Genomic DNA, 72,089 nt, shown 5'->3' with positions numbered 1-72,089 from the left:
TAAAGTCGATCCAGTGACACATATCTTCAAATTCTTAAATAACTTGAAGTTGTTTTTTATTAACACTCATACTCATATTGGGTTATTCAAATCTGAAAAGTTAATATGATATATATATATATATATATATATATATATATATATATATATATATATATATATATATATATATATATATGGGACACATCATCAAAAAACTGGTTGAAAACCGGACCTGGAAACCGCCTCAACTATAAGTAGCATTCTGTCTCCCTGAAATATTACAGAATTACAAAGTTTTTCGATTTTAACAGAATATTACCAGACATTCATTTTCAATATGCACCACCTCCGGACCCCACTGAATGAACTACTAAAAAGAAAAGTGTGGAATGGCAGATGGTATTCGATAAAAAAAAAATGGTGTCAGACTTAATCCTCACTCATTATTATCCCAAACTAGATATCAAAGTCGCTAGCAATGCAAACTCGCGTGTATCTTACATAAAATATTATATAGAAGTAGAAAAACCGATTGCCCACGCTTCAATATTTTTGCTCCCAACAGAAAAGCACTACTCATAAATTGAGAAAAGAAAGTGTTACCCGTTTACACAGCAAAGAGATTGTTGAGGTGGGGCACTCCTCTGCTAAATTACAATTTCAAGTTAAAGTACCTCTCCTCCAAGCAGACCTGACATGCGGGCAAGCTTTCAAGGTTGGTTCCGAGACAGAGTAAACCTCTCAAAACTCAGTACTTACTTACTTACTTACATACCAATAGTAAGATTAAAATCATGATGTACATTGCAATCAGAGACCTTCCGGTCACATTGCATGAAATTAAACAAGAAGCACAAAAAAGACGAGTTAGAGGATTGTCATATCAAAAGAATTAAAAAAAGGGTAATGAAAGACTTTCACCAAAGAATAAAACGAGTGAAGCGCCTCGTGTGTGGTTATGTATACTGGCCGATGATAAATAAAGACATCAAAAAACATGGTCGACTCATGTAAAGACGTCCTCAATCACTTTTTAATCCTGGCCCAAAAGAGATCAAACCTGGTTTTGAACTCATATAGATTTCGCAAGGCCACTGGAGGAGTTGTATTACTTAATTGTAGTGGATGCTCCACAAAATGGCTAGTAGTGTTTAGATGTAAGAGATTCATTATATGAGTAGTTAATTTCCTCTGTGAATTATTTGCCTGGTTTTGAGTTGTCGACTGTTTATTAAGTGACAACAAGATTAAATTTACATGTTATGACTCCTCAGTACCACCCGTGATCAAACGGACAAGCAGAATGCTTTTTTTTTTAATTCAATTTTCACCCCAAACAAGGCACAGTGGCACTTTGAAGCAGGGGGCTACTATCAGGTACTTGATTTGCAGGGGCATTATGAAGGGAGGTGAGTAGAAAGATGTTTGTTCACATTACACTTGAACTTCTGCACATCAGTACAGTTGGGAAAGCAGAATTCCGGAAGGGAGTTCCAAAGACCTGCTGTTCTGGGGAAGAAACTATTGGAGTAAAAGGCTTTATTGCACCTAGGGATCTCTACTGTAAAGGGATGAGACTTAGTAGCTTGTCGGGTTTGTCGAGGGTAGTTACGTCGATGAGGTACAAGTGTTTGCAGTTCGTCAGAGCATTCACCATTAAAGTATTTGTAGAACAGGCAGAGGGATGCAACATCTCGTCGATGGGACAGAGGCTGAAGCCTGTTGACACTTTGAAAAGAAGCACTCCAAAAATCACACCTAAGGCACTATCAGCAGTATCCCCAGCGGAGACTATGCTCCAGCAAAAAATAAAACCCGTATTTGTAAAAAGGTTTCCAATCAAGTATGTCTCCAATCAAGAAGGAGAGTTTACAGCTCCTTTAACTATCAATTTAAAAAGGAAAATGTACTAGTACCCCTTGCAAAGTAAAGGTTTGAGAAGGGGATGTTATGAGGACTTAGCCATTCACTCATAATGAACTATTCTAATCATTACAAAAGCCCCAATGCTTTCGTTTTTGAATTTTTGAGATGAGGATTGGTTATTCATATTATTTGGATTCATCGGACTACTGTTCTCATCTTGGGTGTCATTTTCACAACGTTTTGGTCGATGTAACCTCCAATCTTCTTTAGGTGTATCTTATCGAACTCGAGAATGTTTCTGTCAAACTCAGTGATTTGGACAGAATTTTGAATGGTACCCTTTATTTACTTCACGTTGTTCCATCATCGATGGATAAAGGCCTCAAGTAATTCGTAATTGAACCTTCAACCTTCAGGAGAATATAACTTTCACAATTAATTTTTCCAATCACTGCACCACAGCATCTTACTTGGATTACTTATGACACTCAAGATCTAAACAATACAATATAAATGCGGGAGTGCCCCAGGGATCTATCCTTGGACCTCTACTGTTCCTAATATTCATAAATGACCTCCCCGACAAAATTGCCTCTGAGATGGGTATATATGCTGATGACACCACGCTCTATAGCAGGCACAACAGGAATACAAATGAACATATATCTAAAGTAATGGCAGAAACACTAGAGGATGACCTCCAATCAGTAGTGGAATGGGGACATAAATGGAGGGTCACGTTCAATGCCACCAAGACAAAACTGGTTTCATTCAATAATTACAAGAAACCTTCTCTACAACCTATAGCAATGGCCAACGACTCTTTATCTGAGAGTACGTCTTTCAAGCTCCTTGGCCTAACGTTTACGGGAAACATGAGTTGGAACAATTACATCAAGGGCATTGCCAGGGCCGCTGCAAGGAAGGTGGGCTCTCTCTACCGTGCTAGAAAACTACTAACACCTGAAAGTATCCTGTACCTCTATAAGGCAACCATTCGCCCATTTATGGAGTATTGCTGTCATATTTGGGCTGGTGCATCGGCTACTAGTCTCTCGCTCCTTGACTGGGTTCAAAAGAGAGTCGCAAATCTGATAGGCCCTAAACTGGCATCTAAGCTTCAGCCTCTGTCCCATCGACGAAACGTTGCATCCCTCTGCCTGTTCTACAAGTATTTTAATGGTGAATGCTCTGATGAACTGCAAGCACTTCTGCCCCCACAACGTGAACACCCTCGACAGACACGACAAGCTGCAAAATCCCACCCTCACACTATACAGATCCCTAGATGTAAAAGATCTTTCTACTCCGGTAGTTTCTTCCCCAGAACCGCTAGACTTTGGAATTCCATTCCAGGTCACTGCTTCCCCAACTGTACTGACATGCGGAAGTTCAAGTGCAACGTGAACCAACATCTTGCTGCCCAAATCCCTACATAGTGCCCCAGTAGCTGTCTCCCCTGATAGTAGCCCCCTACACCAAAGTGGCAATGTGCCTTGTTTGGGGTGAAAATGTAATAATAAAAAAAAAATGATTAAAACAGTAGTTCGATGAATCCTAATACTTTCGTGGGGAATTATTCCGACTTTACATGTAAAGCTACAGACTGTCAAACTAACAGTCGGAAATGCCAAAAACCTTTTCTTTGTAACCACTTTCTTGTACAATATATTCTTTACTATCTAAACTCGTTGTTCGAGTTTGTTTTTATGACCCTTTTCTCTGACCACAACAAGCAAAATAAAATATTTTAAATAGAATATCATTATTTTTCTTGTTTTCTTTGTACATCAAGAAAATTTATTTACATATTTCATAACAAAACTATGACGTTATATTGGTGTTTGTGTTGTAGAGTCGGTTCTCTCTATAACGATTTATCTGTCACATAAATATAATCATGTCTGTTGCACTTCTAAAAGATGCGAGCTGCTAATAAATATATACACATTGCTTGTTCCAATGGTTTTGACAATCAAACATAGAGACCGTTTCATGAATAAAACTGTATTTATTTATTTATTATTTTGCTTGTCAGTGGTGGTAGAACGCGTCGAGCAAGAGTGGTAAAAGGTGGTCGCGAGCTTACAACGTGATAATCGCACACCTTTCTCCGTTTCTTTCTTCTCTCTCTCTCTCTCTCTCCCTCTCTCTCTCTCTCTCTCTCTCTCTCTCTCTCTCTTCTGTCTTGTGTTCGTCGGACCTCCTGCTATTATTAATACGCTCTTTCTTCCATCAGAAGTCAATATGTGTGTACAAAGTTCGTCCTGGAATCTCTTTGTTCCTGTTGTTTTTTGTTGTTCTCTGCTAACCTGGAATTTATGTTTGTGCACGATCTCCAAATCTCTTTATTCAACATTTGACACTATGACCCTACACTCTCATCGAAAACTATGCATCAATATGCTGATTATTCTTCCTGGCTCTACTGGACAAATGACAGTTTTATGATCTCGATATCCAATTTTCTTTTGTCAGTTGAGTAATTCTTAAATAAAATACATTGTTATTGTTATAAGAATGCATTGCTTATTAGCAAAAATACATATTTTAAAAAGGCATAACCACCTTGACACATCGGATCAGTATCACATGGGTAACTATTTGAGAATACCCAGACGCTGTATGTAGGAGGACGTCAACACCTTTATGTAAGAACTGCAAACACTTAACGCCGTCATCTCCTCTGACAGAGATATGCATACGACTAGGGGTCGCTTGTGTATTTGACATCCCCATGAAACTTCCTCCTTTAAAAGAAGCCTATTTTGTGTGCAATTTTGGTTAGTAAAACTACAATTTTGTGCAAATATTTGTACGATTTCGTCTTTATTAAAACGTTTTGTTACACTAATCTTATTCAATCATGTTTATTTGTCATTAGATAAAATTTGTAAGTTTTTTTAAATTACTTTAAGTTTTCCCTTTAAAACTGTTCACACTCAATTCGACCACGATCATGATAAATCTTTGATAATTCTGTTTGCTTATCTTATAACAAACTATTATTAATAATATGTGAATGAGGTTGGGATATGTTGCATGGAGAGAAATGATATGAGAATGATATGATGGATGTATAATGTGAACCTTAAAAAAAGTCTTAGATGTGATGACTGCAGAGGAAGATTAAATCTGGACAGTATACAGAGATGCGTACAGAACAGAAACTTTATTGGTGCGACCACATTGAAATGACTGAATTAGATAGATAGATAGATAGATAGATAGACATAATATCTCAGTAAAACATAATTCGGTCCATCCTTACTTCAGTTTAGTAGATGTAATACAGTTAAGGTAGAAGGGTCAATTGACACAGGAAAACTACGGAAAATATGTGAGGAAGATAATAAGGATAGCTTTGCGAGGAAGGGGATGAATAAAAATATGGTAAGAGAAAGGTTAGTTTGTAAGTCAGTTCCTAGGAGCTGTCCAACACATGTTAATATGTAAAATAAACATATGATGAGTTGTAGAAAAAATTTAGCTTTTTTTATAATTTCTGAATTAATAAAATCAGATACGTCGTGAATAATTACATAATCATGATTAATTTTAAATAATGTAACGAATGGCAAGCATGATGACCTTTCAATAAAATACAGATTTGTCTGCCATAGATTATGCTAATTTAATATTTAATATTGTGCTAAAGACTGCAGTAAAAATATAAGGAAAAGAAAAAAGACGTTAAAAACAAGAAATAAAAATGTTTACCTGGATAAAGAGGGGGGGGGGATAAAGACGCAAGTGGTTTATGGTGTTTTGGTTTTAGACCAGTCTGTTGGTTGGATCATCTGCTTCATCAACACTATTTTCAGCTAATATGCAGCTGATCAACAACTGCAAGTAGAAAGAATGTAAAAATAAAATGTAATAATTCTAAATAAACACAAACAAAAATAATAACCGCAGTAATTATAAAAATGGGACATTAATATTGCAAGCATATAAAAACCTATTAATTCTATTGCAGCAAGTGAAATATGAAGAAAAAAATGATTATAGGAGTCAGCAGGTCCTAAGGCAATGTCAACATTAAAAAAACAACAATAATAAACACTAAAGAGTAACCACAAAAACATGGTGGACTAAATAATATTCAAAGAACATAAGCGGCCAGCACTTGAAATAACAACAAAAATTGAAACAAAAACAACAACAACAACAACAACAACAACAAAAAGAGCAGTAACAATAACAGTAATGAGTATAAAAGAAATGAAAATAGTTATATGTAAACATTTCCACCTGCTACTCTGGAATATTTTGTTCATAGAAGTATTAAAGGCTTTATCAGATTCCCCCAGGATATGAGAGTGTGATCAGAGAGTTATTGGAAAGCTTTTACGAGTATTGCCTGTATCGTTTTTTGCTGTTAATTTAGTTTATTTATAATTAGAAGCATTTGCTGTGTTTAAAAAATTACATAAATTAGTGTATGATATCTCTGGTCGGTATTTCTTAGCATTGGAAATGATTTTTCACTACCGTACTTTAGGGTAACGGCGCCAAATCCAGGGGTAATTGCGCCAAACCCGGGGGTAATTGCGCCAACTAAAAAAAGTACTCTTTATATGCATGGTTGCCAAAATAGAACTTTTAGCTTATTGGCGCAATTACCCCGGACTTGGCAAAATTACGTCAAAGTTTGGTACTTATGTTGTCATCAACTGATCAATGTGAAAGATATTTATTCGGTTTTCTTTACCACGTTTAGTTCTCATTAGATGAGCAAAATTAAGCAACATCTAGCCTGGCCAGTATTTAGATGGGTGACTATTGTGGAATACCAACTTAGAAGTCTTGCTAATTAATATTCTGGGGAGATATATCATTCTATTCTTGCAACTCAAAGTTATTCCTATTTTCTCTTTTCTTGATTTACTAACTTTGAAAAGTGCTACTGGTTTACTTGTTGAAGTTTTCATAATAAACTTGTCTCATCTCTTACTTTTGAGACTGAAACATTAATGAAACACTTTCGAAGGTGGAGCAAATTAGGTCATTTCAGATTTTTATTGGTGGGGAGCACTGATACAGCTCCGTGTTGGACATAATAGTCAGTATTCAAAGGATATGGAATGATAGGAAGGATTGTGTATGTGAAAGTGCATCTTGAGGGAGTTTGTCTTTCTGAAGTGTGTGATATTCTATATTTAACCTAATTATTAATTTAGTTGATATGTTCTGTGTTTTTTATGTTAAACTCTCCTTATAGTAGTAGTAGTAGTAGTAGTAGTAGTAGTAGTAGTTATGAATACGAAACTCTAAATTTGTATTGTTGTTTTGTTGAATATTGGAACCACTTATTACATTTTGTTTTGACAAAATGTTTTTTTATTGAATATACAAAATGATGACAAATTCTTCCCCACCATCTAAAGAATATCCACATGTTTTAAATTAAAGTCAAAGCTAAATTCAATGAGTAAAAAAACAATTATTTTTCCCCAAATAGTTTCTACAGTAATGTTATTATTGTTCTGCATAATACTAACAGTCGTCGAAATTTAGTCATAAGTTTTGTTTTATAGAAGAAAAAAATCGCTAAAAGTTAGTAAAACATTTTCTGCTTGTTAAGGTGCTTCTGCAGTTTACGCACTGCGCCAAAATAATAGTAATATTATTATCATTTAGAAACCAATTTTTAACACTAGAATAGGGAGCTCTGTTAACTATTCTGTACTTGCACTTAATTTAATAAAGAAAAAATTAAACCATATTAAAAACATCAATTTGGTATAAAGCATGTATTTTAACTATAATTTTTGCCCGTTTGTCACGGGTAAAAGTCTTTCTCTCTCTCTCTCTCTCTCTCTCTCTCTCTCTCTCTATTAATATATATATATATATAATATATATATATATATATAATATATATATATATAATATATATATATATATATTTATCTATTTATTTATCGATCTATCTATCTATCTATCTATCTATCTATATATATATATGTGTGTGTGTGTGTGTGTGTGTGTGTGTGTGTGTGTGTGTGTGTGTGTGCATATATATTACAATGCAGTTATAAACATACTCTTACTTTCAGGCATGCATGTTGACTAATAAGCTTTCCTAGCAGAAAAATAGATCCTTTGAATTAAGTTGTTTAGCATTCAGAGGATTTTTCCTAAACAATTTTATTGGTTTTTAATGGGGGCTGAGGTAGTTTTGTTTACAATATAAATAATACATCTACTAATCTCCTTAAACATTTTTATGGAGGTTAAGAGCAAGACAATCAGACTTGTCATTAATTTAGTCTAAAGACAAAAGTCTACCATAAACATTTTTAGTAGACACATGACTGGAGTTTAGAAAATAATTAGAAATGATCCTAGATTTGAGGTATGTAGGGTGGTAAGAAACCGTCGACTCTCTTTTCTTTCCATTCCTTTTTTTAGACTTTGGAAAGAGTTTCTCAATAGTCAGGCAGGTTTTCTATTAGCAGAAGTATTTTAAGCCACACAAAATTAAAGTTGGTATGTTTTTACTGACGTCTTAATATTTTTACTCAACTTGCAGTAATTTTTAAATCGTCTGATTCCATGACTCTAAAAATATAGATTATTACAACCACTGTCAACACTTCCCCCTTCACTCTTTCTATACCTAAAACTAAGCGCAAATTCAATGAACAAAGTTTTTTTCCTATGTGGAACTATATATATATATATATATATATATATATATATATATATATATATATATATATATATATATATATACACACACATATATATATATATATATATATATATATATACACACACATATATATATATATTATTTTTAAAATATCATTTATAAAATATAATATAATATATATATATATATATATATATATATATATATATATATATATATATATATATATATATATATATATATATATATATCCTTCCTAGACAAGAGAAAAATACAGATTGTCCTCGAAGAAGGTAAATCTAAACAATATGCGGGTGTGCCTTTGAACCTAATAAAATTATATCTCATATGGGTATATTTGCTAGTAAAACCACACTCTATAATATATGAGAAAAAACGAATGCATATATATATCTAAAGCGATGGTAGCAACCCTAAAAACCGACCTTGTGTTAGTAGTGGAATGGGGCTATATGAGGATAGTAACAATTAATGCTAATAAGACTTTTTTCCTTTAACAACTACAAAAACCTTCTCAACTACCGATTGCCATGACAAATAACACCCTATTGTACGAAAGCCCATCTTAAAGACTCCTCGGTCTAACATTCACAGCAACATAAATTGGAGCAAATACATTGAGAACATTACCAAGGTTGCTGCAAATACGGTGGGCTCCCTCTACCGTGCTAGAAAATCGCTCACATTGGAGAGCCTCCTGTATTTTTATAAAACCATAATTCGCCCTTGCATGAAGTATTGTTGCTACATTTGGGCTGATGCATCTCTTAGGCAGGGTCTAAAAAATCTACCTAAATCTGCTCACATATCGTGCACTCTTGAAGTAAATGCTGAAATTGATACATGAATAGTATATCTCCTTATAACATTTCATATGGTCACATAAAATATTATACATACAAGTATATATATATACTTATACATTAAGCGAGACCACAGCCTCTCGTGGTGAGACCAAAAATTCCTTTAAGTGATGTCACGTGACGGCAAGCGGTGATAAATAAATATGTCCCCAAATAAAAAAAAATGGTCCATCGGTACAAAGAAAACCACCTATTTATTAAATAAAAATTAAGTATAATGTTATAATTAAAAAGAGATATATAGAAACACGCATGGGTACAGTAAACATCTTATACCAAAATGTCGAAGCAAGCGTTGCAGCGGTTATTTAGACTACTAATAACGAACGAACCAAGAATTACATTTATATATATATAGATTTGTAACAGAAAAAAAGATATTTATTTATGTATTTGCGAATTGTTATCCTCATTTTCATAGTTCTTGTTTCACAACGTTTCAGCCAACTATTCCTCTGGCCTTAATCAGGTAGTTAATAGTTCGCCAAAACATTGTGTAATAACAACTATAAAGGTGAGAATAACAGTCCGCAAATAAATAAATAAATAAATAAATAAATATACAAATTACTCATTTCAAAGGATTCCAATAATAATAATAATAATAATAATAATAATAATAATAATAATAATAATAGTAATAATAATAGTAATAATAATAATAATAGTAATAGTAATAATAATAATAATAACGAATAAGTAATAATAATAATAATAATAATAACAACAACAACAACAACAATAATAATAATAATAATAATAATAATAATAGTAATAATAATAATAATAGTAGTAGTAATAATAATAATAATAATAATAATAATAATAGTAGCAATAATAATAATAATAATAGTAATAATAATAATAATAATAATAGTAATAATAATAATAGTAATAGTAATAATAATAATAATAACGAATAAGTAATAATAATAATAATAATAATAATAATAATAACAACAACAACAACAACAACAACAATAATAATAATAATAATAATAATAATAATATAAAAAATAATTAGATAAAATATAAACACCGACAAATTTTAATGAAATTAAAATTACTCATGTCTGAAAACACGTACCAATAATTGGCTTAAATTGCACACAGTGTAGATTTTTATATTGTGTTTATAAAACTGTACCAAATAAAAAGAGGAAATAAATTATAGCAGATATTCCTGTTTGAATCTTTTAAATCCTTATGAATTATTTTGAAACATAATTTTCACATAAACATAATGTATTATACAAAGAACTTGACAGACTATTCAGTTTTTTCAGTTTTCAAAAATCAGCAAATTATGAAATTTTAATTGTAAAATATTATGATGTATTTTTTGGATTGCGGTTAAACCATATTTCATTTAATTAGTGTTGTGGTAAATGACTCATTGAAGAATGCACAGTGAAACACTAGCCTGGCCTACAATGAATTAAGAAAATCACGATAACAATGTTTTAGAAAACTTATAAGAAATAGTTATTTATGCAAATGTACTCAACCTCCAAAATGATGCATTTTTTTTCGGTTAGGCATACTTCAGTCTTAAATGTTTAAATCTTGTTTATATGAAAAATATGAGTTTTATACAAGGTATATGATTTTGAGAGAAAAGGAAATCTTGAAAAGAAAATTTTTTTTGTAAAGACAGACACCACATTTTTCTGCTAATAGTTTTAAAAAAAGAAACGTTCCAAAAGAAAATGCGTCGTTCAAGACTGCCTATAGCTATCAATCTTGGTTTCTCTCGAAAGCTGCCAAGAAAAAAAAAAGATTAAAAAGCGAATGAACAGATTGCGAGAGTGAACTGAATGTCATGACCCAGCAGAAAGATAAAATTATTAAATAAATTGCTTCAAGGATGGAAAATCTTGCGTGTGCTTACAGAATGGAATTAACTTGAACTATTTTAATTAATTCTTTTTAGACTTTGAAAAGAAGATAAATTCATTTCGGCATTTATTTTCTCATATTTGAATTTTACATTCAAATGAAATAAAAGATTATGTCATTTTAATTTCTAACACACACATACACACACATATATGAAAATGATAATTCTTTTTCATATCTGTGTATGTATGTATGTAGATATGTTCATGTTATCATAATTTAGGAATTTAAATTCTTTATGATTTGAAACGGTTAAATTTCAAATATAGAATTTTTATTGGGTGCAAAACAAAGAATACAGTTTTTCCTCTTTAATCCACTGCATTCTTTGTTTTGCATACAATGAAATTTCTTTATTTGAAATTGAACCGTTTCAAATAATAAAATTAAATTCCTAAATTATGATGTATTTGCTCTATCTAGTATATTGAGCAATTTTATTTAGCTGGGATTGTCTTATATAGAATATTACATCCAATATTTTGTAAGACCGATAATTACTGGATTTGCATACTAGTAGATTTATTGCAGTTCATTATTCTGAAGTGTATATATATATATATATATATATATATATATATATATATATATATATATATATATATATATATATATATAATTCCGAGTTAAATATATCTAAAGATGAAAATCAATGAATTTAACGCAGCACTCAATAAAAAGAGCAAGATATTTGTATATATATGTGGTTATATTTATGTATATACATCCGCTTTATGACTATTCACTGTTCCTATGTTATCTAATTATTCTGTTATTATTAAACTAATATATTTTATTAAATATCTGTCAACTTAACTCAGTAAACTATTTTCCATCATCTTATTACCTTAAATGCTAAAATAATTAATAGTTTTAACCAATTTTAAAATATCCTTAGTCAATGATTAGATTAATTTTATCTTTACTCTACACTTTTAAATGTTCTAATTTAAAATTTTAAATTAACTTACAAATTCTATATTTTTTGATTGAGAAAATAAGATTCTGATGGTGGATTGTTTGTATTACTTGTTTTGATCAGACTATTAATCTTATCTTGAATGTTATTTGTGCAACGTTTTCCGATGTAGCCTTCGACCTTCATTGAGCAGCTTGGAAAGGAAAAGAGAAAAGTTACTGGCTCTGTAGATGTTTTCGTATTCTTGAAGTTTTTTTTTTTACTGTAGTTTCGTATGTGTGAAAAAAGCATTTGGTTAACTAAGGAAGATATAGTGGATTATCTTCCTTTTACCATTGTAATTTTAAGTAGGAGTTGTACAATTTTTGTTTTTCTTTATAATTAGTGGTTCCCATATACTTCGGATCTCTTTGCTTGGTCTAGTTAGTAATTTTTCTTGTTTTTTAGCACATGTGCCACTTTTTAAAGTCGTCTAACTCTCCATCTTGCATCCCTGTCAGTTATTTTGACCTCGTTACATAAAGGTAAGTGTGTTTGCTTTTATTTTCAATATGTGATCAGCTAGTCCTGATTTTTCGACACCTCTCACCCATATCACGGCTTTATAATGTTCTTCTAATCTTACCTTTAGAAGGCAACCAGTCTCACCTTTGTTTAGTTCTCTACATTTGCATGAAATCTCATATACACAGTTTTTTGTCATGAGACTCACTGTCAAGGGTTTGACTTGTACTAGGTGTTTTTTGCGAGTCGATTTACTCTTAAATACTATTCTGATGTCATATGAACAGCAATTTTTTTTCGGACAGGACTTTATGTATGGTGTGCAAACTGTGATGAGTTTTTGGGTATTGTCCTTTGATGTTTGCTCCAGGTTTTTTGGAGCCGATACAACGCTCTCTGGGTAGTTATTTTGGTGAAGGGTTATTTTTAGGTTGTCCATCTCCTCCAGGTATGCGTTGTCGCTGCTGCATATTGTTCTGGCATGGTGTTGTAAGCACTGGACGATTCCTTTTTTACCTTATATGGAGGGTGAGAGTTGAAATTCAGATATTCTCTCGTGAAGGTTAATTTTCGATATATGGAAGATACAAAATTCTAATCAGTGCCGGTTATTATTATAATACATCCAGGAATGCTAGTTTGTTGTTGTGGTCCTTTTCCATAGTGAACTGGATAGGTGGACGAATGGAGTTCACATGGTCTAGTAAGTTTTGGACATCCTGGTTGGGCCAGAATATGAATGTATCATCCATATATGGTAGGCACATAGTTAATTTCAGTGGTGTTGAGCTTATTGCCAACTCCTCAAAATGTTCCATATATATATAGGCTAGTACTAGAGACATTGCTAGATATTTTTCTTGTTGATATATGTCGGTTACAATGTTAAATTTGTAGTCTACACAAAAGTACAACATCTCCATTATGTTGTCAATGGGAATTGTGGGGTCGTCCTCTCAGTGATGTATCTAAGGACAGCTTCTTCCTTAGTACTGTTAGGTTTTCATCAATAGATAAAAAATATTTATTTATTTTATTTTCTTTGGCTAATTGAGTTTAATAAGAATGTTACTCAATTATATAATGCTAGAATACCCGTCCTAGGGCAGGTAAAATTAATTCATTGAGCGTAACATTTCCGTATCACTTTTACATTTCATATTAATCCTTTCACCAAAAAGGCTTGAAAAAAGTATCCTTTCCTGCAATAGTTCCGGCTAGTTTGCATTGACTGTTAGCATACACTTTCTCGAAATTAAGGAATAACGGAATAAGCAATTTCCAACGTTTTCTTCATTCATTGGACACACCGTTAAAGCACGATTTTTTACGGCTTCTCGCCCTTACATTGCCAAACTATTTTTACTAATATTACTATTACTTTTATTGTTTTTAGTATTATTACAGCCTACAACTTTTTTTTCCGCAGACACAGTCCTAACGTTGTATAACTACGATTAAAGAAAGTTTTTTTGAATTGAATCAAATATTCAATCAATATATTTTCGCAAAAAAATGTGTACTCAAATCTCTGACTCATCATCTCACCTGTGAAGAGAATTGAATTGATGAAATTATTTTCATAATGAATTTTGAAGAGTCAATTTCTAACTGAAACAGCAACGCAGGCATTTATTGGTTACGATTTGCAAGCAGTTTTTCTTTTTATCTTTTCCCTTATTGATTACATTCTATGTTATTTTGAAAACAGACTTTTTAGAAACTTCAGCCACTTCTTATTCCACTCACTGCATTCCATTCATCTTTGATTTTCTTTTCAGCACAATTCTTTCTTCCCATTGCTTTGATGTAGCCATAATTAATTGATTATAAATATCAACTTCAGAAATATTTATTTTTTTATTTTTTTGTGCGTAATTGAGTTTAATAAGAATGTTATTCAATTATATCATGCCACAATACCCGTCCCAGCACAGGTAAAATTAATTCATCGAATTGCATCACTTTTATGTGCCTTTACATATGTGAACATCAAGATATGATTATGTTAAACCTTTATTAGATTCATCATTCAATTTGGATCAAAGTTTATTACATGGTTTTGATTCTAGAAAATGTCTAAAATTTACTGTTTATGTTTAAGGATATTTCAGAATAAATTCATAGAATATTGCTGAATTCGTGCCTAATGACTGCGGTTCAAATTTAATGCAAATCTGAAATATTTGAACTTTAATATGTCAGTTTTTCGCGATATTTTCCGCCTTAACAATTTTTTAAGATAGGGCAAAGAAACTGAAAATTGGGGACTATTCATTAATTAATGTAAAAATTTTACAAAATCGGGGGTATCTGAATTTCGTGAGGGTTTTCACCCCATTTTCGTCTTATTTACATAAAACTAAATTAAACTATATATATCTCATATTAGAATCTCTTACGCCTATTAGTTGTGTTTTAAAATTGATAATAATCGCTGAATTTGTTTATGAATTGATTATGTACATATAAATATATAAGTATACATAAATATGTAATTTTCTATTTATATATATATATATATATATATATATATATATATTTATATTAAACATTTTTGTGTGTATTTTTGCTAATTTTATACCATAAGACCTAAGAATATGAAACTTAGCTACCATGACACTTATCCCCTATTTTGATTGCCCAAAAGAGTCATAAAACACTGAATCTATGTAGAGTTGTAATAATGGGGCTTATTAAAATGGGGGGACCTAGGAATATGAACACGGAAGGATAAGTCACTTATCTGTGAGAAATGTTTCTGGAATTTCACAATCTTTGGACAGCAATTCTGTAACTCTATAAAACATTTCTAATGTTAAGTTCCATGCAGATTACCACAATTTGTCAAGGGATTCCTGTCATGATGTCATAAAATTAATTCCATCAATGTATCTATGTTTTTTGATGAGGTTCGTTCACATTTCAACTCGCTATCATGTCATCTTATCCTCACCTGAGCTTCGGCATTGAAAAGTGGTGATCATTCAGTAAAAAAAAAAAAAGTAAAATTTTAAAATTTATTAACTTATTGAAAAACTTTATTCATAAAAATTGTTTGGTTACTTATCACAAGGACAATTTAATACAGGGGGTGCTTCATCCTTGATTCCTTTAACACTAATTAGTTGAAGGATTGAAATCTAATGTCTATTTTGTGTTTAAAACGTGGGAAGCCTAGGAACATGAACATAACATAAGCGACGTATATATATATATATATATATATATATATATATATATATATATATATATATATATATGCCGACTTTTAGACAATTTGATCTAGACATGATATTTTTCAGGAATGATTCTCACTTAATCAACATTAACAAGAAGTAGATGAGTACATTTATTTTGATTCTCTCATAGAAAAATATTAGCAACATTTCATACCAAATCAATGTTTATAAGATGTATGTCCAGTCAAGTAGAACTGAAATCATTAAAAAGCTTTAATATTTATTTCGAATATTTGGATTATTCGAAGCATTATTGTCATCTTTGTTTATTTTTTCTAACTAGAAAATCTTTATTTCGAATCTACATGGAATATCGAACGAAATAAATTACATGAATTGTCATTAAAAAATGTAGGCAATTCATTCTTTCTTTTGGCGTTTGAATTAAATGAGAAATAGCAAACTGTTTACCAATATTAGAAAAACAAATCTTATTCACATAACTACACATATAACACTGCATTCTTCAGCTACCTAACAAACGAGTTGAACATTGTTGGAATAATTTTGTTTATTGTTTGTTGTTCCATAGATAGAATTAGAGATTTGCAAATTTAATTTGGTCGTGGGAAAAACTAATAACAAAATTATGATAAGAAATTTCGTTGATAACAACAACAACAAAAATCAATAACAAGAAATAAATAGATAAACAATATCAAAATAAAAAAAAAACATCTTACATAGGAATGTTTATGATAAGCTTACATTTAAGCATAACACTAAAATGTATAAGATAATAACCTCATAATGCAATACACGAATTGAATACGTGTTTGTTTAACTTATTAGAAAATTGTAGAGCCTGTATGTAATGTCAAGTTTCAAAGATAACAATCTCAAAAGGTTATTTCTGTTAGTTATTGCACTAGTAGCGAGTAAATGTTTATTCTTGTATGTTATTAAGTGAACATAAAATATGAAAATGGATTGACAATGGAAATTGTATTATTAGTGTCAAAAGTAACTTTACTTTCAGAAGAAAATCACAAGAAAAAAGTATTTTTGTACTAAAACAACGTTGATTATATAATTTCAAATAAAAGAGCATGCATACATTACATAGTATATAAAATAAGTTTTTTTTACAAGGGAGTCACCACTTATCAAGGCCTGAATCCCACTCGAGTATGAGGGTTAATGAATGTAAGATAGTAGTGAAATAATCGTGAATAGTGTAAGTTGGACAGAGTTGATTATTTAAAGGGGTTCGGTTCAATAAGAACTGGTTTACATCAGACTTGAAGGCTTCCATGTTGTTGTCGGTCAGAAGCTGACGAATGGAGCAGTGTTCCACAAGTGGGCAGTTCTAGGAAAGAAGCTGTGTTCGTGGAATCTGCATTTAGATGTATGCACAGATAGTGGGGGAATTGTTGATAGTGGTTGTATATATATATATATATATATATATATATATATATATATATATATATATATATATATATATATTTATGTGTGTGTGTGTGCCTGTGTATACGTGTATATACATATATGTATATATATGTACATGTATGCATGCGTGTATATGCATATATGTATGTATATGTGTATGTATATGTGTATGTCTATAAATGTGTGTACACACACACATACACACACACATATATATATATATATATATATATGTGTGTGTGTGTGTGTGTGTGTGCATAAATATATATAGCTGTCCTTTTACATAATGTTTTTTACACAATTTCTAGACACCTCAATTGATTTACATATTTTTAAATCTATATTTCTTTTTCTCATGATTTTCTCTTAATTTTCTATTTTTACAAGCATTGTAGTTATGGCTGTTCAAATTATTACTCATGTTTAGTTCGTCTATTTATCTATATTTATTTATACACTTTTTGGATAATATTTCTATTCTCAATTTACTTTATTCTATGTATGTGCATATGGTTCTATTTGTATTTTTATATATTTATATATATGCGTATATATGTATGCTTGGCAATAGAATTGTGATCCAAATGCTCATTGTTATAATAATTACCAATACATAAACATTAATTTTAATTATTATTGGCTCACATGGAGCTTTCACACAAGTCAACAAAAGATCTGATTGGAGACCTGTGGTGTTCTCTGGAAGCTGAGTGACAACGTCTCCCAAGACGCCCAGCTCTCTCCACCTCCTTCAATAGCATTTGCAAATAAATTTGCGTCATCGCAACAGCCTCCTACCATTGATTTCTCACTGGCATTGGTCTATACTGGAATTTGAGTGGCATCAAGCCTCCCCAAGGCCCCAGTTCTTTTTGCGCTTGTCCAGCGGAGGTCTGGTCAGCACTTTCTCCTCGGTTTTTCCATTCTCATGGTATCATTTTTCTTTGAGGGGGGGGGACGGTGATGAGACAATGGGGGTGTAGAACTTGCAGATATGCAGCTTCGGTGTTCTTCATTTCCCTGTAACGCTTCTTCATTAATATTGTATTCTTGTATTATTCTCTACATTCAAGGGTTTTTCTTAATATTTCAGCAGTTTTCATTATCGTTAGTCGTTGTATTTTTGCAGCTATTCCTCTGATTCCAATTTCTGATATTCTTTTTACGAAGTTTTTCGGAATTGTTCCTAGTGCTCCTACTATTATCGGTACTACTTTGATTTTCTTCATCATCCAAATCCCTTTTAACTCTCTGGCTAGCTCTGTGTATTTGCTTCGTTTCTCCTTTTCTTTCATACTCACCCTTTGGTCAGCTGGGACAGCAAAGTCTACGATTTGACAGGATTTTTCTTTCTTGTTAATTATTACGATGTCTGGTCTTTTTGCTTGGATGGGTTTGTCCGTTTGTATGTCCATGTCCCATAGGATTTTGTGGTTCACGTTTTCGAGTGCTGTATACTTGTACCATTTGTCTGTACATTCAAAATGCAGTCATTTATTATAATTATTATTATTATTATTATTATTATTATTATTATTATTATTATTATTATTATTATTATTATTATTCACATTTTTTGTCTGGCTGTTGGTATTGCCGATTTTATACTGATAGGCGGATTATAACAAATCAACATAGATTATCAACATCTTTTCTCAGTCTTCCAGCACTTTTTTACAAGTTTCTGGCGGTTCCAAACAAGGTAGTCTTCTGAAGTACTCCAACATTTAAATGAATCCCAATTTTCTCAATCCACTTGTCAAATCTTTTTATTCCACTCCCCAGAGCTCCCATGACAATAGGTACAACTTCTACCCTCGTCAATTTCCACAATCTTTTTATCTCCCTTTTCAAATCTTTGTATTTGTTTTACCTTTTCTTTTACTTTTTCCTCCACATTCATATCAACTGGCAATGCTATATCAATGATTATTGCCTTGTGTTCCTTTTTTTTCCAACAAAACTAAATCTGGTCTCCTTGCTTGAATCACATTATCACATTCGTTTTCTTTGTCTTCCTCTTCATATCTTTCAGCTGATTTTCTTTCCCTTGAATAAAACCTGCCCCATATTGAATTATGTTTACTGTGGATATTTTGTTTCTCTCATTCAATCTTGACCTAAGAACCAAGCCTAGTCTTCTCTTTTGTTTTTTTTTTCCTATTATTTCCTTCATTTCAGCTTCTTTTATTTTATCTAATTCGACAATTCCTAAGTAAGTGTATCCTTCTTCTCCAACTATTTTTTTAAATTCCCCATTCAAAAGTTTTATTTCTTTACTTTCAATAATTTTTTCCCTTTTCAATTTCAAGGCACCACACTTCTTTATGTCATATAACTTTAATCATGTATGAATAATAAATTATGTACCCGGTACTCTTTCTTTCCCCACTCATAACACACATTTACCTTTCAGATTATGATCGACAAGAGTACGATACTCAAAACAAACAACAATTGTGACAAGCTGTCCCACTGAAAAATCCCTCCCTTCACGATCTCCATTTTACATTAATAACACTTTCTATTGTTTCATGCTTCTTTTCAAGAAATCCAACACATTCGTCACTATTCCAAATATTTCTATACATTCCTTAGTCCAGCTACATAGAAGCAGATCATATACTTTACGATATCCATGACATGCATAGCTTTGTAGATCTCTTACAATCCTAAAGTATTGTCCTATCAATCAGCAACTGGTCCTTTCTTTCTCTACCACCTCGTCTACATCACTTGTTCCTCCGGTAAGATCTCTTGCTATTCCAGATATTTCTAAACCTCATCTGCTAAAATGCCTGTTAGCAGTTTCCACATCAGTGAAAGGCAGGTTATGGGCCTGTAGCCATCAACCGCAGTGCCCTTTGAAATATCTTTCTGGTAGAGCACTATTTTTCCACGTGTGCTCCATTCAGGGATTACATCTCCTGTCAACATTCCATCAATTTGAGATGCAATCCCTCCATGCAAGGTAGTAAAGTTTTTAACCAATACTCCTATACACCATCTGGTCCATGAGCTTGCTAATTTTGAATTTTCTTAAATTGTTTACTCATTTTCTCCTTGCTAACTTTCACTACATCTTGAGGTTGCTTTAACTTACTTTGTATTTCATTCCTCACATCTTCCAGCCACAAAGCACTTCCATTATGTTTCCATTTTGCACTCCAAATATCACTCAAAAAATTTGTGTACTCTTCCGATTTTGGTATTTCATTTACGTAATTTGACTGTCTATTAAGTCCTTAATAGAACTTTTTCTGGTCCTGGCTAAATAACCTATTCTCTCTGAACCGTTGAGTTCTCTCCTCATATTTTTTCATTTTGGTACTTTTTGCTAGCATTTTTGTTTGATCTCCTCTATGTCAGTTTTAATTGCCTTTCTTTTCACTCTGTACTTTTCATTCAGTTGTTTGAAGTTCTCTGTCTTCCTCGCACCCAATTGTCCTCTCAAACTCCTTCCAAGTAAGTTCACACCCTTTTTTTGTCATCTTTTATTCTTCTTTTCCACCTCAGTTCATTTCTATTCTGGCGCATTCACCTCTTTTCCTTCTGAATTTTTCCGCAACCCAAACCTTTCCTGCTATAATCAAATTATTTTTTTCTGTGATTGTCTTGCATTTCATATATTTCATTGTTTCATTTACTTTTTCAGAGTTTTTCTGTCAAGTTTCTTAAACATGATCCCATCACTTCTTTTTTCTTCTACCATAATCTATTTCAGTCTTTCAACGAGTTTTCTCACTTCCTCAGTTTCTTCCAGCACCTTGTCATTAGTTTCTCGATTATTACTAATTACCTCGTCCTTTGTTTCCTCTCCATTTCCTGTCACCTCATTCACATTTTCCACTACATTCTCTGTCCTTTTATTATCAATATGCACATCTCCTTCATTTTCCATGTCATCCCTTATCACTTCTGCGTTCACCGTTCTTTTTTGGCCTCCAATTCCAGCTCTGATAACCATCCATACTTCTGTATTCTCTTGCCTAATAACACACCTGCTGTTCCGTTAATTAAAATGGGCCTCGTTCTCTCCATTCTCTAAACATACGTTTTCTGTGCTTTCCATTTTCATTATAAAATGAAGAAGCACTCCATAATTATCGTGTTAACCCCTTTACTTCACTCCATTCTAGCAGATGTAGGTTGATAGCTGGTTTCTTGCTGTTGTTCCAAGATACAACTGCCGTGGGCTCTGCGCATTAGTTCCAGTCCCAATTAATGCCATAATTTTTCAAACTTTGGTTTGTCATTTAATTCATGCATAGTTTAGTGAAGTTTAGATTACACAACCACCGGTGTTTTTTTTTTTTTTAAGACACCATCTCTAGTGGTTTGAAATCAAAGTTTTCCTCCTCCTAGATGGTTGGTCTTACCAGACGGTAAAGTACCATCTACCTAGAGCTACTGGTTTTAAGGTCCTAGTTAATCCCTGACCAACCCCCTCCCATAAGTAGCACAGGTCTGTCTGGCTTAGAGACTAAGTCACACCAATAGGTCAGGAGTATGATTAGATTTCCGGAGGTTAAAGATTTCAGCATGCCTTTGAATTACTTTATAGGAGAGTGGGAGCTCATTCCCACTTCGAATACGATAATATAGCCACCTTGGGATGATTTATTATTATTATCATTATCATTATTATTATTATTATTATTATTATTATTATTATTATTATTATTTTATAACTATTACTGCCTCTATTATTATTATTATTATTATTATTATTGCTATCGTTATTCTTCTTATTTCATTTTATTATTGTTGTTATTATCATTATTTTATGACAACTATTATTACTACTATAATTATAGCCATCTTCATCATCACCAATATAATTATTAGTAATATTACAATTATTATTATTCATAAACAAACAAAACACAAATGCGATGTGATATCGGTGAAAATTTCAAAATTATTTCAACATTCACGAAAACAATGACACCGTTCACTGGTGCGAAGTAGTAGTAGTAGTTGTAGTAATTATTATTATTTTATTATTAAATTATTATATTATTATTATTTTCGTTTATATAATTATTATTATTATTATTGGTAGTAGTAGTAGTAGTAGTAGTAGTAGTAGTAGTAGTAGTATGGCTCAATGGAAAACGGTGCTGACAGCAAACAGAGAAGAGATAGGGCAGGTTGGCATTAAACGTGGGATATTTCAAGGAGATTCGTTATCGCCACTTCTTTTTGTAATGATAATGATGCCACTGAGCATCCTCTTGAAGAGAGAAAAACTGGGGTATAACTTTGGATCTGGTGACAGACGCCTCAACCATCTACTGTTTATGGATGATTTGAAAATATTCGGTAAAAATGAAAAGGAAATGGAGAGACTGGTAGAACTTGTGGGGACATACTCAGAAGACAATGGGATGGAGTTTGGGATTAGTAAATGTGCGGTGCTGGTGATAAAAAGAGGAGTAAAGGTTTATTCGAATGGAATAGTGCTGCCAAATGGAGAAATCATGAAAGAAATAGAAGATACAAAATATAAGTATTTGGGAGTGTTGGAGGGTGTAGGCATCATGAACAGTGAAATGAAGGAGGAAGTCAGGAAGGAGTATCTTAGAAGAGTGAAACTAATTGCAAAGTCGAAACTGTATGGAGGAAACCTAATGAAAGCAGTAAATGCATGGGCAGTCAGTGTTTTGAGATACAGTGTGGGAATTTTAGAATGGTCTGATCAGGATTTGTATGCCATGGATATCAAAACAAGAAAAGTTTTAGCAATGTTTGGTATATTTCACATTCGAAGTAGCGTAGCAAGGCTGTATCAAAAGATGGTGGGAGAGGATTGAAAAGTGTAAAAGATTGTGTTAGAACTGAGGAGATGTCGTTGAAGGAGCATGTGGTTAGAAGTAAGGAGTGGATGCTTAAGGTTGTGGCCAATGAAGTGGAGGTATGTGAGACCAAGGCTGATTATGTGAAACGTATGGATAGAGAAAGGGCAGAGGAACTGGCTAGGAAGAAAATGCATGGAAGGTTCTTCCAGGATATAGCAGAAGTGGCTGATGAAAGATCATGGCAATGGCTTAGAGCTGGGTATCTGGCTAAGAGTCCTGAAGCTTTTGTTTGTGCAGCACAAGAGCAGGCATTAGGAACACGATTGTTCAAAAAAGTGGTTCTAGGAGAGGAAATTGCTGCAGAATGCCGGATTTGTGGTAAGACCTCAGAGTCAATTGCGCACCTTGCAGCAGGATGTAGTGGACTGGCCCAGAGAGAGTACCGCAAAAGACACGATCGCATGGGACTCCGGATATATTGGGAGGTGTGTAAGAGGGTTGAGGTGAAGTGTGCTGGAAAATGGTTTGAAGAGGTGCTTTATGAAGTGAAAACAAGTGAGGATGGCAAGGTAGAGGTGTGGTGGGACAAAAGTGTCATAACGACCAAGCAATTGGAACATAATCATCCGGATTTGGTCGTCATTGACAAAGTCTCAAAAAACTGGCAGATTGTAGACTTCTTAGAACCCTGGGACAGAAATGTGAGAGAGAAGGAGAATGAGAAGTGGAGCAATTATGCTCCATTGGCCTTGGAGATGAGGCGTATACACGGGGTTAAAACACAAATAATCCCGGTCGTAGTTGGTACACTAGGAGTAGTATCAAGTCGTCTGGAAGAACAATTGAAAAAACTACAAATCCCCAATGTTTTAGGTGGCCTTCAAACCTCTGCAATTATAGATACCACCAACATCCTTAGAAAAACTCTTGATGTTTGAAGCTCCTGGTTTGAAGCCGGGATTAAGGGAAATCCTCTGGAAATGAATCCCATCCCTTTTCAGAGAGACGTTCATAAACGAAATCAGAATTATTATTATTATTATTATTATTGTTATTATTATTATTATTATTAACTTTCATTTTACTTTTCAATACTTTCCTTTAAGTTTTTAATCATTTATTATATATATTGAAATCAGTTACGTTGCTGATTAAGACGAACGCAGATGTTTAGAAAATGTTTTAAATTAAAAAAAAAGTTCTCTCCTTTGGCAAACGGTTACAATAATTTTCGTGAGCTATTTCCAAAGTTTTGACAAGGAATAAACGCAGAGGAAAGATTTTAGTATTTTCAATGTCTTTCATTACAATCAAAGAAAATTAAAAACTCTTTTATGCTTCCCACGCATTCCAAAACCTTGACTGTATATATATATATATATATATATATATATATATATATATATATATATATATATATATATATATATATATATATATATAGTGCCATGCAAAAGTATTGGATACATTACATTTTTCTTCATAACTTTAATTTTAGGTAAAATCTTTAACCCTAATTAAAGTTATGAAGAAAAATGTAATGTATCCAATACTTTTGCGTGGCACTGTATATATATATATATATATATATATATATATATATATATATATATATATATATATATATATATAATCAGTTTATCGTACAAACATTATTGGTTACATATGTGCATACAGGTTTAAGTGGAATCTCAATTTAAAGGAACCATCTCATCACACCAAAAGAGGGGACGTTATTGAAAAGGTCTTTTTTGATCTGGTGAGGTGGTCTCTGTGAATTGAGATTCTACTAAAACATGTATGCACATATGTAACCAATAATGTTTTATAATAAATACAGACTACATCCCAGCTCTGTCCTCCATTGAGCGCTTTTTAATAATCACACGGGTTTCATTGGATTTACATTCAGAAAACTAATCTGTACAACCTTTATATATATATATATATATATATATATATATATATATATATATATATATATATATATATATATATATATATATGTATACACAAACACAAAAGCCTTATATGTTTCTCTGTGAGTTCATATCTTTCCGTGTTGTAAAAAAAAAATTCACTTTCGAGTTATTTCTTTGCTTTTTATATTTTGTCCTGCTCACAATTTGATTTTCATTTTCATTTTCTAAGATTTTATGAATAAAGAATGAGGGAGCTTTTTTCATTCAGTATGTCATATGTACTCGTACTCTACCCATTGACATCAAATATAATCATTTAATAGGGTACAGCTTCTGATAAACATTATTTCAGTGTTACTCTCCCTCCCCTATATTTGTTTCGAATGGACGCCATCTCGTTTAGATTTTCCAATTTAATTCCTCTCTAATCTCTTTTCTGTAAATTTAATAGTATTAACTTACATTCTTCTCTTGCTGTCTTAGTTTCCATTTTCTTATTCACATCAGTCTAGCAAAATTGTAATTATCGAGCAAACATATGCACACAAACAAAATTCAATAACAGTTATCAGTCAACGATCAGCAAATCTTTCAGAAATATTTTAACATTTCGTATACATTGTACTCAGTTCTTAATTTAGAGGTTGGCAGTTAAATACCTATTCTTAAAATTTAATAAAAATCAATGGTATATGATTTTTTACAAAAGTCTTCCTCTCCTTTTTTATCACCTCTGTATAGGACGAAATTAAACTAAATATAGCCCACATTTGGACACCTTACATCTATAGCAGTTGTGTTCCAAAATTCATAACGATCAGTTAATTATTTTAGGAGGGAATTATGTACATACATATATAAACATATAAAGATATCTAACTGTATACTGTTAGTGATATAAGCATCCACACATAACTGTTTTGTTGTTTCACAACTCATAAGTGTGGCTAGACTTAGCATTTATATCCAAGCCAAAACGCAAAGTCAGGTCCAAATGTGATCAGCGTTATCAGACATTTCTCTCTACTTTCAAACTAGCTATTCATAGCTGAAAGACATTATATGAAAATTCAATTCATTTTATATAAAAGCATTTCTTTTTTCTATGTGGAAACTGTTATTTACCCTACCAGAGTACTATAGCCATACATGATACATGGTTTTTAAAAGATATTTAGTTTAACTTTTGTGAAAGTGGACTCAGAAAATTATTCATTTTCTTTACACTATGATTTTGATTCAAATATATTTACATTAAATCTACCTCAAATTTCGACTTTCATTTGCTATATAAGTCAACTACTTTATATAGCCATGTTTCTAAAGCATCTAAAGAAATTTGAAGCATTTCTTCATATGTTCTAATTAATCATTATTTATATTCATATTACTTTTATTAATCATTATTATTTCTTTTAATTTCTTTAGTAATTTTTAAATGAGCTATAAAATTTAATAAGTGACATTCAGGTTTATACTAATTTCTTTTTAATTAGTTAATGTTTAGATTATTGTAATTTATTTTTTAATTGGTTAATGTTTAGATTATTATTTCTTTCTAGAACATAAAAATTCATATGTTTAGATTTCATGTATATAAATATATACTATTTTATAGTAATATATTGTGTATATATATTTTCCCAGTACTTACTTCAAGAAGGCTTAATATATGATGAGGGCTTTGTATTTAGATTACTTTACTTGCATTTTCATACAAGCAAGCGAACCTAAATATAATCATCTGAAAATACATTTATCATAAATAAGCTACAAAGATATATTCATTTAGTCTGGTGATTTCTTTAGGAATGACACATCAATATTTCTGTATAGTTAACTTGACATAAATTTGTTTTCATACTGTTATATTTTGATGATCAAAAAATTGAATTAAAAAATTATACTGAAAATTATGAAAAGTATATTAAATAAAAATAATCATTGTAGATGCCGTTAATTATGCAACAGCAAATCATTACCCGAAATATTCTAATCACACGGTAATTTTTCGAAATTCTTTTTCATGAACCCAGTTATTTCCTGTATTTACTGGAATGGTGGAGATCTTCCTAAGATTCCAGTTTCTTTTTGCTGAGATGGCGCATTCTACCAGATGCCAAGCATTTACCTAGAGTCAAGCGCTTTCTAAGTAGTCTGAAGAAAAAATATTCAAGGAATTTCATGGAAAAATATTAGTATTTCCACGAGAGAGTAAGTAACTACGATTAATTAAAATTAATATTTAGGTATTGTTTTTATTGGCAAACACATTAGAAATTATATGCAGATAGATAATTTATAGAAAGCAGTTAACAATGTGGGAATGCGTTTAATAAAAGCAGGACTAAAAACATAATCAAACAAAGTTAAAAATAATGTGGGTGTCCATATAACATAATATTTCAGGGAAATACATCGTTCAATTATGATCTTAAAATGTGAAAATGACCTCAAGAAAACTACATCAACATTTATTAGAAATTATGTTTATAAGTAAATATGATTTGCTTTTAATTAATGCTGAATACTCGTATGTCTTCATTTTTGCGAATTATAAAATAAAGAGCGCTTAGTTTAAAAATAGTTATCGATTTTTTTCTAATGTTATTTTAATTTCTTTAAATTTATAAAACATGTATTGAGTTAAAAAAAAGACAAAAACATTTTAGACTTATGTCAGATTCGACTCGGGTATTGACATTGTAAAATCTACAGTCTTTGTAATGTGTACTCTAAAAAGAATTCATCATTTAGTAAAATAATGTCAATATTACAAAATTAAAATAATAAAGCCTCAAACGATTCAATTAAGATTAATTCAGTTTTAAGTCAAATAATGTTTTTAGTTAACAAAACTGATGAACAGACGAACTAAAACATGCTTTGATTGACATTAAACAAAGAAAATACATCAAACAGAAATAAATTTCAAACAAAAGTGCATTAAACAGATTTAAATCGGTTTTCTTCTTGATTTGTATGAATGTCTTAAAAGGAATAATTCCACTATAGTTTCTGACAGGTCGATTTCGATTCAAGTATACGTGTATTAGAATAAAATAAAATATATTACTTTTTTCGTAGCATACCTGTTCTATAAAATAAGTTATTTTAGAATGAGTTATTTTATAGAAGACGTATGAAATAAAAAAATGTTTTATTTTATTTAATAAAACACAGCAGTAATATTGATTAAAGGTAATATCAATAAATAATTTAAAATTCATCATTTCTATAATGATACAAAATTTATAGGGAAATTGTGCGTGTCTTTGTATTGACAACATATTCTGATAAAAGAGGTTTAAATGGGTGTGAATATGATATAAATAATGGGGCTATAATGTTAATACTAACTACTATAATGATATCAATTAAAAGTGAGTCGACTGCAACTCAATTTTTGCAGTATTTGCAAGCATTGGGTACACAGGAAATACATTAGAATTACTGGAAGTGGATAACCAATTTGTGTGGAAGAATTATAAGATAATGCAGATAGATGAGACCCCTAATGTGTTGAAAGTATATCTGGATAATGAAGCTGTTGAGTTTATTAAGAAATTTTCTTACTTTGGTGATACCATTGGAGCACAAGGTAGAGCAAGTGCTAATGTAATCACAATAACTAAGAGTAGATGGAATCAGTTCAGAAATTTCTGCCATTATTAACTAGGATTGGTTATTGCTGTCGGCAAAGAAAAGAGTCTAATAGGCATGTGTACACAGTATGTATGGAAGCAAAGCTTGGTCAATGAGAGTTGAGAATATACGATGCATGGATAGTAATTATATGATATTGTAGTTTAGATTACTCGTACTTCGTCGTCGTGAATTTTCTTTTTTGTTAATAAACTCACTTAGATACCGATGCGTATATAAAAGGCTTATTTAAAAGACAGTCACAGGATAACACCACAGAGAGACAACCTGTTTACACATCAGAAAAGGCAAATAGATGAATACATATCCATACTATACGTGCATGTCCCCAGTTATGAATAGCACCAGATTCGTCTTCCTTCTTTGAAATCTTACCAACATAAGGTGTGCAGTTCCCTGGCTGGGAACCGTATGGTTTCACTGACTTCCATTCTGAGGACCTTTGCCCTTTAAAGGTGTCATTCAAAATCTTCTCTGGTGCTACCAGATCATGCTGTCTAAAGATGCTGGTTTCCTGAGACGAAATGCACCTTATATTAATGCTTTTTGTTTTTCTACATCCTTTTGCAAAACTTATTTATGTTCTGCAAAACCTTTTCTCACTTTTCCTTCTTCCCATTTCCTCTTTCCTTTTCTATCTCCCTCACTTTCTGGCTCGTTTCCCAACTTAAAATGTACCAAACCTTAATACTGTAACCTTTTTTCCACTCGAATTGCAAAACTCACTCATGTTCTGCAGGGCAGGGAACAAAAACGATAAAATCTACTATAAAATAACGTAACCAAACCAAACACTACAAACTAACGATTGAAAGTTAAAAAAGCTTGAAGAATAAAAACCTTCTACAAAATAACTGGATGCAACATGAATACTATTTCCAAAATAACTGGATTCGACATAAAATAAACCCTAAAAGGTTAATATGCCGTAAAACAAAACAACCAACAATCAAACTCGAACACGGCTCTTGAGGAGAATGATATGTGTACTGTAAGACAGTCTGAGAGGAAGATTAAATCTGGAAAGTATAAAGACATTTGTATAGAACAGGAAACTTCAAGATTATAGACATGTTAAAAGAATAGCTGAGAATTTTGGGGTTAGTAGATGTAGAACAGTTAATGCAGAAGTTCAGCACACAGGAAAACATGGGAGGAAATAATAAAAAATGATTTCAAAGAAAGATGGGTTAATAAAAATCTGGCCAGAGATCGGTTAGTTTGGAAGTTCATTTTTAAAAGACGAATGCATACCAGCATATAAAGTAAAACAAACAGTAAATCGATGATGATGATGATGATGAAGATGATGATGATCCATGGAAATAGTGTCCACTATGTTGGCATCTGTCTAATATTTTCAGTTTTCATTCTGTTTAAGAAATCTTAAAAAAAAAAAATTAAATGGAATTGTTTTTTTTTTTAATGAAATACAAAACCAGGCCAAAACATATTTTAGTCTGATCTACAAAATGCGTTTGCATGGGCCGACGTATGGAAGTCATAGAACTTTTTGGACACAAAGAATTATGTCAAATTGAGTATATTTCTATACTCAGTTTATTTGTCCTTAAACGAGTACATTTGCAAATCTTATTAGGCTAATCATTAGTGTCAAAGGAATATTGGTGTCGATTCGATTCTCCAATAATGTTTACATGTGGACATCGCTCTGAGGTTAAAGGACAGGTTGACAGACGGAAAGAAAAATTGTCCTGAAAAGGACAGAGTGAAAATGATCAGGAAGACTAGTCATGAACACTGATGGTGATGGATCATTTCAATGTTATGATCGATGATCGAATATTATGATCGAATGTTATGATCGAATTGAGATTTGCTTCATACCTTGCATAGAAGACAATGAAGTTTCGCACTATATATGACTTGATCTTGAAATGTTTGAAATTTAAATTTCTAATTCTCAAAAATTTGATGCATATTTGATTGGTGATCGTTTATGACAGTTACCACCATGTATAATTTTAGTCTAATCAGATAATTTGTTTCAAGTGTGTGTGTGTGTGTGTGTGTGTGTGTGTGTGTGTGTGTGTGTATGTGTGTGTGTGTGTGTGTGTGTGTGTGTGTGTGTGTGTGTGTGGAATAAATCAAAAATAATAATTACTTGATTATTATGAAATTTGAACATAATTCTAAGCATAATGGTGGATAATATAGGCTACATTTAATTGAATTTCTCCATCATAATCATCTATCACGGAATCTCCTATAATATATCCCCGAAATAACATCAGCAGTGACCTAAAATATTGAGTTTTATTCCAATGTAAAAGTAAAAGAAAGTTGCTTTCAAAATATATATACTGACGGATTCAAAAATGAGTTAAGATTTTATTGATTTTGGAAAGCATAAAAATGTGTGTTTGATTGATTTTTAAGACAGTTGGGGAACCGAGTAGAATCCTAACCCATTTATAATAAATGTACTCAGTACTTATGCGATCGTTGCATGCGGTGCTATCCACTAAAATGTTTTTTTCAGGCATTACACACAATGTGAAATCTTTTTAATGTAAAACATCATTTCCTTTTGTTACAGGGCTTTTTAAATATTTATTTTAAAGTTTTACAGACTTTAATCTTGATATTGTCATAAAAGAAATACTGTTTATTCATTGAAACTATCCTACTATTTTTAAAAATAAAAACACGCACACAGTAAAACAGACAAACACACGCACAAATACACAAACACACACACAAGCACATTCACATATCTAATGTTTATATTAACAATAAGAGACATGCGTTTCATCATTTGAAGTTTCATTTCGTATGGCTTTATTAGACCAACACACTAACGATGAGGCTCGAACCTCAGATCTTCAGTCACCACTGACTGAAACATTAGACTGTTTCAGTCACCACTGACTGAAACAGTCTAATGTTCAGTTTGGCAGTCGATAATGTATGCGAATTTTATTATATTCAATTATGCTAATTTGGTTACATCAGTGGATTCAATTTCGTTTGGAAAGAATCATGCACATTAGCTTAGATAGAAATCGCCTTTTTTCTACATCATTAGAGGGGCGAATATATATTATTATATAAATATAAACATCGACAGACACATGTTACGGCTTTTTAAAGATTCCTCAGTGTGACTTTATCTAACAAACGTCCGTATTTCGTGGCTAAATTTTGTTAATAAGTTTCAGTAATGGGAGATGATAGTTGCTAAGTTACTGACGACCTGAATGTTTCAAGTTCGAATCCAGTTCATTCCACAGAAACACTTTCGCTTAGGATGTTCGCAACCTTCACTTGGTTTCTCCTGCAAGTATCCGATATCTTCCTAGAAAGATTTCTAACTAGAAAGATAGAGAGGAAATCAATGCCAAAGATAGACTCATTTGATTTATACGAAATAAATTTACATTTGAATAAAATAAAATTAAACTCAATGAAAGATTGAATTCTGTTTGGGGAAAAATCTTGCATATTAGGTTAGCTATAAACTTTTATTACATAAGAGTGATGTCCCAAAGAGAAACGAATAAATATTATTATATAAAAGTAATATCCACAGACACTTATTGTCTTTTGAAGACTCATCAGTGTGGCTTTATCCAAGCGTATATTTGTATTAATAAAATGTTTGTGTTGTTTCATTCAGAGTAAAGCTGGATTGGGGCATCATACCGGATATAAAACATTCATCTGATAACTGATATTCCAATCGAGGAATTTTTAAAAAGATTTTGACCGTTCCTTTGAGTACATTTTTTAAAATCTCTTTTGCACATGATTCACTGGGTATATTTGCCAAATAGTTTTTGAAATTATTTTTCATGGGTCCAGTTGCTCCTATAATTACTGGAATAATAGAGATCTTCCTAAACTTCCAGTTTTTTTCATAAGAAATTTTTGATATTTCGATATCTTTCTCCTCTCAGCTATTGAGGACACTAATGTTTATTAAGGTTGCTTCTTTCTCCTTCTTGTCCAATATCACTATGTCAGGTTTTATGGCTCCATTTTCTAGGTACGTACTTGTAGGGATTACACAGTCATGGTAGATGGTGTATATTCAAACTGCTCTTTCTGGTATGTGTTCCCAGAACTTGAACTATTGCTGGTATGAAAAATAAGATCAAATTGAATTAAAAAACATTAAAACATATACATAAAAGCAATCCAGTCGAATTCAATAGAGCTTCTTTTTATGTAAAAAAAAAAGTCAATAATAAAAAGACAGCAAACATTTTGACAAATTTCAAAGTATTTTACTACAAATTTCAAAGTATTTTACTCCAAACATTATAAATGTTGCTAGAGCAATTTAGACAATAGATAAAAAGACAAAACTTTATTCATTGTAATAAACATTGCAGCATGTTTGAATGATGGAACTGAGCTTTATTATTTTCTATCAATGGTCAAAACCGATACCAAGGAAGCAATGTATAGAATGAGTTGACATAAATGCCATCAAATAATGATATATGATACTAGTTGTCCCTACTCAGCGCTACCCGAGATTTTTTTAGAATATTTTTTTATTAAATTCTTTTTTAATAGAATTGTGAAAATAATTAATAAAGAACGAAAATATAATCGTTCTTTTTTAAGAAAATGTAAAAAAGTTATTACAAATTCATAGATATGCTCAAACTAATCGTAGTAGTTAGAGGAGCAGATAAAAGTTTAAATGTATCACATTATCTGATGCAACAATTTGAGTTCTCCTGCTGTTGATTCGTAGACATTTGTTGACCTTTGGTTGGTATTAGTCCGATTAGAGCAATGGACCATGTTTGTCTTCGGATTTAAGAGGCAAAAAAGCTGGACACATTCACATGTTTGTTTACATTTTGCTATGAGATTGTAATTTTTGAAATTTCATACAGACACCCCCCCCACTAACAGATAAAAACTAAGAATTTTATGTTACATTATTAAAACATTTAAGTAATCAAATGAAAATTGCAATACATTATGACAAATTAATTGTATCTAAAATAAAGTTATGTTGATTCCAAATGAGCAGTTTGTTAGAAAATATTAGTAACAGCTAAAACTGGAAACTGCTTGTTAGTGACAGTGGCAATTTATTTATTTAGGGAGGCGATTTATATATTAAGAAAATGGTTCTATTACATATCTATAAAAAAATAAACAGTACATTTGGGCTCATACGAAAAATGATTAGTCAATCAAAATGCGCCTGACACCGCACTTACAAAGAATGTTCTGTATTAAATAAATTCGATTTTTAATGAGTGACAATAAGACTAGTTCACTGTGTGAGAGTGTTGCTCCTCCCATTGATCTATAATTATACTAATCCAAAATAAACAATCGACAGGATTAAATGAGAAAAACGATAAAATCGATTGGATATAAAATAAATTGTGAACATATTTGGATGAAAACCATGTGTTTATGCCAAAACAGAATTAAGTATATACTTTGCATTAAAAAACTATTAACGTCAAAGAAAAGGGGAATAGACTGATTCTATTTTAAATACAAGATAACAACAGAAGAGTGTCAGAACTACTTGTGGTATGAATAGTTGTTATATTAGACCTGAACTATAAACAATAACATAGAAGAAATGTGTAAAGAAGCTGGAACATCTTTCTTTTAAAACTTCTTTCGCTGCTTACTATTTATTTCTATTTCTCTCTCTCTCTCTCTCTCTCTCTCTCTCTCTCTCTCTCTCTCTCTCTCTCTCTCTCTCTCTCTCTATCCATATTATATTTCCTCCTTCTTTCACAATAGCACCTTTTAAATGTGTTTTAAAAAACTGGTTAAATTTATATCTGATTATTGTAAAACAATCTGTAAACTTTTGTAGTGAATAATTCTTATTAATAAGCATTTTTAAATCACTTCTCAATTTGTCTCTTAAACAAAGCTTCAATAAACAAGACAATGAACATTACACAATAAATGATGTAATTAAATAAACACTCGATAATGATGAGGAAAATTGTAGTGATTTCTATTTTTTTTAATTTTTATTTTGAAAGTTAATAGAAATACCACAGTTTAATTTAATACTATACAAAGGAGACAAACAAAGGTGTGGGAGATGTTTGTAAAAATTCAGAATTTGTGGGATTTTTATATTCGACATCAATTAAAAAATATTCCCTTAATTTCATTTTCTTCAAAGTATTCAATTAAATGGTCATGATATTGGCCACAACAATTTCAGATTTGTATTAAATTTGATATATAATCATTAGAAATCAATTAAGAAAGATTCCTTGTATTTCAGTTTGTTATAAAGCATTTTCTATAATCAAAATTCTCTAATAGAATTTGATCAACATTGGAATTAAGATTCATGACATAAATTTTAATATCTTGGTTTTAATTTTTATAAGCAGATATAAATGTGGTATAAAACTGTTCTGTTCAGAGAATTAATATTATCCGTCCTGGGACGGGTATATTATTATAGTAAGAATGGTGAAAGTTGATTTCTAATATCACATTTTCTACATGTATACAATATATTATATATATATATATATATATATTATAATGAAACTATAATTAATATTATAATGAAACTATATTATAATGAAACTATGTTTTCCTGAATATCTTTTTCAAGTATTATTTTGCATTTGCGTTATTTTGTTATGAAACAAGATAAAAAGCAAACATAAAAAAATACGTTATTTCGTCTTTAATTTACAAACTTAAGTTTCATTTTTAGAAATAAATTTATATATTGCACAGAAAATGTACTTGGTTTACTATAAATCTTTAAATATCAGAATGTGATGCTGCTGCTGCTGATAAATTCTTACAGACTCTGATTATGGAACAAATTTATGATCAACAGCAATGACTTCTTACTAGCTATGTGTAAAATAGTTTACAGTTTATGATTAACAATAATGACTTCTTACTAGCTATGTGTAAAATAGTTTACAGTTTATGATTAACAATAATGACTTCTTACTAGCTATGTGTAAAATAGTTTACAGTTTATGATTAACAGTAATGACTTCTTACTAGCTATGTGTAAAATAGTTTACAGTTGTCTTTTGATGTTAAATAAACTGCAAAAAGTTGGTATCAAAAAGATAAACCTAATCTATGATATTGGGGTAAGTAGGTTCATCTGTTATTCATTTCATTTATGTTCAATTCAATTTCCAAATTTATGACAAAGGAATCATAAAAACTCCTTAACAGAATCTCTATTCAATGACAACTATCATTCTATTCAGTATTGGATGATCATCATCCTTTCTTATAAGTGAAAACGCATTTTATTGGAACACTTGACTGATAACGTTCTGTGTAACAACGTTCCATTAATGGATAAGTGTTACAGCGCTGTTTTTATTTCCTCTGTCAAAAGCAACACTAAAACACAATGAAAGTGATGCTCTCAGCGGGCAAACGTTTTGAAACAACTTTCTTCTTTGAATACAATTGTTATAAAGCCAGCGCATGTTTGGCCACTTCATCTAATGTACTTTTTTATGCATTATTTTGGCGTCTGTTAGAAATCTAAATTCTGGTCTTTTCCACATCGTCTAAATCGACAAAACTATATGTATGTGTGCCTGTTTAACAAGTCAACACTTCCATCGTATTCATAGCTGAAACAGAATTTACCCGTTGTAAACGTTCCATTGGTATTGTGCCTATAGTTAAATAGAAAATTGTGAATTAGTATAATTCCTGAATAATCTGTTTACAGACAATATATAGGTTTTAGACCAAATGCATATAATATAAATAAGTTTGTAAGTAGAGGTTAAGTTTGAAAATAATCCGGGTGTATGTATCAGAACACATTTGCATTAGGAGTTACATATGTTACAGTGTGACAGCACCTATCTAAGATTTCAGATATGTAATTCAATTATTCATTGGCTGAAAAACAGCCTCTCTTGTATATACATTTTAAAACTGGGTTTATAATTGGAAGAATTTTCTAGCTTATTAGTCAATTCCAAATTGGTTTTTCATCTCCAAAAAGCATGTTGATAAGCTTTACCATGTTTGTACTTAACCACGTGAAACATCTACTGGTGGCTTATGTAGGAGTTTTTAAAAGTCTAATTATGTACTTCTAATGTAGATTTCATTGTGCATCTTTGGCATTTGAATGTGGTTTTGCATTTAATATAAAAGATGCTGTTACTCAACATTACCATGGTACATATATATTGCAGGTCGAAGGGTTTAGAGAAAAATAATTCAAAATATAGTCAGGTTTACAAGTGTTTCATCTATTAAAAATAATCTTTTTACATTTGCCTTCCACAAAGTGCACATTTGCTCTTTCTTCTGAGTTGTGTAGTATCAGGAGGTGACGATGGTCAAGTTGTTAACGACACGGAATGATTGCTTGGGTGTTCCAAGTTTGAATCCAATTTACTCTCACAACCATCACTTTCATTTAGGATGTTAGCAATATATATGTACCTGGTATCTTTCTAGAAATAATTCTGACTAGAAAACTATCTAGGAAAATAATGCCGACAATAGAATCTTTGCGCATTCATACAACATGATAGTAGGTGTACGTATAACCTTACATCATCGTTTGAACTCAATAAACCATAAGAAACAGTTATGAATCAGTAGAAAAAGCAGGACTGTGGCCTACACACACGTTGTCTCTGGGGGGGGGGGGATCAATCAGTATTTGTTTACAATTGAATATAATTTGAAAATCAAGTGTTTTCTGACTTGTTTATGAAAATTGTTTCATTATTTACATAAACATAAATACCGGAATTGAGTTGTTCATAAAACAAAACAAAATCGCTGTATATAAGTAATAAATTCGTCTGTAGATTTTATGAGAAAACCATTTGAAAATGGGAGTGATTGATATCATCTTTTCATATAGATTTCATATAGATGCCAGCAGCATTTACTATAGGCGTGTTGAACCGGATTCTCTAAAGGAGCAAGATTCATGGAAATATCAAGTTCAAAAGCAGTCCCCAGTCGCATGGAATAGAGAAATGCTTACAGCACCTGGTATTTCCAAGCCGTCACCCATCTAAGTACTGAACAGGCTATACGTTGCTTAACTTCAGTGATCAGACGGGAACCGCTGTTTTTAACATGATATGACCGTAATATATATTCATAAATATATAAATCCTTTTGGTTTGGACAGCTCATATATTTATTCTAAATTTAAATGGTCATTAATTAACCAGGTACTTTTAAATTGTCTCTATGTATTAATGTAGCTATGGTTTGATATATGCATTTATTTGGAAGTCAAAAGTTTATGTTTTAATAATAGAAGATGATAAACACACACACACACGCACACGCAAAAAAAGGCCAAAAAATCATTATTTAAGTGGTTTGTATTCGGCTTAACGTTTTTTTCTTTACTATGTGGGAGGAACATCAGACGTTCTCCATTTTTTCTTATTGTATAATTACCATGAAATCAAATAGTGATTGTACTAAAAGTAGACATAAGGAAGAATTTACAGATGCTGTTAATAGTGGCATCGTCACTGCTGCCTCTGATAAAACATAAACAGAGCAGCAGACCCATAAAAAACAGTCTCATTATTTTCTGATTGGGATCAGTCATTTAAATCTCAACCAAGCAGATTGCTCGCCTGTGAAACAGCAGACGCCATTTAACCTAATGTGAAAATGATATTTTCATGCTTAATATGTTTAACTTGCTCCACAGGCATAAGAACTACTACTACTACTACTACTACTACTACTACTACTACTACTACTACCAATAATACTGTTTACAATACTATTACTAATAAAAGGTAACATTATAATAAGAACTCGCTAGAATTATGAAACTAAGAAAAGAAATGATTAAAAAACTAAATGGTAAAAACTATTAAAGACTAAACAATTATAATACTAGAAACTGATGGCCTTCAAGTTTGCATTAGTAACTTTGAAGTTTGTTCATCCCGCCCAAACATTTATAATGAGAAAGAAGAAGTTTGTTTCTCTCTCGTCACAAGTTCTCCATAAAATCCGAACTTGGGATGTTTGTTTGTTTTTTTTATTCCCAATTGGTTTCTTATCTTTATTGTCTTTTTAAAGAAGAGCGTCAATGTGAATCTTGACATTTCATGTATCTGGGATTTTGCAATGGCTTTCTACTTTGATCTTCAGCCGTTGCCTCGTCTTATTGGAATTGTTGGTGTGTTTCAGATATCATTGTTTAGAATCTGGCCAAGCAAATTAATGATGTTCACTTGCGTAGTCTTCAATAAAAAATGTCTGGGTCATTACTTCAGTAAAAATGACTACTGGCACAGATGGTAGGGAATGATAAGCACATAAGTATGTCGGGCTAAACACTTATCAACAGTAAGTAACATCTACAAAGTAAAATAACATATATATACACATATATACATATGTATATGCGTACATATATTTATATACACAAATATATATATACATATATGTATGCATACGTATGTATATATATACGTATGTATATATATATACATATACACACATATATCATATATATGTACACACATGCATATGTATACACACACACACACACACACACACACACACACACACATATATATATATATATATATATATATATATAGCTAATGTGTTTATACGAAATTCAACTACTGGAGGCAGTGATTACATATAAATGAATAACATAAAGTTCTCATTTAGATAGCTGCAATACTAGAACTATGAATATTTTTCCTTTTCAAGATAGCACGTTAATAGGATTACTCATTTTCGGAAAGTTTTTCTTTTATTGATCACAACATCGTATACAATTGTTTCAGCCCATATTGTTGGCATAGAAGCATATTACTGTGCATCAAATTATATTATGCCTGGGCTTAATCAGTGTGTTAGAAAAAATAATATTACGAATAGGACCTTTCCAGTTAATAAAGTCGACATTCAATATGTTTTTTATCAAAAACATATATTTAAAGTTTCAAGCTGGCTTTAGATTGAATACACTTGTCTAGTAATGCAGTAAGCACTCGAAATTCGTAGGAGTTTGGTGGCTAGTTTTATATATTACACGTTTGCTTTTTATGTATTTCGAGTAATTACTGCCTGCATTCCCTTGTTCAAATCATATGACTAACGGAACATAGTCATACTGTGAATATTTGGCGAGGATGAAATATATATATATATATATATATATATATATATATATATATATATATATATATATATATATATATATATATGTGTGAGGATATTTAAAATTATATTTAATGAAAAAATATAAGACCACAGGAGAGACAACCAAAGCAGCAAAACTGAAGCTAGCCTGCAGGACACTATATATACAAATATAAGCAAATTTGAGCATATTTTATTAGTCTGAAAATATAGGTTCCTTTTTACCAATTGTCATAAAATTTTCATATAGTTTTGTCTCCAAAGATATGAGCATTTCAATTTAACGACCAGTATATATATATATATATATATATATATATATATATATATATATATATATATATATATATATATATATATAGAGAGAGAGAGAGAGAGAGAGAGAGAGCGAGCGAGAGATTTCCCTAAAACCTCTGGCCGTGATGGAGGAGAGACTAAAACTTTCTGTTATGGTTTCAAATGATCTGAAATAATCAAAATTGAACAAATGAAGGCTCGTAGGAAAGCTAATGACATGAATTGTGTAGTGGGCTATGTGACATTTGCCTTCATCATCCATCACTCAGAGCTTATTTTTGGCACGTTTTTACAGCCATAAAATGTTTCAAGCATAGTTGTTTGTTTTCCTAGTTTTGCATATGAATTACAAAATATATGATATGGAGGGGAGACTAAAATTTGCTGCCATGGTTTAAAATGATCTGAAATTGATTCCAAATATTTCTCATATGTTATATCTCCCCTGTTTGGTTTCCATACATAAAGTAAGTTTCTCTGTGCGTAAAGATTATTTGATACTGGAGATATTCATAATCGTACCCTATTTCCAAAAGAGGGGAGATACAACATATGAGAAATATTTGGAATCAAGTCTTCTCTTGCTGTTATTTCAGATCATTTGAAACCATAGCAGAAAGTTCTAGTCTCCCCTCCATCAAGGCCAGAAGTTTTGGGGAAATATATATATAAATATTTGTTTAAATTCCACAAAAATCAGGGAAATAAGGCACCTTATTATGCTCTTCCAGTGTTATACCAAATTTCAGTTCACTGCGTTTCATAGCAATTTCAAAATTTAAAAAATATTGATCTGCAATAAAGCGATACACAGGGTTTATATATACTATTATATAAAAGGAACTTTGTGTGCGTGAGTTCGTTCCCTATGGACTCCAAAAAGGCTGAGCCTATTTTTATGAAATTTCACACAAAGTTACTTTATGTGCCTGGTAGTGTTCTTAGATAGGGTTTGTATTGGAATGTTTTCAATAAGTATCGCTAATCGACAATCGAAATAATTTGAAGAGAAAAGGAACAGGCGATTTTGACAAAAGTTAATACCTTTAAGAATCTAATATCACAAGTACATTTGAGAGGTTTTATTACTACACAAACAGAAAGATCCGGCATATAAAACAAAATTTTTTTTAATATAAGAAAGGCACGATCGAAATGAATGTTTCTGTTTAAAGCACAACTGAAACTTGACTTTTTCATTTTAAACTTAAATTCAAGCCATTATCACCGCACAAACAGTAAGGCCAGGCATCTAAAATCAACATTAGGTTCTTTGATATTATAGGGGCGTTTTCGAAATGAATATTCTTTTTTAGAGCCCAACTGAACCATGAAAGGACTTTTTCATTTTAAACTTTAACTCAAGCCATTATATAAAAAAAAATGATTTTATAAAATCAACAGCAGGTTCTGTACAGTGCAATGTAGACTACAATGTATTGTGGATTAAGTCACTGCGGGGGGAGGGGCATGTGAAGCTTCCTCCCAGTGCAGCGCGATGGGTCCCCAACTAAAGCAGGCAATCACTCGACTTGATTTAACAATGGGTGATTTCACTGATTTCGATGATAACAGAATTATAAGAGTGTGAAATATTTGTTGATCATCATTCAATCCCGGGCATTAATTTTAGAGGCCTGGCCTTCCTATATCTATATCTATATTTCTCTCTCTCTCTCTCCCTCTCTCTCTCTCTCTCTCTCTCTCTCTCTCTATCTATCTATCTATCTATCTATCTATATATATATATATATATATATATATATATATATATATATATATATATATATATATATATATATATATGTATATATATATATACCAAACACACACAGACGTTCAGCTTAATATTATATATATATATATAACTATTTCATTTATTCACATAATAAACAAGATAATGCAATTGTAGACACCGCACACTTTGCCCAGTCCAAAACAAATGTCTAACAAATAGCGTAGTCTATCAAGCAACAATATTTGCAAAAGAAAACCCGAATAACAAAAAATATTACATAGGCATGACTTCCTTAGATTTCAAAACCCGATACTATGACCACAAAAGCACATTCAAAAATAAAAAAACACCGTTTAAAAACAACACTAGCGAATAAATACTGGGAACTCAAAGAAAGCGGACATTCGCCGGTAGTCGAATGGAAAATAATAAGACAAGCTACCACATGCAGACATTTAGACGACCCATGTAAATTATGCCTCCATGAAAAATTTTCTATCCTGTACTTTAAAGAACCTCAAAATCTATTAAACTGTAGGCGGGAAATAGCAAACAACTGTGTTCACAAAATAAAACTTACTCTAGGATAGCGATACAAAATAGCTTTAAAACTAACAATAACAATAGAAAACAAACAAATAAATAAATTAAATAAACATGAATATACATAAACGATCACACGCATATATGTATATATATATATATATATATATATATATATATGTATGTGTGTGTATATATGTGCATTATTGTGTACACATAGGTATATTTATATGTATATAAAAAAAAAAAAGAAGTAGAACGGCCACCTAAAACCACTAACCTAGCTCTAAAACAGATCCTTTGTTTGATAAAATGCATGCCCATTGGCTGGTAGGAAGGGGCGCGGTGGATACTAGAAAGCTGATTGGCCAACTAGTAATCCTCAACATGTATAAAAACAAGAAGCAACGACAGAATTCGAGCATAAGCCTGACGAATCCTATAGTTGGATGAAACGCAGAATATTCAGTGTAGCTTAATCGCCATATATATTTTATAAATTACTATATATATATATATATATATATATATATATATATATATATATATATATATATAATATTAATAAATATAAAGCTGAATGTGTGTGTGTGTGTGTGTGTGTGGTCACGAATAGGCTCATATATGGTTGACTATTTTAAAAAAACTGATTAAATATAATGATAGAAGATGTATCGAGACACAGGAATGGGTATGTTGGTTCATTCAAATTGTGGGGGTCTGCGTTCGCACCTATGGAAATAAATAATTTAAAAATTAAAAAAAAACGTTTACAAGTGTTTTCGATATAGATGTACATAATAATACTTTGATAAGTATGTTTTAACTTAAATGGGGATGGTATAATAAAATTGTGGTGTCTGTGTTCGCGCCTGGCCTCCATAGAATAGAAATATGCACAAACTTTAATAAAGACTTTTCATATCTATCTGTGTAAGTATACTTTGATAATTATGTTTCAGTTTGAAGAAATATGGTATAATAAAATTATGGGGTTTCGTTCGCGCCTGACCTCCATAGAATGTCAATATGTCATAAAGTTTAACAAGGTTTTTTAATATAGATCCACAGAATATTGTGATAAGTGTTTCAGTGTGAACAGGTATGGTATAATAAATTATGGGGTTTATCTATTTTATTTTTACTTTCATCATATTTTGCTTTGGTTTTAATACCCTCAAATTCGAAGCTATCTCTTTACAACCCTTCCTTTTCATAACCTATCATACTTTCATAAATCAGAGTCCATTTTCTGTAGGCTGTTTTTGAACCCAGTCAACGATGGGTACTTTTGCTAGTATATATATATATATATATATATATATATATATATATATATATATATATATATATATATATATATATATAAAACATCAACTGACACCGTTTTCATCATTTAATCATTTAATGACTTATTAGTATCAATCAACACATTGATCTTGAACTTCGATCCTGCAGTCAGTAAAACTGAACAGATTCAAACAACAAGGTAAGCTTAACCTCCACATACAACTTCAACAGCAAAATTCACAAGTAAAAAAATAAAAGAATGCATTAATTACAATGAACAGATATTAATGCAGAAGTAAATGTGGCATTTTATTATCAGAACAAGAATGCAGTTCTGCGTAAAATTTGGATTGAACAATTAGTGTAGAAAAATAATCATTTATTCTTCATAAAAAATAATAAAAATGAGTAAATAGGAAATATATTTTAAGGTGAACATCAAATTATTTTCTCAGCATCTAAACAACATCTGAACTAATAAGGCATATCATAATTTTAGAAGAACACGATGAACATTTCATATCATAAAACATTACTTTCTCAACTGACAAACCAATTTATTACTCATAATTATTATCATGAAATTAAATCAAATAAATGAACATTCTTTATGAAAATAACTCTTTCTGATACAGTTGGATATTTTGAAATGAGTTCTTAAAATATTTGTGCAATTTTTAATGGTATGAATTCTATTTAAGATAACCTGTAAAGCTATATTCCAAAATCTGTTTTGTAAATTGGTTATTTAATCTCGGCACGAATAACAGAATGCGTTCATAATTAGATATTTGACTCGTGCCTTCTGACAGAATATTTGTTTGTGCCAAAAGATGGCTTCTCATTATGCAGTAAAATATTGCATTGGTGCAATAAAATCTGCTTGAAAATATCACTTATTTTATAATATTACAAACTTTTGTATGTAATTGAAAATTAACTTGATTATATAAGTATAACGAGTTTTGTTGAGATAAGATCAATTTTTACGTGTATTAGTGATCAAACAATATCAAACATGTTGTTATGTCAATATTTTTTATGACAACTTTATATATATATATATATATATATATATATATATATTAATGTTAGGACGATTAATCGGAATCGGGAATTGGAAAAATCGACAAATTTTAAGGTGTCGGAATTGGTATTGGAATCCAAAAAAATTGGTGCCTATCTTCCGATGTCTAAACGATTCTTTTAATTGTTTTTTTTATTTGATTTTATTTAAAGCAAAATCTTCCATTGCTGATAATAACGATAAAATAATAAATATTGATTTTAAAATACCAGAAAAGCTAAAATCTATAGATCATCCTCCACAAGTGTAATTTTACGTTGAGGGAAATATCTGCATATTTAACATGTGTTTGTTTTACATCAATCAGAGACAATAACAACGTAATAGCTAAACATTTAGAGATTTTTAAAGAATCGGAATCAGAATCAGTAATTTCATCCGAATCGGGAATTTAGTACACAATCGGTAATTGTATCAGAATCGAGAAAAATATTGGAATCGTTTACTTACTAATATATATATATATATATATATATATATATATATATATATATATATATATATATGTATTATGTATGTTGCACTGTATATATAATTTATGCGTCTCCTTTTTTACATAGTTGAGTACTCTTGTAAGAAAGATCACTGCCGGCTTATATTTATAATATGTAGCTCTTTGTAAACTATGAGAGGATTTCGTTTTTTGAAAAGTTCTTAACTTTCACTGTAGTTAGCTGGTGCTGATAGCGTAATGAATAAAACTTTATCAGAACTGTCGAGTTTCGATTGTAACTTCAACTCCTCGTCTTCTAGCAACTATGAACAACTGTGGTAAGAGTGTTGCATACATAATTAAGATGTAAAAAAGTGCTGGACTTATGTTTATTAAATTGATTTTACGAACATCTCATGCTAAATTTGCAATGAGATGTTTTACCTTTTAGACAAATCTTCTGTTAAATTATTGTAGCAACAATCTGATCTTATCAGAAAGTTTTTTTTTTTACGACATATGAATCATGCAAATATCTACACACTAAAAAATAGTATATATCGAAGTTTCTATAGATTAAAATCTATATTCATTAGAGATACATGACGTTTCTTCTATTTTAATATGGTACATTTGGAGATCTTACAAAGACCAGCTGTATTTGGATTATCTGCTATTGGAACAGCAGCATGTAGAGGTCTTGTAATGCATGTGGCAAAAGCCTTGAATTTATTATGCTTTAAAGACTCAAGTCTTAATAGTGAGAAATATTATGAGAAACGATGATCGTTTGAATATGATTGGATACTCTTCCCCATTTATGATGCCAATCCTCGGCATGTATTGCCTTTGATGCCTTATATATTAGTTTGGTTTGTCCTTTTCATAACATATCAATCCTTTAAGGGTTTCAAAATAAAATACCCATTAAATGTGATCCATTGAAAATGAATGGTTATTTATGCAAACAAGGAGATGGGGGCTTTCATATTTTCCAATGATATTACTAAAATAGGTGAACAAAATAAATGTAATGAGATTTCAACTGGGTTTGTACATTTCATAGTATGAATTGGTATCCATTATAGCAGCATATCAATACATTTATAAAATTTATTTACTACAATACAACCGGAAATGACCGAAGCATTTTACAATTTGAAAACAGCAAACCAAAAATGTAAAAAGCAGACGATAATAAAGCATACAACTAAAAACGAAAATGAACCATAGTGAAAATATCTGTTCAGTCACCCGAATTAATCCTCACCCCATTATGGCAAAACAAAAAATTACACTAAATGTGAACAGAAGTGCACCTTGGGCTTGGGTTAAAGTTAAAAAAATTTAATCTCTCAAAAATAATTAATTAATGTAAAATATCTTCCCAAACAAAAGAAAAGAAATACTTTTAATTAATTTAATGCTTTGAATGAAATTATTAAACCAATTTTTAAAGAGGAGAAGGGATGGGAAAGTATTGCCCTAATATCTGGATGAAAAACTAATGCTATTTTGTTTAATATTGCTACAAACTGGGTGTTCAGCGACGGTTCAGCTATTTTTGGTCTGTACCGTAAATTGCAATCAGAAACATATGAGCTGATATCGGTCCGTTTCTATGATAATAAGTTACACTTCGTCATTTTCATTATAAAATATTCTTTCAGATGAAAATCTGTGTGAATTAAAATATGATAAAACAAATAAAGTTTATACTTAAATCCTAAAAGAACATCAATAAAGATTTATAAATTTGTCAAAGTTAAACAAACTCTAATCTTTATTAAATACTATTAATGAAACATTACATTGTAAATCAGAAAATAAAACCCTTAAAGTGAAAATTAGTCAATTTTTAATTAAGATATCAATATAATAATTGCACACAGTATTTTGTGGCATGCATAAAAAGTTACTGACGTGTTCATATATATCTACTAATAAACGTGGGAGAATAATGTTGTCAAAAGGTGGATACCTACAAGTATACTTGTGCTTTCTGTACATAAGAAAAACAAGTTAGCAGCAGAATATAAGGCAGCATAGAATTGAACACGGAGCTGCAAGAGGAAAGGAAGAGCTCTAATCCAATTCATATTATCATTATTAACATTGTTCATGTATGAAAAGGACTACATTTCGTGTTCATAAAAATTAACATGGATTATTATTCATTTTTGCAGCATGAAAATAAGTAACTTTTTATTACATTCTCATTCACACCAATTTGGTCTTCCTTCAAAAAGAATTCTAAAAATATAATAATTGCATTACATGGACATATATAAAATTATTATGCCAAACAATAACTTTATGGCCACTAACAAAAACTTTAAACTTGTATATATATATAATTATATATATAATTATATATATAATTATATATATAATATTTGTTCTTTCTGGAATGTATCTCATAAATTCCCATCCATTTTTCAAGTATTTTGTATTAAAAACAAAAATACCATAAAAAGATCTAAACATTCCACCAAAACAAAATTATATCATCAAACAATCTTGTAAAATTAATGGTACTTGCTTGGTTTACACATGAATAATCAAGCTTCTCAATGTCTTTTATTTATTAAGGCTTTTGTTATCATAATAGATTTTTTCTTTTATACTGTAAAATCCACTATTAACTATTTTAGACAGTTTTAGAAAACAATTGTTGAGGCATTATGGTAATAGTTTTGTGTCTTTCAGTGTAGTCAATTTGCTCTAAATTAATCATCATGTTCTCGCTTGCCATTTAACATCGAAAATATATTGATGTGAAATCTTGCCGAGCAAAGTTCAGATCTTAATCAGTTAATAAAATAAAATGGTGGTTTAATCAGTGATTTTAGCAGCATTCAAAACTGTCAGCAACTCAGAAAAGAAAATATTATGCAAAAATTTCCTACAATGAAAAAAGATTAAAAATAGTGAGAAGAAAAAAAATCAACTGATTTCAAAGGATGAACTTAGCCTGCATGCAAACAGTTTCAAAAGATCTTAATTAAAGTGAAATTTGCCAAAATGTCAAGAAGAAAAATAGTAAGAAAATAAAAATGACAGACATTTTATGGGCTGTGCGATAGTGTAAGATAATTTTAATACAAAAATAAACAACATCTAATGCAAGAAATATACTCTTTACACATTTTTTAGCGATAGAATAAAGTTCAACTTCTCGTTTTATAGTAATCTTTTTAAAATAAACTATTTCCGATTCTGGTAAAGACAAGGTGTAACAAAACTACAATCTTTTGATCTTTTAAACAAGGTATGGCATTCAGAATAGATTTAAAGTAATTCTGTGTAAACAGAGATTTATTTACTGTGAATTATAATCTTTGACTAATTTATTATTATACGAGTTTAAGAGTTGAAACCTTATTTCTCTAAAAGTGTACTTCAATGGTTGAATTATAAAACTCATCGATACAATAATCAGCGACGGTATCCATTAAACCAATCATGCACACAGGTATGTAAAAATAAAGTTCGAAAATATTAAAAATATCAATTTTGATTAGTAAACAAGATATTGATTTGGTTTTGAATATGACTTGACTCTCTTTTGAGTAATTTGATTCCAATACACAATTCACCTCTTGCCAATAATAGAGTACAATTAGTTGAACATAAGTCACTATTTTATTCCTAGTTTATGTTATTAGTGTGTAATTAGATAGAATTAATCGAATAGGATGTTGACACTGTTCAGTCAATTACATAGTTTGTAAAGATATACATTAGACCAGACATGCGTCACAAGCTATTTATTGGAACCAACTATAAAAGCTATAAAATATAACAGAGACTTAGTGCACCAATGCAGTTGGACAAACGTAAGGTTTGTGGTAACAATCCAAATATTGCTTGCATTTCCAATTCTCATTTTCACAATGTTTCAGTCGATGTAACCTCCACCATTCTTCAGGTGCATTTTGTTGAACTTGGGAATCTTTTTGTCGAACTCGGGAATCTTTCTGAACCTCATGTTATAGACAATTTTGTACTAATTCAGGTGCATTAACACAAATTATGGAATTGTTTTTGGTTTTTAAGTTTGGAAATTTTTGAAGTGAATGTTTTTAATCTAATCTAAATAAATGCACACAAAAGTTTTGTTCTTTTTAAATTATCACTAATTACCATTAAAACGAGTTATGATTTAAATCAATAATACAGCATAAAATGTTTAAATACTTTGTATATAATATAAACGAACAATCTAAAGATATACATTAAATTACCTAACATAATATATTTGAATCAGTTTGTAATAAATTAATATTTTGTGTTATTCATTTCATGTTTGTTGGCACTGTATAACCTTGGTCAGAATTGACCACAACTGAATTTCTAAAGATGCATCAAGGTAAAGTTGTAAGGTATTGCTCTGCTGATCTTATTCTACCCAATGAAAATGATAACAAAAACACAAGACTATTGTTGGAATTGGAGAGGCAACTGTATCTGAGTTTCACTCTCTGCTACAAAACTGAACTCTTCTTATTGTGAGGTAGGAAAGTCATTATTTATACATGTTACTATTTCTCATTGCAAACTTATTATATTCCTGCAACGGCCACATTTATATGCCATAAATTTGAAAAAGATTTAATCTATTTTGAATTTAGATGTTGTTATATGGAAGGTGTTCAACTTAACTTCAGCCCCTGGTTTGTTCTTTGGAATATATTCATAGCAAAACTTTTCTTTTTATTACAACTGAAAATTTTTTCCTTTCTTTATTTACCTAACAGCAGATGGAATTTACTTGAATAAAGATTATTTTCGAAATTTCCCATCTATGGAACAAATTACCACAAGATTGACTTTATGCAAAATTCAAATTCAATGCAAACAAATACTTGTTATAGACAAATTCAATGCAAACAAATACTTGTTATAGACCGGGTCCATACTTAATCAAATTTTGTTCATTTCAATCGTCATTTTCAATCGTCTCACGATATTCTTCATCATCCAATTGAAAATCTTTGTATCTTAACCCTTATCTTCAAGTGGCATTTGGCCTTAGTAAGTTTAGTTTAAAAAAAGGTTTCTTAAATAAATTATATTTATTTGAAATTATTTAATTTCCATTATTTGCATATTTCATACTGTTTTCCAAATCTACTTGCAATTTTTCATAACATGTCGGCTGCTGCACACTCCGGCCTTCTTTGAGTATCTATTGTCATATTTGGAACTCTCTCGAATTTATAACAAAACCCTTCATTTTATTTACTAGGATAGATTGCTCTCATTCTTTGTCACATGGATTTGATATACTTCATACTAGTTAATTTTTTTTTGCATTGCTTCACCTGAGTTTGAATCTACAAACTCAAGCTAGAATTCATTTTACACAGACATGACAGAAAAGAATAGACACCCATAAAAACAATTTATTCCAATAAACATATAATTTATCGAACAAAATCAAAAATAAATGGTCGTACATTTAATAGGTAATACTTGGTTCACATTCCCTTTGCTGTTTTTAATGCTACGACCATGCTAGACATGGCATTCGTCAGTTGATGAATACTATCTTCAGGAATATCTTGCTATGTCTGACACAATAATGCTAAATGTTCAAGCTTTCTTTTTCTTTTTTGGCAAAGGTTTCGATCTAATCTAATGTGTCCCAAAAGTTTTCAATTGGGTTCATATCTGGGGACTGACTTGGTCATGAAAGTTGATTAATCTCCTTTTAGTTCAATCAATGTTGTGTCGCCCTAGCAGAATCACAAGGAGCTCTGTCTTTCATAAAAAGGGAGTTAACTTGATTCATTTTACCACTTGAGAATATGGATAGGAGTCTTTTATGTAATATTGAAACATGTTTAGTAGAATTGATGTTTCCTTCACACCAGGTCTGAACGACCATCACTCCAAATTGCACCCCATACCATAACCGAGAAACCCCCTCCCATGTTTCAACGTTGGCTGCAGTCTTTTTAGATCAAACGCTTGCTGAGAGAGCCTTCATACCAAGACCTTTCCACTGTTGGAAAATAATGCAAATGTTGACTCATCAGAGAAAATGATATTTTCCAAAAAGTCGGACGTCTCTCCACCATCTCACAAGCCCAATCTTTTCTGTGCTTGATATTGGTAGAACAAAGAAGGCATTTCCTTCTCACAGCTCTTCCATAGTAGTCCAGCTTGTAAAGATACCTGGCAGCTGTTCTGAGACTGACACCAACTTGTGTTGCAATGTCACAGGTTTTGCATGAAGGATCCTTTTCAACATTTCTTTTCACAAGACTTAAGGTTCTTCCCGAAGGCACGGGGAAATCTGAATTCGATACAAAACACCCGATGAAGGCCGGAGAGCAAAACGGCCAAAACGTTGTGACGATAACAACCAAGATGAGGAAGTCAGTCCGACAATCTCAATCAATGAAAACACCTCATCTCAAAAATACAGACAATTACAATCTGAATGAGGTTTTGTGCACTTTCTATGAATTGTACGATCACAGTAGAAAGTTGTATTGGAAGATGTTCTGCTATTTTGTGTTGACTAAAACCACCTTAATGTTGACCCACGATTCATTCTTGCAGAAATTCTGATAGCTCTGATTCCCCTTTGGTTGGTGGCATACTTCAGTGTTTTTAGATGAAATTTTAATGAGTTATTTCATCGCCATTCTTATCTGTAAATATAAATAAGCATATATTAATCTTAGGAAAAAATATTTATCTTTTCTGTCACAAGGAAAACATTTATCCATACGGATATGTGTGCAAAAAGAATAGCACCAACCAAAACAGTAAATAATGTAAATAATACATAGGAAAGATCATCAAATGCTACAAATTTCATTGATTTATTTTAAGAAAGAAAAATGTCAGCAGATATCAAGGGGAAAAAACGGAGGATGACAAGAATGCTCGCTTTTAATGGCTGTTATTTATGAGGAATTCAAATTGGATTTAAATTCAATCAAGTGAAAAATGCATGTTTGGTTAAAGATGATATGAAAATTATTTTCCAAGATTTGATCAACCAAATAAGAATTCTTTAGTAAAAATTTGGAATTTATTGATTTTTTATTGTGAAGATTTTATCTCCAAACCATCCGATATGCTACAAATAAATTAGATTGTCTCCCTTTTAATGCTTTAAAGATCACATGCGAATAATTTTCATAGAATTCCAATTTATCTCTGAGATTCTCCCAAACTGTACATAATTCATTGATTTAATGCAGATAGGCATCTCTTGCATAAAGATAAGATATAACCTTAAAATACACATTCTCAAAGTAAACAGTTTTAAATAAAATAGTTTGTAGAATAGAAATTAAATTTAGTATCTCCCCTAAATATGTTTTTTTTTTAATAAAAAAAATGTATAAACATTGTTAGAAAATAAAATTATTAATTTGTGTTAAAACGTATCAAGATTTACTAACGTTCTGCTATGCCTTGTTGTTGTTGTTCTTCTTCTTCTTTTTCGTCCTTAGCATATCTATTGATAGCGGTACAAAGTAATTTATGTTAGTTTCGATGTGCCATTGCTTGAGGTTATCATCCAAGTTTTCTTTGCCTTTTCCTCGGTTACCTTCAAGTAAGATGTATAAACATTTATTTATCAAAATAGAGCTTCATTACACATGTCCATAGATGGTTGCAATGCAGAGCTGATTCCACTTAGCATCTTCAATCCCAATAACAGGGAGTTAGAACTAACTTTGTCGTCAAGACGCACACTATAAGTCCAAAAACCATGTTATTCCTTCGTATCTTAAAAAAAAAAACTAGCTCGTGAGAGCCCAGATCTCGCTTGCATGTAACATGGCACGATGAATATTGCTTATGTAACAAAGTGAAAGGTTAGGATAGGAAGGGGCTTTCAGTCAAAAAACAAAACTTTTTTAAAACATAAAAATATCAAATAAAAACATTTATTACATTAAGATAAATGTCAGAAAAGAAATTATTGGTTTATTTCAGACAAATAATTATTGATTTAATTCAGCTTAGATCTGTAATAAATGAAAAATCGTGACAGTTTTATGAATGTCTTCTTGGATTAAGTATTAAAACTTACCTACTTCAAAACATACTTTAAAACTTTGAATATGTTAAAATTTTGAATATTGTTCTGATTATTGCGAATGATTCGTTCACTGGTGAGAAATTGATCTTGAGGAAGAAAATCAAAAGTAAAGCAATTTCTTCTTTTTTTTTCAAACGATGGAATTCCTTTGATTTTCTAAACATGATTGGTTGGTTTCTACTTAAAAAAACTCTGCTAAGCTGCAAGTCCAGCTGTTGTGAAGCCAAATGGCTTCACTAAAATAAAGATGAAAGTGAATAAACTCTTTTAGTTAACACACACCACAAAAGAATCATTCAGGATAGTTTTGATAATTTAAATTTGAACTTTTCTACTTAATAAAAAATTATTTCAGATAAAAATAAAATATTTATTTTTATTTTTGCAATGTGATAAGTTTTTACTCTCATGACATGCAAATAAAAGATTTAATAATAAGCAACAATTTCAGGGAAGAAATTAGCAATCGTTCAAAACTGGCCTTTGTAACAGTGTTTTGATTTGTTCATCTTTTTGTCATTAAAAGAAGGATTTAAAAGATTAAGCAAAATTTTACTGCTTTGTAAATAGAATTTCTTAGCTTGAAATATACATCTTGAAGATGCTTTGAGTACTTAGGTTTCATTGCATATTATGGATTTTACAACATTAGTCAAGCTCAATCAGTAATCAATCCTTACTTTGATTAAAAATAAGCCTCATCTTGAAAGATGTAACCGCCAACTTTCTTCAAATGTGTCCTGTCACACAAGGACCTCTTGCATAGTGGATCAAGTACTTGGTAAAATTCAGTTATCAGTTAGGCTCTTCTGTACGGGCTACACTCAAAATACAATTGTGAATAACAGGGTGGAACGATAAAATTTTTGGCTTAGAAAAGACAACATGATTCCATTTTCGTTTGATGAAAACTGGTTTTATTTTTTTGTTGCAGGCTATCTACTAGTGGGCCAGTTGTGTACAAATCCCAAGAGCGATAGGAACCTTTTATCATGTCTGAAAGTGATACAATGTTTAACAAGCGAAATCAGAGATTCGCTGCTGTACAATTCATACTCTCTACCAATTCATGCTGTGACAACAGGACCATTGCCAGCACCATGAAAATGCATTGCTGGATTGCTACAAATAACATGGACATGCCTGGGTGGTTGCAAGTGAGGGCCACGTCATGCCACATCACATCTTCGAAGTCGACTTGACAGTCAACACAAAAGTGTACCTGGAAGTGGTAGTATGGTGATTCCATGGTGCAATCAGGTGGCTGCTGGCAGACCCTAGGTGTGGCAGCAGGACCCAGCGCTGGCTCACAAGTCCAAAGAAACCAAGCTTGGCTTAAGAAGGAGTGCTTCTCTCACTGGCCCACCTCTCCTCCCTTGATCTAAACCTGCTGGACTACTTCATTTAGTCATACATTGAGAACATCACCAACATGACTTCTCACAACACCAAAGCCAGCCTGATCACTGCCATCCACCGAGTATCGTTGAGCTCCCACAAAACATGCTTCCAGTTCTGGATTCGTATCAAGGCAGTGATTGAGGCCGAAGACGGCTACATTGAATAGATATCAGCTGCACTACATAATCAAGTTACCTGTTGATTTTTTCAATAAAAGTTTTAAAATTAAGTTGTAGTGTTGTTTTATTTAGGGCGACAATTTTATTGTTCCACCCTGTACTTAAGACTTCTACCCAATAGAAGGAGAGCATGCTACTCCTATGGATTAAATAAAGGGTTCTGTTTAAAATTACATGCAGATTCTTGAGTTTGACAGAAAGATTTCCAATTTCAACAAAAAACAGCCGAAGATGATGTTATATCGACTTCAACGCTTTGATAATAACACTCAAGATGAGAAAAGTAATTTGAATAAGGCGGATAATACAAATTACCAATGTTTATTTTTATACTAGTGAGATATCACTTATCAAGGCCCAAACTGCCACTCGAGAATTAAGTTGTTCATGGAAATTGTAATTGTTTTTTTTTTTTTTGTAGACAGAGGAAGAAAACAAAGTTCTTTGTGGTGGTGGAACAAGACAAGTTCTTGCTGCAAATGTTCTACAGAGACGAACAAGTTCAATCGAACACCTACCATAAAAATAACAATAGAGTGGAGAAGATTGGCAACGTTTCTTATGTAAGAAAAGAATGGAAAAAAAAGAGAAAATCTCTCTCTAGATTCTGAAGTCGATTTTATACTCTGTCCATGCTGGTAGTGACATCATCACAGATGTGGGAGCAGTACTTCATATACAGGAGAAGGAAAATATCAGGAGTAAGGTACTTCTTAGAGCAATAGAATGATCGAACAGTTCATCTAGCGACTTGAGCAACAGATTCTATGTAAAACTTTTATTTCAGGTCTGTCCTAGAAACTTATCAAGATAAAGACCTCAAAAATAGATCCATTCATTTCTCTGAGGCTAAATGGGCATTAGAGGTGAAAGAAATGAAATGTGATTTAAGAGGTGTTGTTACGAACCGGCATAAACCAGTGCTTGAATGTGGTCCTCTGCACAGAATCTATGACTCTACTTATAGACAGTTCCTCTCTATGTTGTTAGCAACACTTAAATAAAAAATAAAAATAAAAGGATATGTCAGCCGTGAGATTTACGACATTTGGGACACATTGTCTAGTTCAAGATAAGCTCTTCTCGCAATGTACTCAAATGAGACATACGGATGGCAAAAGTGACAAAACGCACAGACAAACACAAATTTATACATATAGAATACTTTTATTACAGTAAGTGTTAATATTCTCAGAATTTATATACAGCATTCACTGGACCGAAGAGGAGGGAGAACATAAAAAATAATGAAGATATTATAAGAAGTCATTGAAACATTCAAAAAGAACATTTAAGCACAAATATCATTACGAAGTCTGATTGACTGTCTAACAGGGATGGAGAGATTGGATATTGAGGTTAGGTGAAAGAAAACATGAAGTACTTAACTGGGTTACGTAATACGAAAACGGGACCTGAAAATAAAAAAAAGAAAAGAAGAAAAAAAGAATAATATATTGTCTCTGCTTTATCGTTATTTTCATGGCAAGTGCTCGGTTGAGCTCCAATCTATGGTCCACCCTCGCAAACTTTCACAAGAAACACCCGTCTAGCAGAAAACACAATCACTAATTTCCCCCCACTCTTTATCTGTGCTTAAACCTAAACGTAGATTCCATGAGCAAAGCTTCTTTCTGAGAACTGCACGCCTATGGAATTGTCTTCCGTTTTCCTGCTTTTTAGCTGACTACAATATGGTTGTCTTCAAGTCTAACGTAAACAAGTTTTTGATGAGCCGTTCCATATAAGTTAACAAATTTACCGAATTTCCATTGCTAACGATTACTATATTGTCCAATTTCTACTGTACACTCTTTAACCCTAATCCTCGAGTGGCCTTTTGGCCTTGATAAGTGGTGATGTCTATGTAAAAAAACAATCTAGTCCCGAAGTTTCCATAGAATCCGGAGATAATGGTATGATCCATACACTGTTCAGTCTTTTGCTTTTTATTCCCCACTTTCTCCTTTTTCTTTCTTTTCTTTTATGTTATATTGGTATTGTCTCACTTCTTCGGAATGTTCCTCTCAGTTTTTATCTTCAGCGAATAATCCCTTCTGATTAGGCTGCGTGCAAACTAATCGTTATTGCTTTTTTGTGTGAATCCTTTAGTCGTTTGGCGTAAGCTCTGAGTTGATCGTTGTCTGATCTTTATAATGCCGGCCAATGCATCCAGTTACATGATAACGATTCCGTAATCCTTCGACAGACACACTTATATATATATATATATATATATATATATATATATATATATATATATATATATATATATATATATATATACGTATATATATGTATATATATATGTATATATATATATGTATATATATATATATATATGTGTGTATGTCTAGCCGCACTGATGAGTTGTGATACAACAAAACATTACTGTATGTGGATGACAAATATGTATAATTTAAGACTTAACAATTAAAAAAAACCCAAACAAGTGCAATATATGTATTTTTATAAACATATTTATTTAATAAAATTATAAATTTCGAATCGTAACAGAATTTTATCAGAAAAATCCAAACAGTAGGGTTTTCCCCTTTTTCTTCTGTGACTGACAATGGGTCTTTTGGCTATTTCTGCATTATGACCCTGTTATGATTTTACGTCACAGTGTTAAAAGTAGCAAACTATTTTAACCCATTACACCATATGCTCCAGGTCGGAAAAAACGAGAATCAGCAAGAACTTGATAGTCAAAGTTTTTTAAAGTGTTGCAATAGACAAGTGTGTCATCTCTAAAGGTGGATCTTTGCAACATTGCACGATTGAAAGAGTAACCAGAATGCATGCAGATCACAAGAAAATTGGACCTAATATCTGCATTATGGGATCAATATCTATGAAGCATAATGTCGTATCAAGATTCCTACTCGTGAAAAGAAAGAAGAATATTATTATTATTATTATTATTATTATTATTATTATTATTATTATTATTAGTAGTAGTAGTAGTAGTAGTAGTAGTAGTAGTAGTAGTAGTAGTAGAAAAAGAAGAAGTGAGAGAGACGAACATAATATGAAAATAACATGTACAGAAATGACTAAAAAACGTAATAGGCCAACAGATTCGGTCAAGTTTGTCCCTTTAACGTTCCTTTAATTTATTTTGTTTATATAAGAGCAAAATCTTAATCTTAATTTGAACAAATGAAATAAAAGTCAAGAAATTTTAAGTGTTTAAGTGTTCTTGAAGACAGAAATGTGAATTATGAGTTTCTAAAGATTCAAATAATTAAAATCCATTCTTTCAATTCATAAACTAAAAAAAAAATGACCGTGGTGGAAACTATTCAATTTAATGTTGCAAAAACTTTTTATTCTAATCCAAATCGGAAACATAGCAGATCTGTCCTTCCGTCGAATGATTCTCTTACCTTGTTTGGTTATTCATGTGTGATTTGATGAAACGTGCAAAAATAGAAAATGCAATGAAAAGGAAAAAAGGAACTGTTTTTCACTTTTATTTTTGTCATCAAATAAAGTAGAAAATTTAAATTACTCATTTTCCTTAGTTGATGACTAACGATGATGAATTGTTTTAAAAGTGTTATCAAAACGTAGAATATAACTTAATAGTGGAAGAGTAGCAGAAACAACTTAATCTGAAACAAACGGTTTCTCTGAGATCATGTTTGTTGATAAATTATCTATTAATATCGTTTTTGATTGGATTGTTTGTTTATATGTTTCATATAAACAAACAATCCAATCAAATCAGGTGGTAACCGCGATGGAATAGGAACTCAGAATCTCCTGACTTCTGTAGTTGTTGTCATCTCACCACATTTTGGCCAAGTAAGCCTCTGGCCGGCTTTTGGGTAGGATTGAAACTGCTATCTTCAGACAACTGTCACCTGGAACCGGAACTTCGTGAAACAACAACTAAAATGATGAGGATAATAGTCTGCAATAAATAAATTGATGAATAAAACTCATCTCAATTCAATGAATTCCAATTAAATAATATGAATTCAGAGAATATGATGCATAGGTAATAAAATAAGTTTGAAGAGTATGCATCCGTGGTAAAATGAATTCCCCAAACACTTGAGTACCACATTTGTCACCTTCCAAAGATTAAACTTTATGATTTTAATCCTTATTCTATTTTTCACTAAAATACCATACATGTTTTTTGATACTAGGACATGTTTAAAATTTACGACGAACAAAACAGTTCTATAAAGAAATTGAACTTCTGGGAATCTTGTTTAATTAGTGTTTGATGACTATGGATGAACTCTGAAATATTTCAATTTCAATCCGGCTAATATATGTGTTTCGAAATTCATAATTATCAGTTAGTAATTTATGAGTTAATTCTGTGCATAAACATATATAAACATTTACACACTTTATATCTACATTTTCTTTGAGCAAAGAAATATACACAAATAAATTTATACACTTTATATATAGGTTTTCTTTGAGCAAAACCAGATATTACACATGTACTAACTTTTTATCACTGATTGTTCAGTGTATTTCTCTTAAATGTTTACAAAAAATTCCAACAGAATTTCCCTGAATTTTATCAATTTTAATTCATACATTCGGTCATCATCCCTTGTGCTTCTGAGACGTCAATTATATACAATTTTTAATAAGAATAGTTACGTCACGGAAATTGATTATCCATTGTGGATATCTAAGATATTATGAATTATAAGAATTAGTGTTGTTCATAATATTCTAACCACTTATGAATCTAGTGAACAAACAGGTAGGTTAAACCATCCAAATGTGATGACCATGCATAAGAAAACATGTCAAAACAGAAGTATTGTTTTATGAGAATGCGTCAGGGCCAACTGTATGACGTCTCTTGACTGAGAATCAATAGCTGCATGTTCATTTTAGTTATGAATCACCTTCTTATTTTATGGGAGGATGTATGTTCGTTGATGGTAAGATGAAAGATTGTTAGCAAGTATAAATTTTGGCGGAGAAAACTTTATAGTTTTCAGAATAATATTTTGGGGAAGGAAATTCCTTATTAGTGCGTTTACATGACAAAGTACATTTTAAGCCATTTTCTACTTTTTTTATTTAGAAATACTATTTTCATATAGAATAATGCTACATCTACCAAGGCCAATTAAGATTTTTTAAAATGAAACAATGACAAAAATGCCAATTAAGATTTTTTAAAATGAAACAATGACAAAAATGCCAATTAAGATTTTTTTAAATGAAACAATGACAAAAACAAAAAATATCCATTATGGAAGTCCGGATTAAAATTCAATACAAAAACCGTTTCAAAGATTTTTAAAGCAAGATCTAAATCAATTAATCTAGTAATAATAGAAGTTTCTTAAACAGATCAAAATTCATGCGTACAAAGTTCATAGTTTAACTAAAATTTGAAAAAATATTATTAAAAGCAAAATATTTTATGCCAAATAACAAATTAAACCTCATCTTCATTTGTGAAATTATCTTTTTTGTGTGGAGATCATTTTTACAATCAAATACAAATATTGAATTAATTAGTCGCCAGCCATCATTTATACACAATGCGTACGTGGATAACTTTTTAATGTTCTTCTTTACTGTTTTTTATGTTTTTAAGATTTCAATTAAAACCTTGTCCAGATTTCCAAATTGTAACCTGGTGAGCTAAATCATCTTTCTATTATTGGAGCTGCTACTGGCTTAAATGGAAGGACACGGACAGACTGGAAACAGCCACTAAACGCTAATTAGTTGTTGTGTCAAATATGCTACTCGCATTAACTATTACCTTGCTTGACCAACAGGCGTCGTTGTTATATTTTAGCCTCACTTTTCAGTCCATAATTTTGTTCAATGATGGATTTAGCTCAGAATGATTTCTAATAGAATTAAACAAAGAGTTTTTAGGCATTCATATTTATATGTGTAACAGAGCTGCTAACGCTGTCAGCTGTCATAAGCTGACATATGCAAATGACTAAGCCAGCTGTGCGATGTGACTTCACACCAGAGACAAAAGAACACACGTGGACGTAGAAGCAGTGTTCAGAGAAGCACGTTTTTGATATGTAGCTGGAGAAGAACGGAAAAAGCATGCTTGAGACATGGCTGAAAAATGACAGCAAGCGAACCACGTGGGTAACTAGAGCATCTTAAAAAGACATTTCGATGCGAGAAATAAACTGTTTAGAACAAGAGGCAGTGCGTTGTTGGAAATACCAAGAATAAATGTTTTTGTTTAAAACTGAAAAGCGAGTCAATTTTTTTCCCTTTTCCTTCACTCTTTTTCTTTGCAAGACGTTCATCCCCAACATGCTTGGTCCTTTAAAATGTTACAGAAGATTAACCTGAACCGTTATAAATAGCTTGTGTAACATTACACACGAATTTTGGGTCTAACATCATACGACTTTGAATATCAGTAAAATGCTAATATGATACAATAACAATATAATTAACATTTCGCTCTCATTTGTTTTGATCAATTATATTTCTAAAGAAATTGAATATTTCATCAATCTAAAATTAACTAAACAAAAGCAAGAAAATTTATTTACCTCAGCCAAAACCAAAACACATTGATAAAAAATAATAATTAAGAATTAATGACTAATAATCCTAAGATTAGCTTAAGTAAATTTGCTCCATATATCCTGAAGAAAAAACTCAAAGTTGAAGCTTTATATTTCAAGTAGCAAAGAAAAAAAACACGAAAAACAATAAAAAGTATAAAGAAAAGATTCGCTAAGAAATGAAAATGGTTGGGAAAGGCAATTAAATTCTTTTCAAAAAATATATTTATGTTTACTTGCTAATAAAAGAGAGGAAAAAAGTTCCAAGTCTTAAGTAGGATATTTTTTTCATGTCTCTAATTAGCAGAATATCAATTGAAATAGTTAATTCTATCTTGCATATTAAGTACTTTGCCGCAAGCAAAAAATATTTTCGCTCTCTTTTAAATCTTATTTGACAAACCACTCTGGCTTTCTACTTCTTTTATTCTGTATCCTCCGCTGACAACGTTGGAATTAGCCTTCTCATCCATTGTGCCGTTTAAACGATGGGGAAGAAGAAAAGGAATCACTTTTGAAATCATTATAATCATAAACAGCCGCATTAATATTGCGTGTATATGTGTTTGCATACATATAAATGTGTTTGTATATATATATATATAATTATTTTCACAGCCAAACCATATATATATATATATATATATATATATATATATATATATATATATATATATATATATATATATGCGTGTGTGTGTTTGCGCACGCGCGTGTGTGTATATAGATGATATAAATGTACACGCATGTGTGTATATGCATCTATATACATATATGTATATGTCACTTGCACATATAAGCACATAGGCATGCATATACATAGGTGTGCGTATATAAAGAAGCATAAATATATATATATAAATATATAAATATATATATATATATATATATATATATATATATTTGTGTCTCTGTATATATTAGTATGCATAGGTGCACATATATGTATCTGTAAGAAAATGAATATATATTAATATATATGTGTATGGGAGAGAAATTGAATCTCTACAAGATATCATCCTCAGGTGTCTTCAGTCTCTCTGTATAGGATGTTGTCAGAAATCCTGACATGAGAATACTTCTCATCAAAGTAAACCCGGAAAAAATATTCAACAAACTCTAGCCACCCAGCATGTCCCTAAGGTTGCCAACTCCTTTATTAATAAAAGGTAGCTTTTAATAAAAAATAAAATGTCGCTGACACTGAGGAAATCATATATAAATATATGAAGAAAAATAAAAACAAATAATGGCAGGCCAGCACACTGGATAAAAAGGGCACTTCGACCCCTTATTCACCAAGCAAGAAACGGTAAACAATGGTGTAAACCTTCCAGTCTCTAAAAGTAGCACTCCAGCCATAACAGATGGCAATCAAGGTCAACAATTGGGCCTTGATAACTGAGGTCCTGACCCCTATCTCCACCATTTTTAGCAGAAAAAAAATAAAAGGCTTAAAATCCCAGAAATATTCTGTTGAACAAAAACGAAATAGCTTGGAAAACATGGAAAATGTTTAGAATGCAGAAAACAGTGTTTGTCTAGACTGAGTCTGCCCAGATGAGCAGAAGGTAGTGGTCTCTCAGAAATTGACCATTAGCATGGTATCAGTATTTTGAGCACTAGATGAGCTCCCAAATTCAAACCTTAACCTTATCAGACTGAGTTACCAACATACCGGTAATTTCCAAAAATGCTATATAACGAGTTACTGCTAAACCGGTATTTTTCCGACCACATGTTTTAGTGTTGCCCGGGAGCTAAAAATAGTTACCCAGGCACAGGGGAAAATTAGGTTCAATAGCTCAGATCTGGTAGATTTAAAATGATACATAGACATCACAAAACAAGAGCCTGCAGAACAACCTTCATTAAGAAATGGCGAAACATTTTGGACAAGACTGTCTTACAAATGAAACTAAATCAGAATGCAGGTCCACTCTGGAAATAGCCCAAAAGAATTACTAAACACCAAGAACTTCTATTGCAAAAAAAAAAAAAAAAAAAATTATAAAATGGGCAAACCAATAGTGTGCCAATTCACTCAGAACTATGTAGATAAGGTAAGCTTTATAAACTGGTTGAAAAGGATCTGTCTACAATGATCTGGAGGGGATACTAATGGCTGCCCAAAATCAAGTTTTCATGAACATGATGAGTGGTCTCAGCAATTACATCAAGTGCAGGTTCGACTACTCAGTAGTAGAGAGTGTGAGTCACCTGAAATCTGGGTGTAAGGTTCTGGTGGGGGACAGCTACTATACAATGTGACACAATGGGGTGTGCAAATATATGCACTGCATGATCTGTAAAAGTTGAATATTGAATGCAGCAGCAAGTCCTAGGAACACATACCAGCAAAAACAGTTGGAAATAAGTCATACATCATCCACTATTACTATACAATTTCTACCTAAGAAATGGAGCTAATAAACCTAAAATTTTGACGTGAAACAAGAAAAAAAAGAAGCAACCTTAGTAGAAGTTAGAATCCTCAATGATTCTGAATTAAACAGAGATGAGAACGAAAATATAACGACATACTAAGGTTTTATGTACGACATAAAAACAAGGAGGAAATTTATCCAGTAATTATAAGAGCAACTGGACTCATGTAATAGAATTTAGAAAACTATCTGGCAAATATATTCGATTAACCAACTGAAAGAGAGATTCAAACAATTTCACTTAAAAAAGCTGTTAGAATGTTAAAAAGGTCTCTCGGTTGGATAATATGAGATAGATGATATAGTGAGTGAATGTCTGGCATCTTGGTAGGATATTCCATCTTCAGCTTGAATAGAATGATAAGACAATTTTTTTAAAAGTACATATATGTGCATACCTGTGTATAGATATATTTATATATATGTATAATAGGTGATTGTATTTAGACATAAATGCATGTTTGTCTACGTACGTCCATAAAGGGATGTATCACTGTGTAAATATGAATATAGATTGGTATCCAAGTGTGTGTGTGTATATATATATATATATATATATATATATACTGGCAAAAACCAAAACCAACATGAAGGAATAACTTCATATTTGTATTTTTTCAGATATTACAATTGTTTCGACACTTTTAAATGGATGGTGGACATGTTAAAAACACGAGGGGGTGGTAATCACTTCCCGATGTAGTTTTAACAGAATGAAAATGTGTCAAGATACTAACAAACCTTGTATTTTTTCAAACATATCTGATGAGATGTAACTACAAAATTTTTTAAACAATATAAAATTATATATAGGCTTGATTACCAAAATGTTAATCAAGTTACTTGATATTTCAGTCAATTCATATGGCTCAAATTCTTATTGATATGCGTACATTACCATTGGTTAATTAATTTTAAATATATTAAACTTTTGAAATAATCTCTTCTAATATATATATATATATATATATATATATATATATATATATATATATATATATATATATATACTCGAATCCGAATATTATCTTTACTTGTCAAATGTTGTGTGGTTAAAAACATTAATTATTAATAATTATTATAAACCTGTTATAGTATAGCATTCTTGTAACCTCTTGATTTTATCACATCTCAGGACAAGCATCTATCATGGTGAAGTATCTGGCTAAGTACTTTTATTTGGGATTAGCATGGGTGCCCGGTGTTGCCCGGGTTTTTGGAGGTGTGTGTGTTGAGCAAAAAAAAGAAAGTGGTAGTAGGAAGGCAGGCTCGAACTCGTACTGCAAAGGAGGAAAAGAAAGTGGAAAAAACGTGACGTCTTTGCCGTTACGACCAGTGCCAAACTGGAACTGACGTAGGTGGACAATCGAAAAGAGGGGATGACTTTCGAAAATATCGGTGAAAAAAGTGACCCCTCCCTGTAGAAAAGTGCCTAGTTAAGGGTGAAGAAATTAATTTTTTTAGCCAATTTTTCGATATTTGTCTTCTAAACGGTCGAGCTTCAAAACGATACTAATCTTGTGACAATCCGTCGCCTCTGTCGAAAGTTTTAGGCAGACATGCAAACATGCATACATACATTTATATATTGGCAGCTAAAATTTTCGACCCAAACTGGTTAAAAAGCTTGCCCTATCTCTAAGTACCCTTTATGTCAAATTTCAAATGTTTAGACCAAAAATTGTCTGAGTAATTTGGTAGAGACCGCAGGAGTCATTTTTTTCTTTTAACTTTGACCCCTATTATGAACCCTTTACATTTATTGTTTTGGGTTCAAATCAAGTTATTAAGTTAGATCCATGTCCAAGGAACCTATATCTTAAATTTCAATTGTCTATACCCAAAATTGACGGAGGAGTTTGATAGAGTTCTGAAACGTCAAATCGTTGAACTTTGACCCCTTAACAGCCAAATTTCTGTCCGAAAACTGATTACAAAGATTTTTCCAAATCCCCATACCCTGTATATCAGATTTCGAGTCTGTAGACTGAAAATTGACAGACTTATTGTGTTGGGAAATGTACACAGACAGACACACACAGACAGACACTTTCACTTTTATAGATATATAGATAATATCATTTGGAGAAGGTGCATCATTTCTTATAGTTGTGTTGAAGGATAATATTTAGGCTTTGAATGCTATGTTATTTTGAAAGTTTGGTCAAGGTTCATGCGTTAAGTGAAAAATCCTTATTTCAGTTTATCCTGAAAAAAAACTTTACAAAGAGACCAAACACATTCGAGGATGATGTCTAGTAGGTAACGCTCCTAAATCTATGCATGTATTTGTGTATGTATAAATGTGTGTACAGAATGTTTGAGGAAAAAATTGTATTCTTTTAATATTCTTTAATTTCAAAATCATTTAAAGAATTTTAATATTGATACTTGTGGACTTATTCTATTTCTAACATTTTCCTCTTTTCTATTTCTCTTTTATCTGATGAAAAGGATTAATAAAGTTGTTTTAAATGTTAGAATGGGACCTTGTCTTTCTATTTGACATATATGCTTATGTCGTCGTTATCGTTGGCAGAACTCGAATATAAGTATACATTTTGCTCATTAGGATTGAGCCAGCCCCAGCAACAAAGTGTTTTAGGTGATTCATGAGGCGCAACTTCATGGTGCACACACTTCAGATGTCACCATTTGCTGCGACAAGCATGTGTTTTACATGCAGGTTCAGGAAGGCATTTTGCAGCAGTCTGCCAGTGCATTATTAAGCGAAATACCGCCTTGTCGATTAAACGCGTACCCAAATATCAATCTGGAAATTTCTATAATTCAGCACGGTACATACAGCACCTAGCCTTTCCAAATAGTCACCCATCTGGTACTGGCCAGGCTCCTCATTGCTATATATATATATATATATATATATATATATATATATATATATGGTGACATCTGAAGTGTGTGCACCATGAAGTTGCGCCTCATGAATCACCTAAAACACTTTGTTGCTGGGGCTGGCTCAATCCTAATGAGCAAAATGTATACTTATATTCGAGTTCTGCCAACGATAACGACGACATAAGCATATATGTCAAATAGAAAGACATATATATATATATACATGGATATGTGTTTATAGATGTGATTATGGATATGCTGATAGAAATACTGAAAGAGAAAGAATTATAGAATTTGGTCTTGCAATGAACATGTTGGTTACTGATACTTTTTCTAAGAAAAAGAAAAGCCATCTTGTCATGTATGAATCTGGCAAAGACACAAGTAAATTATCTTCTGGTTAAGAAAAAAGCCAGAAAACTCTTAAGTGATTTGCAAGTAGTATGAGGTGAAGAAATTCTGACACATCACAAGCCGATTATTTAACATTTTCTATTGGAGAAAACTCATAAGATAGAGAGAAAAATTATCGTCAGGATAAAAGTGTGACGAAAATGTGAAACATGAGTTTAGCGACCAAGCAACGAAGATTCCATCTACAAGATCCACTGCAGGAATTGTGAAAGAACAACTGTAAAAGACAGGACTTGCGGATAGACGGAAAGGCCCTTAAAGCATGTTGGTGAGATGAAGAAGTATAGAAGTGTATCAAAGAAAAGCGGAAACAAAGGAATCAGTAGATAAAATGTTTAGTGAATAAGGATGTGTATTTGGGGGTAAAAAGGGAATAAAAAGAAACAATATATAAACCCGAGAAACTGAGAAAGCCAAGTTTCCAGATAAGTGATGACCAAAAGAATGAAGTATTCAAGAAACAGATGCAAAGATAAATAAGGATACATATGGACATGTAGAGATATGTCTTTATAGAAAAATTAGAAATGACAATAGAGTGTTGGCAACAGATGAACAGGACTAAAGGGATGCTGCAAAATATGCTGCTTCTACAGACGATTGGCATGCTGTAGAATATCTGAAAATGTCCTATTAACTACCAAATCTTTCTCTCAGGTAGGTTTATAAAAGTAGTTGTTGCTAGGCAGAAATCTGGAACACACATGATCAACGCTAGCATGTCTCAAGGATCCATTCTAGACCCAACCTTCTACCTGATCTTTATCAATGCTCTTCCAATTCAAATTCTTAGATCATTCGTTGACATTTATGCAGATGTCAAAAGCATCTTTTACAATATGTCAAAGAATATTAATGATCAAAATCCTTTTGAATTCTCTCTCTTTCGACCTGGAGCACGTGATGCAATGTGGAAAAAGGCCGGTTACTTTTAATACATTTAAAATATATCTTCACTCCAATAATGCTAATATCCTCACTTTGCCCCGACTGAAATGAATGGTTCTCACCCCTAAGAAACCCCTGCTTTGAGAAACTTCTGCAGCTGACTTTCAGCTCAAACTTTAAATGGAAGATTTACATAAAATTCAATGCTACAGCTGCTAAAAAAACACTCCAGAAGGTACCTCTGTCTATATAAGAATCAAATGCATTCTAAGATAGAGTACTAGTGTCACATCTTGGGAGGTGCCACTCAGAAATCAAAATCTTCTCTTTCTGTACACAGCACAAAACTAAATTTATAATCTAGTGGGGATATTATCTTTTTTATCTCTACGGTTTCTTTCTCATAGAAAACGCATTGCTAGTATCTTTCCAATCTGTTCGTGGTAAGCGCACAACTGAACTCAAAACTATAGTTCCTCCTGTAGAATATTCACAATAAAAACTCGCCATAACTACTATCAATAATTTCTTTAACATATGTTTACATACTAAACGGACGTTAAACCGAATATGATTATGATGATGATGATGTATACATATCTGTGTATTCACGCATACATGCATATATACATATACATATACATCTATATATATATATATATATATATATATATATATATATATATATATGTATCTGTGTGTGTGTATGTACGCGTGTGTGTGCGCACGTTACTTATAGGATACAAAATAATTCCTTATGTATATTATTTTATCAGCTTTTTAAAAATTTCTATCTATTATTTGGTGTTTATAGAATAAAGTGAAATTTCATTTTACCTTCATTTAAACGCATAAGAGAAAACATTTTAAAAATTTTGTAAAAAAAATTTTAACGTTTCACTCTAAAAATCTTCCAAATTTTGTTCGAATATTTTTGTGAGTCAAACGGTTTTTCATTTTCATTTTGAGTTTGATGCAAATCCAATCTTGGGTTGTTGAATTAGATTGGTAAATAGCTCACCTTTTTAAATGAATACCGTTTCCTTTAAATCTTGTTTGGATATTTTGTCAATTCTTTTTCTTTTTATGACCCACAATAAATTTTTCAATGACTCCTTTCCTAGAATTCTCAGAAAATCTACATTTTAAATATTCATTTCAAATCTTGCTCATCACAGTCATCATTCTTTCTATTTTCATTGGTTTCCATTCGAGCGCAACTTTATCTTGACTTCATTTTTTGCGCTGCTACGAAAACCCTTAATTTATTCAACATTTTCATTTTGCTTCTGTATTTCTTTGTACAGTTTTGCTTATTCTTCTTTCCAAATTTACCTTTCGCATTTTCTATGTATCGACTTTTCAGTATTTTTACATCTTTTTTCACGTTTTACTTCTTGGCTCTATATTTACTTTTATCTGATAATTGATTTTTAATATTTAATCATCTGTTTGCATAAAGTTTTTTTCCCCATGATTTATAAGCCAAAATATCTCTTTTCATTTGTTTGAGTACAAGTTGCTGGAATTGTGAGTGCAATCACATAAGTTAACCTCAATTTCTAGTAAAATCTTTTACAGATGCTTATATGCATTACTTATAAAAATTGAAACAAATATATTTAAACATCCTCTACTATGTAATAACGACCAATGTGCATTCATTTATCTTATATATATGTATATATATATATACATATATATAATTTCGGCCACCGATTCCGTAGTCAGGGGGTAGGACTGCCGACTGTCATCACGACGGTTCTAGGTTCGATCCTCGGCTTGGGAGAGGTGTTAGTCTAGCGGCACTGATGAGTTGTGAAACAAAGAAACAGGTCCTTATGTCGATGGCTAAAATATATTTTATAAAGCTCCCCTCTTCGGTAGAGCACTCTCGTAAATTATCTTACTCGCTACTTAATTTAGCTGAAATAATGCGAAGCTCGCGATTTGTTTACAAACAAAACGTTTGAGCCCTCTACGAGTGGCGGATGGATGTTTATTTAAATAGACATTCGGATAGTTTAATTTCGGCCACCGATTCCGTAGTCAGGGGGTAGGACTGCCGACTGTCATCACGACGGTTCTAGGTTCGATCCTCGGCTTGGAAGAGGTGTTAGTCTAGCGGCACTGATGAGTTGTGAAACAACGAAACAGGTCTGTATGTCGATGACTAAAATATATTTTATAAAGCTCCCCTCTTCGGTAGAGCACTCTCGTAAATTATCTTACTCGCTACTTAATTTAGCTGAAATAATGCGAAGCTCGCGATTTGTTTACAAACAAAACGTTTGAGCCCTCTACGAGTGGCGGACGGATGTTTATTTAAATAGACATTCGGATAGTTTAATTTCGGCCACCGATTCCGTAGTCAGGGGGTAGGACTGCCGACTGTCATCACGACGGTTCTAGGTTCGATCCTCGGCTTGGGAGAGGTGTTAGTCTAGCGGCACTGATGAGTTGTGAAACAACGAAACAGGTCTGTATGTCGATGACTAAAATATGTTTTATATTTTATATTATATATATATATATATATATATATATATATACAAACACATACACACACATATATATATATTTATACACACACACACACACACACAAATACACACACATATATATATATATCGGCAGCATTCTTTCTTTTAAACATATTTCATTGAATAAAATAGACACCTTGTGTGTACTAATTCTTGTTTGAACACTTTCCATTTTTCAGATCAATTTCTTTGCATCTGTCAAGAACTGGCTGATGTAGTTACCATAGTTGTTGTATGTCCAAGTGATTTCAATTTCATCTGTATTTACCTTCAGGAATAATTAACCGGACTATTTCTGAAACACTTTATAGAATTAAAAAAAGTTACCCGGCACCAAATCACTAATACTTTGCATAGTAGAGTGTGTGTATATAACGGGTGTGTTGTGTACGCGTTTATATATTCTGCATACATATAATGGTTGTACCAAATTATGCAAATGTTACGTTGTAGGTGGAAGCCAAATCGTATAGACGTATAATTTGTGTTGTGGTGCTGACATGACACAATGACGTGGACGTATTGATAATATGTTTACAGAGAGGGAGAGACAATTGTTTATACAAACAAATGCTTGTACATGATGACAAGAGGAAGACGAGTTCTTTTCAGAATGACGAAGAGAGTGTGTATGATAGCGATCTATATAATAGACTGTCTGTACATTTAAGATGTCGGGTGATAATGGTACGATCAGCAGTTGTGGACAGTACATGGAAAACAGTTAATTTTAAACAGCAAATAAACACATACCTGGTTGTTCAAAGACGACATGATACAATAGCTATATTTGTATATAACAGCATTTATTCTCTGGTTTCGGCCGGGCATCTTTAGGGATAACAATGTTCTGATCACATTTTAACTATCTTGGAATATGCAATTTACTAGCGTCATCAGAAATACTAACTCTTCCCCCGAAGTGTCATTTGAACAATCTGACGTCTCTTCAACCCCCCCCCATTTCAACTAACTTGTCTGTATATATTAAAACTAATTCTTTGTGCTTACGTCATCAAGGACGTAACAAGTGACTTCTCAGCCACGCTTTCTCCGGCCAAATTTATTGTTCATTCCTAGCTTTGAAAACCTATTTTGTTTATGTATTTGACATTCCTCTTCATTTATTTATTGTTCCTAAGATCTCCACTACATTCCAAAATTCATAAAAATTATTTGTCCTTGTAATACAACCTAATTTTCATACCGATAATCACAATAATGTTCTTTCAAAATAATAACTTCCTTAAATAAACATCCAACTTTTAATAATAATAGTCGATCTTACAATCGACTATTAGCAAAACCACCCTGTCGTGTTAACAGTTAGACAACCACCTCAGATTTACCCTACCTAAATGAATGTGGAAAGATATCCTCTACTCTGTAATAAAACATGAACATTGGATATTTATTTCCTTACGTCATCAGAAATGATAATAATTTATATATTAACAATTAAATTATTGATGTA

At 31.5% G+C, this 72,089-nt stretch overlaps 1 pseudogene; it reads right to left on the bottom strand.

The window, feature by feature from the left end:
- Positions 1-37,717: 37,717 nt before the first annotated feature.
- LOC145284353 (5S ribosomal RNA) lies at positions 37,718-37,836 on the bottom strand (annotated as a pseudogene).
- Positions 37,837-72,089: the final 34,253 nt, after the last annotated feature.

Source organism: Euprymna scolopes, chromosome 8 (genome assembly GCF_053919585.1).
Source record: "Euprymna scolopes isolate OS-2025 chromosome 8, ASM5391958v1, whole genome shotgun sequence".
Lineage (NCBI taxonomy): Eukaryota > Metazoa > Mollusca > Cephalopoda > Sepiida > Sepiolidae > Euprymna > Euprymna scolopes.
Note: the sequence above shows the minus strand (reverse complement) of the source record. Positions and strands in the feature narration are given on the sequence as shown.